General features: G+C 37.4%; 1 protein-coding gene and 4 long non-coding RNA genes across 5 annotated transcripts in view; 2 read left to right on the forward strand and 3 right to left on the reverse strand.

Moving 5' to 3' along the window:
- Positions 1-3,813, reverse strand: part of LOC135157240 (uncharacterized) — a 4,749-nt gene extending 936 nt beyond the window's left edge. Inside the window, exon 1 of the long non-coding RNA XR_010296265.1 lies at positions 2,855-3,813. This is a non-coding gene — a long non-coding RNA (uncharacterized LOC135157240). The remainder of the gene's footprint in view (positions 1-2,854) is intronic.
- An 8,013-nt stretch (positions 3,814-11,826) lies between these two features.
- On the reverse strand, positions 11,827-15,635 carry LOC135157246 (uncharacterized). The gene is made up of 2 exons (XR_010296267.1): positions 15,555-15,635; positions 11,827-12,233 (listed from the first exon to the last, which is right to left on the reverse strand). It is a non-coding gene; the product is annotated as an uncharacterized LOC135157246 (long non-coding RNA).
- Positions 15,636-19,074: 3,439 nt separating this feature from the next.
- On the forward strand, positions 19,075-29,473 carry LOC135157236 (uncharacterized). Its single transcript, XR_010296263.1, has 3 exons — positions 19,075-19,315; positions 25,881-26,086; positions 28,722-29,473. It is a non-coding gene; the product is annotated as an uncharacterized LOC135157236 (long non-coding RNA).
- Positions 29,474-33,880: 4,407 nt separating this feature from the next.
- LOC135157313 (uncharacterized) lies at positions 33,881-43,792 on the reverse strand. The gene is made up of 3 exons (XR_010296321.1): positions 43,669-43,792; positions 37,668-37,877; positions 33,881-35,998 (listed from the first exon to the last, which is right to left on the reverse strand). It is a non-coding gene; the product is annotated as an uncharacterized LOC135157313 (long non-coding RNA).
- A 13,223-nt stretch (positions 43,793-57,015) lies between these two features.
- The window catches only part of LOC135157250 (uncharacterized), a 25,418-nt gene continuing 10,344 nt past the window's right edge, over positions 57,016-72,089 (forward strand). The window contains exons 1-6 of the mRNA XM_064112222.1: positions 57,016-57,052; positions 61,889-61,990; positions 62,199-62,327; positions 62,569-62,670; positions 64,197-64,417; positions 67,447-67,941. Coding sequence (XP_063968292.1) covers positions 57,016-57,052; positions 61,889-61,990; positions 62,199-62,327; positions 62,569-62,670; positions 64,197-64,417; positions 67,447-67,941 — 1,086 coding nt within the window. The remainder of the gene's footprint in view (positions 57,053-61,888; positions 61,991-62,198; positions 62,328-62,568; positions 62,671-64,196; positions 64,418-67,446; positions 67,942-72,089) is intronic.

A 72,089-nucleotide genomic window follows, 5' to 3' on the forward strand; every position in this document is an offset into this window, starting at 1 on the left:
ACTAAAAAAAAGCTCGTAATAGAATGCCAAACTTTGGTGTACATATTCTTTTCTAGAGCAATCCTAACAACTTTACTTTAAAAAATCTGGTATCAAAATAAATTCCTTTCAATTCATGTTTTTTTTATAAATATTTTTTCTTAACTTCTTAAATTTTTTTTTTAATTATTTTCAAGACAAAGTTCATCAGTGACATTAAATTACTATTGTCAATAAAAAAAAATTACCCAGTTATGAATATTGACTTTTTAGATGTAATCATAATTCTGTCTGACATGTACTTAAACAAACATAATGATGCAAAATTTCCTGACCCTGTACCTGGGAAAGGCAAATTTAGTATCAAAAGTTGTGTGAGACTTGAAAGTAAAACGTCAGTCAGCGGTGCGGAAATAAAATTTTGAGTGGCAGATTTATTCTGAAAAATGTCAAGGGGGACCATATGCCATATGCCCTCCCACCCCCGAGTATTGTGCTTGATGTGGAAAGATGTAAAAAAAAAAATCATGATTATGCATTCAATATTAATAATGAGACACCCTTTAACTGAAAGCACCTGGAAAAGCATTGTAATCATCCATTAAACAATTTAAAGTGAAAAAAAAATATGTCATCTATATAGCACCTCATGTGCTTGCATAAAAACCAAGAGTCAGCTACATAGTAGCCCGGGGGGGGGGGGTACTCACGAGATAAGGCATATGGGGATATGCCGCAGGAATGGGTCGCCTTTTTTGAAGAAATCCCTAAACATGGCGTATGGTTTTATGCTGGAAAATCCCTAAGCATGGCCCAATTTTTAGATAATGTCCTTAAACATGGGTCCATATTCTACTCCAATGTCTTAGGTGCAAATCCAAAATGACCTTACATTTTGGGCGATAACCTTTTTTTTTGTTTTGCTTGTCAAGTTTTCCAGGCGAAAATGTGCCCCCCCCCCTTTTTGGAAATCCTGGATCCGCCCCTGTAATGAATCCCTAATAATGGGTACCTTTTTAGCCAAAATGACCTGTAAATATGGGTACGGGTTTCGAACTTACAGCCGTACACCTTTGTCCAAACCAAATCTAAGTACCCCCCCCCCGGCATAGTAGATCTACATATTGAATCAAAAAAATAAATGTATTTACATGTATATCTTTTTATATTTATATAAGATGGATATTAAAAATGTGACTCATACGGCACATCATTACAAATCAACGACACAAATAGACTGTCCTTGCTAAGAACCTCTTGTGCAATCTGCCCGTAAGAATATTAAAAAAAGAGCCCTGGGCGGGCAACATCCTATTCAATGTTAAAACTTCCCCAATAATGTGGCAGATGTGGCCAATAGATTCTGAAAAGTAGCCCAATACATGTAGACCCCCTATACCTTTGTTTTTTTTTCTTGTCTGGCGAGATATACGGAGTCTGGAGACCCCCCCCCCCCCAAAATAGAAAAAAAAAATAATAAATATATATTTTTTATCTTCCAAAGACAAATGTCGACACAGCAAAATTTTCACTTTATCCCAGGCCAGGCCAAGGAAAGTCATAAAAAGGGAGGTTAACGGTAGACTACCTCGAGCGAAGTTCGTGCAGGCTCCACTCCACTTCACTACCGCTACACTACGCTCCACCTACCCGAACTTCGAGACCGTGAACTCTATCTGATATTCCGAGTGACAAAGGTGGGATTTTATGGGGGGGGGGGGGGGGAAATATAAAATTCATGCAACATCACGATCTTTAAAAACAATTAAATTTAATATTCTTACTTTACACCAAGTTTCACTTCTTTTCCATGCTTCTATCAGTCTAAAAATGGGTGATTTAGAGCCAACATGAAGTTCCTCACACGTATAAATAATTTGCTGCCGATTTCAAAACATTGCATGCACGTGCGATAATAGCGAATTAGTTATTTGTGTGAGGAACTTCATGTTGGCTCTAAATCACCCATTTTTAGACTGATAGAAGCATGGAAAAGAAGTGAAACTTGGTGAAAAGTAAGAATATTAGTTTTAATTGTTTTTAAAGATAGTGATGTTGCATGAATTTTATATTTTCCCCCCATTAAATCCCACCTTTGTTACTCGGAATATCAGATAGCTCGTTCAGTCTCGAAGTTCGGGTAGGTGGAGCGTAGTGTAGCAGTAGTGAAGTGGAGTAGGGCCTGCACGAACTTCGCTCGAGGTAACGTTAGACAGACTCTTAAAAAAAGAGAGTCAAATGGAGAGGAATCTTTTTTTTTTGGAAATGTCTAGAGTGTAATGGAAGTCTTTAATTTCTATTTACTGGATGGCTATTCGCCGTTGAAACCGATATATAACTTTAAAAATCATTTCAAATAGGAACAAAAATAATCTTTAAAGGTCATTTTCGATGTTTCATACATAATTAGAGCCTGCACATTTACTTGCTTCTGGGTGATTTTTAACAGCACTGCACCGGCAATGACAATGACAATGACAATGACAATGACAATGATTTTATTTCTTTGACGGCCCCTCCTGGGGGCATAGAAGAAATATAACAACTTACAACAATGGCAATAATAGGCATAAGAAAAAAATACCAAGGTAACAAGAATCAAACATGATGATAATAAACATATGTACAATACAAGACATGCCGTGTTGTTGATACAACATTGCATTACCGACACAAAAAAGTCAAGTGTGGGACTGGGATTGAAATTGTACGGTAGAAAATTTGTTGAACGTGAAATTTCGACCGGCGATAAAGATACATTTTCACTTTTTTCAGAATAATTTTTTTCCCTGGCATAGGTCTAAAATATATAAATTCTCTAAAAACATACATAATGGAGAAAGAATTGTCTGAAAAATGAATATTTTCTACTTACTCTCTTCCACAAACAGGATTGTTGCAAGCCATTATTTTGCTTTTTCGGCTAGTCTTGTGCTGCAGACCCTGTTTACAGCTGCAAATCGTCTGCAGGTCAGCTGCAACTTGCGTTCAATCGCAAGCCTTTTTCTTGCAACGCAAATTGGCGATTGATTGCTAGTTGCAGTCGATCGGAATCGGCTGCAAAGTTGCAGTCGATTTGCAATCAATTGCAACATAACTTTCTTGCAACGCCTCATAAGTCTTTCACTTTGGACTCTAAAATCAGCTTATTTCTTTCTCGTGCCTTTTCTTTAGAATATTTTCGAGTACACTCTCTAATCTTTAATCTAATAAAGCCCCAAAGCAATGAGTAATTAGAAAAGACATTTCTGTGTTGCTTTTTCCACTGAACTAAGAATCTCATTTTTCATAGCAGAACATATATTCTTTATCATAATAATTGAATTTCCAATATGAAGGACCTCGCTTCACTTCTTTTTTTCCACTACTACAGGTAAGCAAGATTCCAGAATGGTCTGGAGTTACGGTAAAATGTCATATTCCAGCACCAATGTTTCAACTTCTTTTGATATTATCCAATAATCTAGCCTACTTTGAATAGGTAGTGTCTTCTGTCTTAAAGTAAACTGTTGTTTTCCTGGATATATTTTCCTCCAAATATCTATTAATTGAAATTTGTCCATGAACTCCAAAAATTCTGTATTAAATCTAGATTTCACCTGTATGGTTGACCCCTTATCATCTAATTTATCATCTAATATCATATTAAAATCACCACCTAATATAATAACATGACTGAGAGAATTTTTATTTATAATGATATTGATCTTTTGCAGGACTCTTCTATTTGCTCATTTGCCTTGTTCCTAGTTGGAAATAAACATTTCCTAATATCATTCTAACTCCATCTAATTCACAGTCGAATGTAAGGTATCTACCATCGTTATCCCTTTCCATCTTTACAATATTAATAAGCTTAGCTGCATTTGCACATGTTCTGCAGATATCTTCGATGCGGACTTTTGCATCGCGCGCCCAGCTGATAATGTAAACAAACTTTAGACTCTTCACTAGTCGCTTTGTAGCTATTTTTGCGGAGATTGCCTTCGCCAGGGTGTAAAACGGAAACGCGCCGCCGGTGTAGCGGCGGATTTGGTTCCACCGGCGGATACCGTATCCGCCGGCAGATATGGTTCTAAATGGCCGATATCGTTTTTAATCGGAACCATATCCGCCGGGTTTGACGCGGCTTGATGTTTGCAGATTTGGTTCCTCGGCGGATTTGGTTCTATTGACTATACGTTTAATGTTGATTTGGACAGACAACCTCGGCAGCGCGCGCATGCGCGGCTCTGCAGCTCGATCGCGATGGGGGGGGGGGGGGGGGGGGTTCGTCCGCCTTTAGTGAATTCTTATTCAGGGGCGGATCCATACAGCTTTTGACAAAGGGCTCGATGGGGATGAGGATTAATAGGAGAAATGATGTCTCGATATTTCATGTATTACATAGACCTGGCACATACGCCAAAACTATGCTATTTATTATAAGATTTTGATGAAATTTTCATCATTCTATTTTGTGAATTTTTATTCCTTTTTTCAGTCCGCAGTATGCATCGACCTCTTTAACTGTGCTTTTTCACACCATGTTTAGTGTCAGTTTGCCAGACTGTTTGGCGAAAATTTGCACCCCATATAGGCCTATAGGTTTTTTAAACTACAAATGTTTAGAAAAATTTCAACAAGTTAAAACTTCATATTTCAAAATAAATGATGCAAATTATGTATGAAAACAATTATGTTTTGCTGTTTGCTCATAATATTATTGCTTGTAGAATGCTAATTTTTGGTAAAAACATAAATTTGATATTTCTAACAAACATCAAAAAAGAATGTCAAAACGTGATCAACTTCTTATGTAGTTAATTGTAAGCCTATTTTTAATTTTTCATGTATTTAAAAAAAGAATTAAAAAAAACATTCTTTTTTTTTCAATGTTAAGGAATCTGAATTAATTAAAGGGGACCGGAAGTTCACCCGGACAAAAGTTAGATACGCCACGTACCGTTTGGTGCTCCCTAATTTACCTCTCAGTCATCTAATTTTAAGATCAATATGGGATCTTTAGTGAAATATAATTTCTCCTTTATATATTTTGTTTTTCACTATACCCTCCTGGTTTTCATTTCTTTATTTGTTTTGCCTTTCTTTCTATCCCTGCTCATTTCGCCCCTTTTGCCTCTTTTCCAGTTTCGTAACCTTCCTGGCACATTATGAATAATATATCTGGGGCGTATACGCGTGGGTAATATAGCACCAAAAAGAAGAAACAGAAAGAGGAAGGGGAGGGAGAGAAAATAAAAAAATATATACGAGAAAATGTGGAGGAAATAATAGTAATACATTGGAATTTCGTAAATCAAGAATTTCATTTGCAGTGATCATTATTTATACTTCCCTTTAGAAAGCTTAAAGGGATGGTCCGGGCTGAAAGTATTTATAGCTTAACAAATAGAGTAGAATTCACTGAGCAAAATGCCGAAAATTTCATCAAAATCGGATAACAAATAACAAAGTTATTGAATTTTAAAGTTTAGCAATATTTTGTGAAAACAGTCGTCATGAATATTCATTAGGTGGGCTGATGATGTCACATCTCCACTTGTTCTTTTGTATTTCATTATATGAAATTAGGTTTATTCAAATTTTTTCCTCTAAGAACTAGAAAATTGAATTGACAATTGATCTAGTGCATTAGATATTTATTGCTGCAACTTATTTCATTATAAAAGAGACATATTGTTCACACAAGTATGAAATAATGAAAAAAATATGATTTTATGTAATAACATAAGAAAACGGAAAGTGGAGATGTGACATCATCAGCCCATCTAATGAATATTCATGACGACTGTTTTCACAAAACTATGATATTGCTAAACTTTAAACTTCAATAACTTTATTATTTGTTATCTGATTTTGATGAAATTTTCAGCATTTTGCTCAGTGAATTCTACTCTATGTATTAAGATATGAATATTTTCAGCCCGGACCATCCCTTTAATACAAAATACTGATTTTAATTATCGAAACTGCCATTGTTTGCCTTCATTTAATACTCAGTCAGGGCCGTAGCTAGAGGGGGGTATGGGGGGTGTGACACCCCCCCCCCCCAACATTCATGGCAGTCGGCAAAATCATGTACCAGTTGGCAAAATGGAGGATAGGGGAGAAAAAGAGGGAAAGAAGGGAAGAGAAAAAAGAAAGAAGGAGAGAGAGAGAGAGAGAGGGGGAGAAAGAAAGAAAGAAAGAAAGAAAGAAAGAAAGAAAGAAAGAAAGAAAGAAAGGAAGAAAGAAGGAAAGAAAAATAGGGGTACTAACATCGAAGAAGGTTACGTCTTATAGAGTAAAGACAACCAGTTGGCAAATCCAAGTCCTTGTAGCCAGGCTTAGAGCCCTACTAGTCAGCGAAATACAAAGGACAAAGCAGATGGAGCTATAATAACACACTAAGTAAGCCCCCGGTCCTCCCCCAATATCAAGCTTGTGAGTTTGCAAATTATACCACGATTATTGACGATTTAACAAACACATTAGTTTTGTAAAATTAGAGGTAAGACTAGGTAAATTAATATGGGGTGGGATGAATTTCCAAGGTTTAAGTTGAATAATCAAAGCCAAAGATAGTTGGCAAATTATAAAGTGGGCCTTTTAAAGTGGCAGAACACTATACGCTCTACCGGTCAGCAAAGTGATGTACAAGTACTGCCCCGTTTCAGATCTGAAAAGAACAGAACACAAGACTTGTAAAAACTGGTAACTCTGCAGTTGGCAAATTCATGAAGACAAGTCTACAACTTGTAGACTTGTCTACAAGTTTGCAGTTGGCAAAAAACACAAAAATGTTCTTAGTTATTTTTACTAAATTCTGTCGCCAAAGATTTTTTTTTAATTTATGGTGTCAGAATGTGCTTGGGGTGGGGATGGGTGGGAGTGGGGGCAGGTTGGGGTTGCATCATTCCTGGTGCTCGCATTGTCTGACTAGTGAGATATATAGTCCTGTTATATTTTAAGACCATACAAATTATGCACCAAATTATCTCCTCGCACTTCAAGTTATTATTGTTTTATGTAGTGACATATGCTTTTTTCATGACTATATACTTAAGGTGATTGCCCCCTTTTAAGGCCTTCATAAAACATTTCCAGTCTGTGCTTACGTTCGCATTAGTGTGGACCGATATAGATACAGTTAGGCTGGTGTTAAACACCGGCGTTTTTGCAGTGCACGAATTCCTAAAGACAGTCCTTAAAAGGTCCCCTTTTCTGATCTAATTATAACAAATTTTCAGCTCGCGCTTCGCGCTCGCATCACTTAATTAGTGAAATAATAAATTCCTACAAACAAGCCATAGAATGCCCCTCTTCAGGTCTGAATTTAAAAAATTGTCAGCTCGCGCTTCTCGCCCGCAATATTTCATTAGTGAAATACGTATCATGTTCATGATTACAATGACCACAAAAAGTGCTTCATGTGCCAGTGTAATTCTAACAAAATCAGCAAGCGCTTGGCGCTTGCATTAGATGACTATGATGAGATACGTACGCACTTCATAAATTCCAAAAGATAGTCCTTAAAATGTCTCTTTTTAGGGTTAAGTTATACAAAAAAAATCAGCTCGCGCTTCGCGCTCGCATTGTTTGTTTTGTGAGACAGGTACGTATCATGATTACAAAACTTGCGTATAATGTCCCTTACGACTAAATATCAAACATTTTCAGCTCGCGCTTCGCGCTCGCATTATTTGATCACTAAGATACATATCCGTTTAATGGCACAGTCCTTAAAATGTCTCTATTAGGTCAGTATACCTGGCAATTGAGCGCGCTTCGCGCGCCCACTTAATGACTCAAAATTTTTGCTGGTGCCCCCCCCCCCCCATGCCGTGACCCACGGTACGCCACTGTTAGCAGTAGCACTCTTAAAATTTTAGTTGAGACATCTTGCACAGAAGGTCCATTAAAAATAACAAATTCAATTCTAATAATTCAAAATCTTTTAGCATGTGATTATTGTAGGGGGGGGGGGGGACATCCTCACCAGACTCCCCCTGTGCTCACGTTGGCGCTGTCACTCCAAATTTAGTTGGCAAATTTAGCTGGTACACCCCCCCCCCAACAAAATGCTTCTGGCTACGGCCCTGTACTCAGTGTATTAATCGATGCATATTGTGCCCAATTTATCCCTAAAATTGTGATAAGAAGGATTTTTCATACTGCAATAAATTAATAGGTATGAAATAAATTAACAAATGCATGATATTTGAATACAAGCATTATCTTGGGGGAAAATTCTTTGTATACTAGTAGTGCAGCAGACATTAGGTGGTTTCAGACCGCCTCGAAGTTCGCCAGTTCCAGGTATTCTCTGATCGGGAAATTTACCCCGATCAGAAAATACCAGGTATTTTGGCGGTCTGAAAGCAAACTACGCGTAATATCCCCAAAAGAAAATACCCAATAAATAGTAGGTACTTGGCGAAATTACGAGAACTTTCGCGGGGATTTTTCCAAGGTCGTGGGTATTTTGGCGGTCTGAAAGCAAATTACGGGAACTTTTAGCCCAGCGTGTCGTTGGGTGCGGCGCCGTGCATGGGTTGCTGCTGGGCTAGTGATTTAGAATTTCGCGCCTTGCTGCTTATCAGACCATACTGCGCATGCTCGTAACTTCAGGAACTTATCCCGAAGGGTATGTTTCAGGGCGGTGTGAATGCAGGAATAATTAATGGGTATTTTTCAGCCTAAGAAAGTTCTCGTAATTTAACAGGGATTCTTGTGATCGAGGCGGTTTGAAACCACCTTCTGACAGTTGAATGAAGACTAAGTGTGGACTATTTAAAGACCCAGACCAGACCCCAAAATTTAATTGATAAATCAGACAAATCGAAAGCTATTAATTTAAACTAAAAACAGAAATGCAAGTTTCATGCAGTCATCGCTTACAGCTGAATATATCGGGTTTCGAAAATGCTTTCACCGGCCTCGCAATGTTAGAAGTGGTGTAATTCCATAGAGTTGTAACAAGAACATGCGTTAATTTCCCCTTTCAGATTACGCATTTTATTTTTTCACTCATATCACATAGAGATAACATAAATATCTTTTTCTGCAAGCTTTAATTGATGAAATCTACCGCTTTTGACTAGTTTTCTCGTACCACGTGACGTATGTGAATGAAGGATATCGCGATAGCGCAAGAACGATATCTTCCGAAGAGAGTGGTACTGAATCCGCCAGAGTAGAACACGATCCGCCGGCGGATTTGGTGCCTAGAACAGTATCTGCCAGGCGCAGGATCCGCCGGTACACCGGCGCGGGGGGGGGGGGGGGGGGGGGTAGTGGGATTACTCCCAAACAGCGTAAGACAAAGTTAAGAAATGTTGAAATGAATTTCTTTCGGATTTAAAGACCCTCACTTGTTCATTTGGTACGAGTATAAACTGATGTTAGAACAGACATACAAATCGGTACCATTACTTTCTTCTAATGATAAATACTCATTCAAAAGGAACAATGAAACAAAGCAAAATACTTAAAACCATGAACATGATACACATGAACTATACAATTTATTGCGATTCCGCGATCCTCGATGATCATTTGCATGCAAAGGAGCGTAGCTTTTTTATAAGTATGCTTTAGATGGAAAATTAGTAGTTAAATCTATAACATCATGAACATGGTATACAATAATGTATACAATTTTATTGAGCATATTGAATGACTTTGAATAACTTTGCTGCTGAAAATACCTTCCTATTTACGAGAAAGCATGGTGATGGAGAATAAATTGCATTTTTAAGTATTGAAATCTGTCGTTACTGCGCAATTAGTATTCAATAACATAACAAACTAAATTTATTATATTCGCGTATTTTTTTTTTTTTTTTTTTTTGGGGGGGGGGGCAATTCGAAAAAAAAATAATACGCGGAAGTAAATTCTGTGTTTATTGATACAAAGTTGTAACCGTTTTTTTTTTTTTAAAGAAAATCGTTAAATTATGATTTTATGCTGGTGATGTGTTACCCAATATGCCATTCGATCATGCAGTTTGCCTAGTTTGAGCAATTTCAAATTTCAATCAAAAGTGACTTGTATCTTCGGAATGAAGACACTGTAAAAAGGATCACTTTCATTTTTTTATTTTTCATGGTCTTGATGAAGATCAAAAAATTTGCCAGATGAACTACTAAACCGTCATCAAGGATATTGTTTTTCGACTTCCACGTGGCATAGGTGACGCCAAACAAGGATACTTACATGTACATTACATATATATATAAAGATACAAACACGATTGTTTTCTTTTAACTTCCTTTATATTTTTATTTTCTCTTTGATATTTCATTCAACTGTTTATTTTCTTTACCTTCACTTTATTCCCATGGCGCTATTTTGCTTAAATGTACTTTTCGCGGTGCTATTCTTGTTTTTTTTCTTTTTATTGAAATATGTAAAGTATAAACATTGAATAAAAAGTACTGAAAAAAGCTTCACCAATTTGAACTATTTTGAATTGTTTTTTTTTGTTATATATATATATATATATATATATATATATATATATATTGTGAAAGAAATGGATGAAGCGAACAATGGTTGGCGTTGCTTATATCAAGGTTCCCCAAAGCTATCTGCCCTTTGGGAAAATTGGTGATGCCGAAAAAATGTCTCTGCCGGGAATCGAACCCGGGCCCCCAGCTTTGAACGCCGCGGCTAGACGGGTTAGTGGCTAGGCCGACCCCGATCCGATTGACCGTCAGATAGACAGATTTTCGACACTATACCAATTATAATTTTCTTTCACAATATTTAAAATAAAAAAAGAGTTGCCAAAGCTGTTGTACCATGATGTATAACTTCACACATCTGTATTCTTTCTCCCATACGTGTACTGTATCAAAGGAATAGCTTTGATCCAGCTGAGGCATGGCGGCTTGTCATTGTTCAAAACCCACCTACTCCCGACAAAGAAAATTATAATTGGTATAGTGTCAAAAATCTGTCTATCTGCCGGTCAATCGGATCGGGGTCGGCCTAGCCATTAACCCGTCTCTGTGGTCTAGTGGTTAAGGCACCGGCGTTCAAAGCTGGGGACCCGGGTTCGATTCCCGGCAGAGACATTTTTTCGGCATTACCAATTTTCCAAAGGGCAGATAGCTCTGGGGATCCTTGATTTAAGCTACGCCTACCATTTTTCTCTTCGTCCATTTCTTTCACAATATATATATAATATATACTGAATTTCATTGACATATGATCCCGGCATTATAATTCAAACAGCTAATCTATATACAGGTCATGTGAGTGGGATAAGCCTACTTGTAAACTTGAGTATGAATACGAACTCTAATTATAAATGAATTGCTATAGATTGCTTTATAAACATCTGAACACATTTATCACCATTATTTATTATCAGCATCTGTACGGTACTAAATCAACTTGTTTAGCACACTTGATAAACCCTTAAAAAATCTTACACAAAAAACGTTAAAAAATATTCCGAAGAATTATCGTATATTGTAGGCTAATTGGAAAGTCCTCAATTGACGTAGGTATACAGTCAGATAAAAGAAAATACATTTTTAAAGAAAAAAATCGGGATCGGGGACCCTCGATGGTATACGCCATCATGGATTAGCAATGAGAAAACGGATGACGTCATCTCCCATGAGTCCCTTGAAAATAAGTACTATAATTATTCCAATACCACCATTCCTCGTCAATATTCATCCAGTTTTGTTGAAGATTTACATGAACTTTCTTGATTGATTTGAACTCTTATCAATTGACAAGTGCAAATGAAACTTAGATGTAAGGCATTTCTTTTAACAGATTAAAATGATGTCATCTTGCCAGCAGATTTCTGAAACCACCAGTAAGACCAAGAGAAGATCTGTCAATAAATGTTTATCAGTTTATTGTCCTCCTTATTTTACAAATCTGCCTTGTCATGGCCGTAATCATGGTGGTAGTTAGTATAACAGCATATGGCAGGTATATTAAATGGTGGTAATTCGAAACAAACAAAAAGGAATTTTCCTTTTCAAAATGAAAACTAAGAAGCAAGTTTGAAAAAAAAAACCTGAAAGAAGTGCACCTAAATGTGATAACGTAACATCTTTTGTCGATCTAACCTCGCTTTTGGAAAGACTTCTTTTATTTTGACGAGCTCGTCCTCGTTGTCGAACGTCATGAGTCGGACATCGTTCTCCTTGGCGAACATGAGGTGTGATTTGGCTTTGCATGGGTGTGCATATATGATCCTATTAGGCTGAACGCCTAGATCAAGCACCTGCTGTAACTCCGCCTGGAAGGGGGGGGGTGAAAAATGAAGGTAACATTTTAGAAAGAAAGAAAGAAAGAAAGAGAGAGAGAGAGAGAAGGAGAGTGAAAAGTCAGTAATTGTAGGACTTGTATTGTCCGTCACTGACACTCCAAGAGGCCTCAAAATCAATTATTTGATGATCATAATAATGATCATAACAATAATAATTACAATAATACTTAATAACAATACCTATACTACTCCTACTACTACTACTACTACTACTACTACTACAACTACTTCGATTACTTCTATCCTAATGATAATGATAATGAAAGCAATGATAACAGCAATAACAAAATACATAATAATAATAGTAATAATAATAGTTATTATAAGAATACTTAATGATAAGAACAATAATTTAAATAATAATGATAATAATAACAATAATAATGGTACACACTTAAAATGTTGGGCAACATACTGTCCACTGTATTGCGTTATGTATGTTGGCAAAAAAATATATATTCTGAGCAATTATTATCCAATTGAGCAAATCTGTTACCCAATTATCAGTTTTTATCACCCAATTTGGGCAAATTTTAACTAATAGTTGTGTGGACAGTATGTTGCTCAGGGTTGGTTAAAAGTTGGGCATTCTTTTGCCCAACTATTTTAAGAGTGTAATAATAATAACAATTGTGATAATATGGATAATAAATGATAATGATGATCAAGATGAAGATTATTTTAACAAACATGACAATAACAGTAGAGATAATATCGATAATAACAAAATGATGATATATATCATATATTAGTTATATTGATAATAGAAGTGCTCTCTAAAAATATTGGGTAAAAGTGCTCTATGAGGGTAATTATGTGTCCAGGCAACAATGGGCATTTATTTCAGGCATTTTTATTTTTCCAGTGCGATGAAAATTTTGCCCATTCTAAAGTAATTGCTGCTTATTTTTTTTAACCTTACTGGGCAATATGCTTCCCGCATTTGGGTAAAATACAGCCCAAAATTGATTGGACACATATTTACCCTCGTGGTGGTAAACATTTTACCCTAAAGGGATGGTAATTCTGTTTTATTTCATTCATTCCACATGTCATGCATGTACTGGTAAATATGTAGGCCTTCCTCGCGATGTCATCAATAATGATGATGCGGTAAAATAATAAAAACATAAAAACAGTAAAGACAGACAAGCAAATAGATGTATGATCTTCATGAAAAATGATAAGTACCCGCATGGTGATAAACAGTAAAACCATGGACCTACACAGCCCATACGATTATAGAGATCATTTTCAACAATATGCATGTATAGTAATGTTCCTGTTCCACAGGGGCCGTGGAACCTGGTTGAAATTGCTTTAACCCTAATTATCCCTCCTTTCACATGGCAATGGTGTCCAAAAACGTAAAAATTGCCATCAAAATGTGATTTCATGCATGTTGAGCCTCCTCCTGTTTTCAAATTCTGTATTTAAACGAACATCAAACTGGTATAAAGGGAAAGACAGTCTGACGAAAAGTTTATTAAAAAATAGCAGAAAATATAATGAACAACATTGGTGAACGTTCGAGGAAAAATCCATTAAAGATTGAGAAAGCTACTTGATTTTTAAGATTTGATTTGTGACGTCATATACGAGCAGCTGCCCTATTATGTTGTGTAACATAAAATGAATAAATTATTTTTTTAATGGCTCGTGATGACTTTTTTCAGGAGCGGATTTGAATGAATTTGTCTGTTGGTATACTAAAGATACAATAAAACCAATTTAATTTACGATACATGGGAGGTTGCTCGCATATGACGTCACAAATAAAAAATATAAATTGAATAACTAAAAAAAAAAATCTTTGATAGAATTTCCTCAAACCTTTACCAGTATTTTTTGTTATTTTTTCTGCTATTTTTACAATAATCTCTTTTTTTGTCAGGGTGCATTTACACTTTAATGTCATCACATTAATTTCTATCCGTTTTAATGTCATTAGATTTTATATGTCTGTCTGTATTACATACAAATTATTCATCGGGCCCTCAGTTATAGAAGCTTGCTTTTATGTAGGTCCCATCATATTTCTTTGACTTACACGTAAATCAATAACTGATTAATCATGTTGCTTATATATTTTCCAATTGTCTATAATTTTATAGTTTGTATTATCGTTGTTGCTTTCTTTTAACGTGAAACAAAATGTCAAACGAGAAACATAAAAATAAATAAAATGAAATGAAAAGAAATAATAGTCGTTCCATGGGATTTGTTCAGTACGAGAGAATGGAAATAGCATTTGAATAGGGAAAAACTTTTAACAACATTTAACAAGTGTTTAAATTCTTGAACAACAAAGTTTGATTCTAAGTATTGAACTCTCAATAATTCAAGCAACTACTGTAAGATTCATATAGTAAACATGGTAAATAGCGTTGTATGAAATTTCATACAGTATTTTACTGTGTAAATAGAAGGTTAAAATCAATAATATTCAATAGATCGTGTTTGCTTAATTAACAGAGCAGTGGCAACAAAATTACAAGTTTTCTTATATTACTGAGACCGGAGACAACCAATAATCAACCAGTTATCATCCAGATTTATGGGCGTGGGATGACGCATATTTTCAGGTTTATTGCGAAAATCATAAATCGTAATGAGGCCAAGTGTTCGTTTTAGATCGGGGTAAGTATCGGTTAACGCTTTGATTGTTTAATCGTGGTATTAGTGACATTATTTCCCGCTTACAAGTAAATAATTATTTTTTAGTAATTGTCCTATATCATAGCAAACATCAGTTGTCATAGAGGAAAGAATTATATTAACATATTAAAAAAAAGAAATAGAAAGGAAAATTAAACGAAGAATACGTCAATTTCAAATGTTGAAACATTTCCATGAAATGAAATATTAGCATGACAAGGATGCACAGATCATAAGAAGAGAAATGAAATATATACCAAGATTATGAATATTCGAGCTATTTGACAACTGCTTCAGAAGAATAAGTATTAAAAGTGAATGACCCACCGAATGATATATACATGTACACTGTAGCTGAAATATTCACGATGATAGCACACACAAACACACGCACACATATTTATTTATTTATTTATTCATGTTTTCTTTATAAAAACAGGGTAGTCCCATTCAAGCCAGATGCCTGCTTTACATATATATATAATGTTGGCTGGGCTGGGGCTTCGATCCCTGAAATTGAAAGATGTGATGAAGAAATGGAATACCAACACAACCCAGTGTTTTCTCGTAGCAACACAACAATCCCAAATGAATAGAGAATGAACACACATATTTATTACCGTTCATGCCTACCTTGCTCGCACAATCAAAACCAGCTCCAAGTATAGCTAACATTTCTAGTACTCTTCTGTTGGAGTTGCATTTAACAGCTGAAAGAAACGTTTTAACGTACACAATAAGTTATAGAGTATAGAAGTGATGACATCACAATGTTTTTTTTTTGCATTTGAGCATTTTTGATAACATATTTCGAAAGATCATGATGAAATACCTCCACAAGGAGGAGGCGCGATAGCTCAGTCGGTAGAGCGGGGGACTCGTATTCCGGTGACCCGGGTTCGATTCCCACTTGGTGCGCTAGTGCCCTTTGGTAAGGCATTAATCCTCAGTACCAGGTCCTTCGGAGGGGACCTTAAGCCGTCGGTCCTCTGGTTGCTTGCTTACAAGCATTCATGCTTTCTTAGCAATCAGGTAAAAAAATCACCACCACCACCACCACAAATCAAATTTGTTGGGAATCGGTCCATGGGAGCCTTAGATATTTATTTATTTTATTTATTACGTCTTATTTTACCAGGGTGACTTTGTCAGTGGTTCAAACACTGAATACAAAAACTGGAATACAATAACAAAAAATACATTAGAAAACAATTACAGAACATGCACATAAAACTTATTGTCATCTACATATAGTTCAGTGGAGTGGAATCAGCAACCACATGGTGTCAGGCACGTGAAATTGTTTATTGGTATACTAAAATTGGTTAGAAATATAGATATGTAAGATAATTATATCTTACTGCATTAGGTGAGTTAGTCATTTACTAAAGGAATTTCATGAGGGGCGTTACCTAGTTTTGGGTCACTTTCCAGAATCTTTCAGTAAATGTGTGTTTAGAGGGTGCCTGCCTTACATCATGCGGTAAACGATTCCAGTCCACTGCACCAACATGGGAAAAAGCTTGTTTGCCAGAATTTTTCCTTGCTTTTGGTATCAAAAGTCCATCAGTTATTGCAGCTCTGGTTCTGTAACCATGAATAGAATTCGCTTTGTCAAATAAATTGGTCAGGTATTTTGGTGCCTGTCCATTTATAGCTTTGTATACCAGCTTACATCTTTGCCTTTTCCACCGATTTTCAATTGATGTCCAGTTCAACTGACTCAAAACATAATCTGTGGAAGTACGTGTACCAACTCCAAAGACAATTCGTGGCATTCTTTTATGTTGTTTCACAAGCGACTCTTTGGTCGCAATTGCACAATTTGACCAAGCAGTGCTGGAGCAGTCGAACAATGGCAATACCAGAGCATTTGCTAGCATCTTGATACTATCTAGTGGTAAAAATTGTTTTAATCTTCTCAATAGAGCTAATCTAGGTCCAATTTTTTTTACTAACATGTTATAAGTGATCCTTCCAATTTAGGGCAGGATCTAAGATTACACCTAAGTATTTGTAGCTGTCTACTTGCAGTACTACATGATTGTCCAAATGTAATGAAAGGGGCCTGTTCGTACTTGCTAATTTCTGGGGTGTTCCAAAAATCATAAATTGTGTCTTAGTGGGGTTTAACCTTAGTCCATTATTATTAACCCAGTTACTGATGTGTTTCAAATATTCATTAAGTACAGTTTCGAGATCTTCAATTTTCTTTGCACTGTAAAAGATAATAGTATCGTCAGCGTACATCATCACACTACTTTTTGAGGTAACTTTAGGAAGGTCGTTCACCATAATCGAGAATAGGAGGGGTCCGAGTATTGATCCCTGCGGTACCCCAGTTACTATAGTACCCCATGTGGACTCGGCATCCCTTACAATTGTTCTCTGTTTGCGATTGGCAAGGTAGTTAGTAAACCAGGTAAGCTCAGTGCCTCGTATTCCCTATTTAGATAATTTTTGCATCAGAAGTTCATGGTCTACGGAATCGAAGGCCTTGCGAAAGTCTTAAAAAACCATGACCTCATGAATACATAATTAGCCCCATTGAAATCAATGTATCATTGGCCTGGTTCTAACATTTGTAAGGAAACAGGCCAATAATACATGTAAATTGACTTTTATTGGGCTGAGTATGTATTCATGAGATCATATCTTGGGGTCACAGGGACCGATTCTAACAAAATTTTAGTTGTAGAGGTATTTCATCACGATCTTTCGAAATATGTTATCAAACATGCTAAAATGCAAAAAAAAAAAAGAAAAAGAAAATTGATGACGTCACACTTCGGTACTCTACATAGCTTGCCCTGACTTTTTTCTCACTATAAACACCGAGACATTTTCACTACGGTACCGCACATGCATCGGAGTGCTGATAGCGAAGACTGTGAGGGGGGGGGGGGGCTCTAAAATAAAAAATTGGTTATCACTATCCCCGGGAGAAGTGAGGGTGGAAAGAGCAAATTTTGTCATTTTTGTTACACCATGGTTACAGGGTCAGAGATGGTATATGTTTAAAAACATCCCTCACGATTTTTCCCCGGTAAATTTTCATTATACATCTTTTGGTGATTGATGCCTCAGTCATACTTGCCGTGGCCGCCGTGGATTCTAGAATATCTACATCGATTACAGGGTCGCCGCAGAGATTCAAAAAGTGACTGTTGCTGTATACTTTATTTAATAAGATGTAATTATTTCCAAGTTATGCTAGAGCCATACCCACGAATCCGATCCAAACCGACCTATGATTATGTCACTGAAAATGAGGTGTCGAGGCCGAGTGGTCTAAGGCGCCTGGCTATACATGGAAAGTCCGGGGTTCGATCCCCGGCCGCGGCACCTATATGCCCGTGAGCAAAGGCATTTAATCTACAATGCTCTTTTATCGCTTTCAAATAAATGGAAATGCTATTTGCATTATAGGTAACTAGGTTTGCTAAAAAAAAAAAACCAAAAACATAATAATAATAACGTAATAACTTTGGTCGGACTGGAGGCAGTAATTTATGGGGCGCCAAGTGTCCGCCAGTGTTTTCCGTCCAAATCACGGCATTCCGTACACAAAATGTATTTTTATTCAGACGAAAATCATTTCGTCATGACGCTTTTTTATTTCGTACACAAAATTTATTTTTTGTCACCCAAAATCAATTTCGTCTCGACGAAATGCACAAAATCAATTTCGTCTAGACGAAATGTAATTGCGTCCACAAAGTTTATTTGGCGTGCCATACGAAATGAATTTTTATCAAACGAAATGGCGCACCAAATGTCCGATGGTAAATTCCGTCCAATTCACGCCATTCCGTACACAAAATGTGTTTTTGTTCATATGAAAATCATTTCGTCATGACGCAGTTTTATTTCGTATACGAAATTATTTTTTGTCACACAAAATCAATTTTCGTCGAGACTAAATGTAATTGCGTCCACAAAATTTATTTCGTTGCGATGCGAAAATCTATTCCGTCGACGAAATCATTTTGTGTCAAAACCACAAAAAAATTTCGTTGACGAAATGATTTTGTGTCAAAACACAAAAAAAATTCGTCGACGAAATGATTTTGTGTCAAAAGACAAAAAAATTTCGTCGACGAAATGATTTTGTGTCAAAAGACAAAAAAATTTCGTCGACGAAATGATTTTGTGTTTTGAGTCTTTTTGACATAAAATCATTTCGTCTCCTCTGTCTCGAAGGGGACATAAGAAGGTCGCTGATTGGCTGCACCTTGCTCAAGCTGTTTTCGCTCCGGGACGATCGATCACACTTTTTCACAGCTCAGATTGGCATGTTGGTGAACTTATTAGCTTAGATTTCACGTTATTCATGCCTACATGAGCTGCATACAACTGCTCTAATCGGTAGGATGTGGACGGACATTGCATTCGTAAGTTCAGCTATGTTTTCGACTTCAAAATTACGTTGAAAAAAAAATGGGAATTCGTTAGTCGTTACCAAACTTGCATTTGCAAAAAGCTGTGTAACACTAACAATACTAGTCCCGTGTATTTAAGTTTATGTACTGTAGTCAGCAGACCATGGGGGGGGGGGGGTGGTCTTTTCTGCACACCTAAAAAGTAAAATGGTTATGAATTAGGCCCTATACAGGTTGAAGATATTTAGGCCTTGATCTTAATAAATAGTGTAAAATTCATTTCGAGCAAAATGCTGAAAATTTCATTGAAATTGGATGACAACAAAAGTTATTGATGCCTGGCCGTACACACCCAAGGGTTCATTACATGCCGCCGCGCACAGAAAAATCAAGCCATAGAAGTCGTGTGTTGTGGACCCAAGAAGTGAGATCCCAGCACGCGCGACCCACTAGTTAGAAATCCACTGCCAAACGCGGTTCGTGGTGCAAGGTTAGTATACTAATACTAACCTCGCAATACGTGTGAGTGGGCCGTACATGCCGTATTATAACCTCGTTCGTAGGATGAGTGGCCGTATGAAACTCTAAGTCTAACTTAACGTTAGGCTACTCCACTCAGTGACTCACGCGTATTGCGAGGTTAGTATTAGTATACTAACCTCGCACCATTAACCACGTTTGGCAATGGATTTCTAACTAGTGGCCGGGTCACGCGTGCTGTGATCCCACTTCTGGTGTCCACAACACACAACTTCTATTGCTTGATTTTTCTGTGCGCGGCGGCATGTAATGAACCCTTGAGTGACTAGGCCTAAAAAAATCAGGTGATGGTTCGTATAGCCAGCCATTAAACACTCCACTATAGCCTATAGGTGAAGCGGAGGTTAGCAGTAGTGAAGTGTAGTGGAGCTTACACAAACCATCGCTTGCTGTACTAGTATAGTTGTGGTACTGGCCCTGGCCCCACTCATTACTAGTTCGAGGTTAGTTGCTACATATAGTTGCTACAGTACATGTATAGATCGACTATAGTACTAACCTCGTACACCGAACTGCATTTGGCCCTGGATTTCTGTGAAGTTGGCAAACATCGCTTCATTACAATACAGAATTAATATTTGCCGAAACTCCTCGCTACTCACCGGGGCGCTTTGCGGTGAGTAGTCATAATACAAAAAGTCAATAGTATATTTTTAATTAAATCAAAATCATATTTAAAAAAAAAGCAAATTTGATTACTTTGGAGTTTGGACTTTGGACTAGAAAGTGACTTCGCATGTCTCTTCTTTTTACGCAAATAAAAGGAAGCCAGATGGTGGCGCTAATAAATTTCACAGCCTTGATTCAGGCTCGCTTCAAATGCAGCTCCTCGGTAATTATGCCCCCGCAGACAAAGTCCGGAGGGGGCATTAAGCGTTGCCCCTGTCCGTTGATTCGCCCGCCCCCCCCCCCCCACTTGGTTTCCGCGCAATAAATCGAAATATATTTCGATTTATATATATTGATTAAAAAAAATTTTGGTGTGTAGGTATGTGACACCATAGTACAGGCTAACTTTGAATTCGGAGTCTGCAGGTCCAAGGTCACAGCTCATGAAATATCCGAGTTGGTTTCCACATGATGACTTATGAAATATTCTACATATTTAAACGAATTTGAGTGTGTAGGTAGATGACACCAAAATACAGGTTAAGTTCGAATTCGTAGTCGGCAGGTCAAAGGTCACGGCTCATTAAATATGCAATTTAGTTTCCACATGATTACTTTAAAAATATTCTACATATTTAAACAAATTTGAGTGTGTAGGTAGATGATACCAATACAGGCTAAGTTCGAATTTGGAGTATGCAGGTCAAAGATCACAGCTCCTTAAAGATATCTTATGAAATATGCAACAGATTTAAAAAAAATTTGGGTGTGTAGGTAGATGATGATGATGATGATGCACAGCATTTTGACAGCGGCGTAACAGGGTTCGGTGGCCAGGGGGGGGGGGGGCAAGAGCCAAAAATTTCCCGGTCATATCATGGTATGAATAGGCGTAATGGTGTAATAAGGCGACTATTTTGAGAAATGCAGCTCCTTGGTAATTATGCCCCCGCAGACAAAGTCCGGAGGGGGCATTAAGCGTTGCCCCTGTCCGTTGATTCGCCCGCCCCCCCCCCACTTGGTTTCCGCGCAATAAATCAAAATATATTTCGATTTATATATATTGATTAAAAAAAATTTTGGTGTGTAGGTACATGACACCATAGTACAGGCTAACTTTGAATTCAGAGTCTGCAGGTCCAAGGTCACAGCTCATGAAATATCCGAGTTGGTTTTCGCATGATGACTTATGAAATATTCAACAGATTTATAAAAATTATGGTGTGTAGGTAGATGACACCAAATACAGGCTAAGTTCGGAGTCGGCAGGTCAAAGGTCACGGCTCATTAAATATGCAATTTAGTTTCCGCATGATTACTTATGAAATATTCTAAATATTTTAACGAATTTGAGTGTGTAGGTAGATGACACCAAAATACAGGTTAAGTTCGAATTCGTAGTCGGCAGGTCAAAGGTCACGGCTCATTAAATATGCAATTTAGTTTCCGCATTTATTCTACATATTTAAACAAATTTGAGTGTGTAGGTAGATGATACCAATACAGGCTAAGTTCGAATTCGGAGTATGCATGTCAAAGATCACAGCTCCTTAAAGATATCTTATGAAATATTCAACAGATTTTTAAAAAATTTGGGTGTGTAGGTAGATGATGATGATGATGATGATGCACAGCATTTTTACAGCGGCGTAACAGGGTTCGGTGGCCGGGGGGGGGGGGGGGGGCAAGAGCCAAAAATTTCCCGGTCATATCATGGTATGAATAGGCGTAATGGTGTAATAAGGCGACTAATTTGAGAAATGCAGCTCCTTGGTAATTATGCCCCCGCAGACAAAGTCCGGAGGGGGCATTAAGCGTTGCCCCTGTCCGTTGATTCGCCCGCCCCCCCACTTGGTTTCCGCGCAATAAATTGAAATATATTTCGATTTATATATATTGATTAAAAAAAATTTTGGTGTCTAGGTACATGACACCATAGTACAGGCTAACTTTGAATTCGGAGTCTGCAGGTCCAAGGTCACAGCTCATGAAATATCTGAGTTGGTTTTCGCATGATGACTTATGAAATATTCAACAGATTTATGAAAATTATGGTGTGTAGGTAGATGACACCAAAATACAGGTTAATTTCGAATTCGTAGTCGGCAGGTCAAAGGTCACGGCTCATTAAATATGCAATTTAGTTTCCGCATTATTACTTTAAAAATATTCTACATATTTAAACAAATTTGAGTGTGTAGGTAGATGATACCAATACAGGCTAAGTTCGAATTCGGAGTATGCAGGTCAAAGATCACAGCTCCTTAAAGATATCTTATGAAATATTCAACAGATTTTTTAAAAATTTGGGTGTGTAGGTAGATGATGATGATGATGCACAGCATTTTTACAGCGGCGTAACAGGGTTCGGTGGCCGGGGGGGGGGGCAAGAGCCAAAAATTTCCCGGTCATATCATGGTATGAATAGGCGTAATGGTGTAATAAGGCGACTATTTTGAGAAATGCAGCTCCTTGGTAATTATGCCCCCGCAGACAAAGTCCGGAGGGGGCATTAAGCGTTGCCCCTGTCCGTTGATTCGCCCGCCCCCCCCACTTGGTTTCCGCGCAATAAATCGAAATATATTTCGATTTATATATATTGATTAAAAAAAATTTTGGTGTGTAGGTACATGACACCATAGTACAGGCTAACTTTGAATTTGGAGTCTGCAGGTCCAAGGTCACAGCTCATGAAATATCCGAGTTGGTTTTCGCATGATGACTTATGAAATATTCAACAGATTTATAAAAATTATGGTGTGTAGGTAGACGACACCAAATACAGGCTAAGTTTGGAGTCGGCAGGTCAAAGGTCACGGCTCATTAAATATGCAATTTAGTTTCCGCATGATTACTTATGAAATATTCTAAATATTTAAACGAATTTGAGTGTGTAGGTAGATGACACCAAAATACAGGTTAAGTTCGAATTCGTAGTCGGTAGGTCAAAGGTCACGGCTCATTAAATATGCAATTTAGTTTCCGCATGATTACTTTAAAAATATTCTACATATTTAAACAAATTTGAGTGTGTAGGTAGATGATACCAATACAGGCTAAGTTCGAATTCGGAGTATGCAGGTCAAAGATCACAGCTCCTTAAAGATATCTTATGAAATATTCAACAGATTTTAAAAAAATTTGGGTGTGTAGGTAGATGATGATGATGATGATGCACAGCATTTTTACAGCGGCGTAACAGGGTTCGGTGGCCAGGGGGGGGGGGGGGCAAGAGCCAAAAATTTCCCGGTCATATCATGGTATGAATAGGCGTAATGGTGTAGTAAGGCGACTATTTTGAGAAGGCCAGAACTTATCTTTAAAAAAAGTTGCGAGCGAGCGAAGCGAGCGAGCAATTTCTTTTTTACCTTTTTAATACAAAAATCCAATTTTGTGATAGATTTTGACATGATATCCAGATAATAAATTTATTTAATTCTTCTCTCTTTAGATTCCTTTTTTGTCACGGTGGTCTGTACGCGCCACTGTGAAGAGGATTATTTGCGGCAGTAGCGTGAAGAGTAAAAAACAAAACAAAAAAACAACGAGGGGCGCAGTATAGAACATGTGCCAAAAGGCTGCTTTATATATATATATAAGTCCTGAGCGAGCGAAGCGAGCGAGAAAAAAATCAACTTTTCATGAGAATATAACTTTGAGCTATTTTTTAACATATTCAGTAATTAAAATCATATCCTACAATACTTTTCCAACAAAAAAGGAGGTAATTCCTCCTTTTTTTTTAAATATTCCATTTTCAGTAGCCAAATAGAGATGAAAATTATCCTATTTGGGAGGGTAACCATGGATCTGGGCCTTTACTGTGTATTTACAGTAAACTCTTACTAAATGAACAAATATATAAAAAATTTGGTTTACCCTACATAATAATCCTGGGCTACTTTTAGATTGCATAGCCCGGGGGGGGGGGGAGGCTTTTTGGTCCCCCTCTTCAGATCTCCGTCGATCGCCACGAAAACCAATACACACGTCACCATCAATGTAATCTGCAAGCATGGAGCTAAGGGTGTATCGCTGATTTTACAGAATTTAAATTTATTTTTAATAAATTAATAATGCTAATTTATGCCTAAATATATAATTCTCTGCTTTAAAGGTAAATCTCTAGATAATTCCCCAAATTCTATGATTTCTAAACAAATGTGCTCCTGAAAAAAATGGTAAATCAAATTTCTAATCTTATGTATTTTATTGGTTTTATAATTCTATACGTATTTCTTAGTTTTGGGGCCTTATGTATTTTATTGGTTTTTTTCAATGGGATCACTTCGTGGTACTATTCCAATTATAAAAAGCAAAGATTTGATTATTTTCAACCAATCAGTGCAAGAATAATGATGCATTTGTCAATTATGACTGAAAACAGAATTTCCATTGGATTAAATATGTATACAAAATAATATTTTTTAGCAATTTTTGGTCCAACATAAACTCATAAAATGTTGGGTAACTGCGTATCCGGGCGTCTCGAATTTGGTCTCAAAAGCTCTGCGAGAATTGAACGAAAAAAAAATTGTGGTACCTCGTTTCTCATTGTGGACTTATCGTGAAAAATGTGGATAGGGGGGCTTATTAAGCCCCCCCCCCCGGGGCTAGATAGGGTTAATATATCATCATGAATATAAAAAAAAAAAACATTTATTTTGTTGCAAGTCACTGGAAAAGGTTTGATTCCTAAATAAATATTATTCTTCATGTATTATCAAATATTTAATTGAAAAATTTTAAGCTATCTTTTCATTCGATGTATTAAGCGCTATATAAAAGCGGATTATTATTATTATTAGGTTTTATCATAATTTTACTTTTTGAAAATTATGCTATTTTGTGACTAAGGCTACGTTTCATGTACTTTCCACCAATAGTATACGATATCAATGTATTCTAGTTAATCCTTTTGGGTAAGATTGGAACTAACTCTGTGTTTGGTAGATAAAGTTATATGACTAACTTGTCCAAGTGTTGAGAAACGGGCCCCTGCTGAGTACATGTAGGCCTAGAGTTTTTATGCCCCCACAGACGAAGCCCAGAGGGGGCATTAAGCGTTGCCCCTGTCCGTCTTCCCCCCCCCCCCCCCCACTTGGGTTTCCGCGCAATAACTCGAAAAATATTTAATGGATTAAAAAAAAATTTTGGTGTGTAGGTAGATGACCACAAAATACAGGCTAAGTTTGAATTCGGAGTCCGCAGGTCAAAGGTCACATCTCATTATATATGCAAGTCGGTTCAAAGGTCTGAATTTGTTAATTATATATATATGCATATTGGTTTCTGTATGATATTAAGTTCAATCATATTGAATGGATTTCTGATCGCGTTAAGCAGGAGCATCTGTGTCCTTTGGACACGTCAAATTTTCTTAATTATGTGTAATTGATTTTATGACATGTGTTTACATTTGCTGCAGATTCCCATTCAGCCGTTGGACTGAACCGGTACTGTAACACAGTATGGATGGTCAATATGAAGCGAGCTTCATTGAATTCCTCCAAGAGCTTTGTACTCCGTTTTGCTCATTTTGAAGATGGTAGCTTTGACAGGACTGGGCAAGTGACTCGTCTTAGACAGGATGCTGTCCCAACCATATTTGATTTCCTGCCTCGTCTTCAGAAGGTAGAGTAGATCTATATCATACATGTGTTCTAAAGAAATATTTTCTCTGTATTATCTACCTTTGGTTTGATAGAACATTGCTTTAAATATTCCATTTTCAGTAGCCAAATAGAGATGAAAATTGTCCTATTTGGGAGGCTAACCATGGACCTGGGCCTTTACTGTGTATTTACAGTAAACTCTTACTAAATGAACAAATATATTAAAAATTTGGTTTACCCTACATAATAATCCTGGGCTACTTTGAAATTGCATAGCCGGGGGGGGGGGAGGCTTTTTGGTCCCCCTCTTCAGATCTCCGTCGATCGCAACGAAAACCAATACACACGTCACCATCAATGTAATCTGCAAGCATGGAGCTAAGGGTGTATCGCTGATTTTACAGAATTTAAATTTATTTTTAATAAATTAATAATGCTAATTTATGCCTAAATATAGAATTCTCTGCTTTAAAGGTAAATCTCTAAATAATTCCCCAAATTCTATGATTTCTAAACAAATGTGCTCCTGAAAAAAATGGTAAATCAAATTTATAATCTTATGTATTGGTTCTATAATTCCATACGTATTTCTTAGTTTTGGGGCCTTATGTATTTTATTGGTTTTTGTCTCGCCTGCATAGCAGAGCGAGACTATAGGCGCCGCTTTTCCGACGGCGGCGGCGGCGTCAACATCAAATCTTAACCTAAGGTTAAGTTTTTGAAATGACATCATAACTTAGAAAGTATATGGACCTAGTTCATGAAACTTGGGAATAAGGTTAATCAAGTATTAGTAAACATCCTGCTCGAGTTTCAGGTCACGTGACCAAGGTCAAAGGTCATTTAGGGTCAATGAACTTTGGTCAAGTTGGGGGTATTTGTTGAATTACTATCATAACTTTGAAAATTTATGGATCTAGTCCATGAAACTTGGACATAAGGTTATTCAAGTATTAGTGAACATCCTGCCTGAGTTTCAGGTCACATGACCAAGGTCAAAGGTCATTTAGGGTCAATGAACTTTTGCCAAGTTGGGGGTATTTGTTGAATTACCATCATAACTTTCAAAATTTATGGATTTAGTTCATGAAACTTGGACATTAGGTTAATCAAGTACCACTGAATATCCTGTGCGAGTTTCAGGTCACATGACCATGGTGAATGGTCATTTAAGGTCAATGAACTTTGGCCGTGTTGGGGGTATATGTTAAATTACCATCCTAGCTCTGAAAGTTTATGGATCTAGTTCATAACACTTGGGATATAAGAGTAATCAAGCATCACTGAACATCCCCTGTGAGTTTCAGGTCACAAAACCAAGTCAAAGGTCAGTTAAGGTCAATAAACTTAGGCCATGTTGGGGTAATTGTTGAAGTGCCATCATAACTTTGAAAGTTTATGGATAGAGTGAATGAAATGTGGACATGGGTGTAGTTGACAGTCTTAAGTCTCCATTCAAATGTCATTTATGGTCAATGAACGTGGTATTATGTCATTATATGAATGATGTTTTTGTGAATGATTATTTTATAGTAGTTTTCAAAGTTAGCACTGCTGCTATATTAAATTGCGTAATGCAGGCGAGACTGCCAGAGGCGTTCCACTTGTTTTTCAATGAGATCACTTCGTGGTTCTATTCCAATTATAAAAAGCAAAGATTTGATTATTTTCAACCAATCAGTGCAAGAATAATGATGCCTTTGTCAATTATGACTGAAAATAGAATTTCCATTGGATTAAATATGTATACAAAATAATATTTTTGAGCAGATTTTGATATTATGGTATTGTAGATAATGCCATGGGTAACGCGCGTGCCAATTTTCGTCGCGATTGCGAGATCAACGGCCGAGATCATAAGGGGTGCTGAATCAGCCCCCCCCCGTCTTCTTAGGCGTCGAAATAGCCCAGTCTATTTAGGGTTAAAGATAAATCCCTAAATAATTCCCCAAATTCTATGATTTCTAAACAAATGTGCTCCTGAAGAAATGATAAATCAAATTTCTACTTTTATGTATTTTATTGGTTCTATAATTCCATACGTATTTCTTTGTTTTGGGGTCTTATGTATTTTATAGTTTTTTTTCAATGGGATCACTTCGTGGCACTATTCCAATTATAAAAAGCAAGATTTGATTATTTCCAACCAATTAGTGCAAGAATAATGAAGCATTTGTCAATTATGACTGAAAATAGAATTTCCATTGGATTAAATATGTATACAAAATAATATTTTTGAGCAATTTTCGGTCCAACATGAACTCATAAATTTGTTGCGTAACTGCGTATCTGGGCGTCTCGAATTTTGTCTAAAAGCTCTGCGAGAATTGAACGAAAAAAAAATTGTGGTACCTCGTTTCTCATTGTGGACTTATCGTGAAAAATGTGGATGGGGGGGCTTATTAAGCTTATTAAGCCCCCCCCCCCCCCCCCAGGGGCTAGATAGGGTTAATATATCATCATGAATATTAAAAAAAAAAACATTTATTTTGTTGCAAGTCACTGGAAAAGGTTTGATTCCTAAATAAATATTATTCTTCATGTATTATCGAATATTTAATTGAAAAATTTAAAGCTATCTTTTCATTCTTCTATCTGTTTTTGTTCAATATTTCTTATATGTTTCTTTTTTTTAATTCATTCATCTCGTACAGAGTTCATCCAAGCCAAGGAATTCCCCGAAAGAAAGACGTTTTGATTCAGCAAACAACCTCCCAGATACTGCAAAGTCTTCAGCACCTTCATTTTTCGAGGACCACTCCTACTCAATATCAGAAAGTCCAAGAGGGGTAAAGTGGAAGATAACAGCAATAATGGACTATTAAAAACTTGGAGAAGAGGCTGAAACCACACAGCAGAAGTCCCGCCGTGTACATTACTTGCTCTTAAGTTTGGACAAACATGACTCGCAAAACTTTACAACAAATAATTTACGCTATGTGCATTCTGATTATTTGAAATAGCTCAATGAAAAAGTTTACCACTGGGCATGTAACAAAAGTGCATTCATTAAATTTGAACGTGTTGCAAAAATGATGTCTTACAGTATATTCATTCTGACTTAGAATGTCAGAAGAGAAAAAAGTTTGTGAAAAGTAGGAATGACAGCAAGCTGACAGAAGAATAGAACAGGATAGAACAAGGCGATAGTTATGAATGAGCTGTTGGATAGAGACAAAAAGATGAATTAAGAATGGGGGTGATAGAGAAAGAGAGACGGGTGTTGGGGGAGCCTGTGATCAATGCCTGAGAAAGCGAAGATTACCATAATTTTTTTAAGGATTTGAACAGTCAGGAAGAATCTGGGTTTTTTTTCTGTTGGTATTTCTCAAAATACTTGTATGTTTTATGTAACGAAACGGGTATAATCCTTCGGAAGTTTCACTCACACAGAAAATATTAACTAAACAAAAGAAAAAAAAGCCAAATAATTCACTGATTTTCAATTGTTCAGTAACTCTCATATCCAAAGTGCCCCCCCCCCCCCGATCATTTCAATGTATTGGAGAGAGAGTATGAACGGGACATGGCTGTCTGCAGAAAAAAAAATATGGGGGGGGGGAAACATTTTTGGGATATGTGCAAGGGAGCGAAGCGACAGCAGAAAATTATTTTGCAATATATGCGAGAGAGCGAAATGACAGAGAAGAAAAATGCAAGGGACAAGAGATTTGGGGAATATGTGAGAGGGAGCGAAGTGACCAAGCAGAAGAAATGTAGAGGACATAAAATTGTTGGGGTATGTGAGGGAGCAAAGCAACCGATAAAAAAAGCAGGTCAAAATATTTTCGAATATGTGTGAGGAAGCGACTCGTTCACTCTTGAGCAGTAGGGACTTGTTTAAAAATAGCTTAAGAAATATGCGTTTTCTAAGCATGGTAAACACATATTGTAGGCCTACGGTAGAATTTAGGTGCTCTAAGAGTTAGATTCTGAATGAGCTGCATTTGCTGGTAAGACATGCGCAGAGGATCTTTGTCTTTCATCCATTTTCCACACTTTTCTTTTGATTTCAGTTTCCAGGCAGAAAGGCGCACCCTCCTGTGGATGCCAATGGGGCAGGGGATTATATGCTTAAAGGGGAATCCAGCCTTGGCCATAAAATGTTGTGTTTGGAAGGAGAAAAATAAATTAAACAGAATGGTGAAAGTTTGAAAGAAATCGGACAAGCAATAGGAAAGTTATAGCTGCTTTAAAATTGAGATCACTAATACTATGTAGATTTCAAATTGGCAACTGAGTAAGTAAATTATGACAAGGGGCAAGGACAACTTTCCCATAGGCCATGTACTTTATTATCAGGGATTTGTGGTTTTTTTCCTAAGTATATACCCATTCCCCTGGGGCAGTAATCTAAATATAGCCCAGGTAGTATATTGTTTTATGTCCTCATGAAAGAAAAATACAATTTGAAATAAAACTTTTGGGGAAAATGACATTTTAGCCATAATATGTATTGGAGTACATGGAAGAGTAGTCCTTGCCTTACATCACTATGACATCCCATATGCGGCCAATTTGAAGTCTCCATGGATATAGTGATTACCAATATTTACAACTTTTAAAAATTCATAACTTTCTTGTTGTTTGTCCAATATTGTTCAAACTTTCACCTATCAACTTGTCTGATTTTTCTTTTCCTTATAAAAACAAGTTTTTATTTGGGTTGGATTCCCCTTTAAAATGCCAATTTTTCTGGTTGGAATATCAAACATTATCCTGAGCTTCGCGCTCATTTTAAAAATTATGTATAAACTATTAATGCTGATAAATACATTTAGATGTGCAGTGCTCTCTTGTAAAGCAGTTTTGTACTGAAGAGGCTACCCTGGGTAAATAAAACAGAATAAATGAATAAAGAAATAAATAAAAATGATGTTTCTAATCTCAGACTTTCTTATGCCCCTCGAAAGCTCACCCATTTTCACAATTCTTTGTTTCTCTTTTGATATCTAAAGTTCCGGTTTTTCCCTTTCTATCGTGCACTATTCTAAGCCCCAGCCCCACTGGCTTCCACAGGAGGGGGGGGGGGGGGGCTTCCCCTGAAAACTGAAATCAAACAAAAGAAATGTGAAAAATAAAAATGGATAAGAGACACAGATCCTTGCCGCATGTCTTACCAGCCAATCAGCCAATACAGTTCATTCAGAATTTGACTCGTAAAACACCTAAATTCTACCGTAGGCCTATAATAGGTTTATTGCCATTTTGTCCACTCATCAAATGGTATGTCATTTCATCTACCATCAGTTGTTCCTTTTCCACATCTTCCAATTACCATTTTGTCCAATAGCTAGTTCGTCTAATAACCAATTTGTCTACTTTCATTTGGTCTAATTGCATTTTTGGCCAATTTGTCCAATAGCCACTTTGTCCATTTTCATTATGTCTATTACCATTTAGTCCAATAGCCAATTGGTCTAAGGGCAAATGGCCACTGACCACTTAGTCTACTTACATTTTGTCTATGTTCCATTTTGTCCAACTGCAGTTGATCCACTGTCACTTAGTCTAAACCCATTTCATCTAACAATCATTTGGTCTAATCATCAATGGGTCCAATTGCCATCCCGGTCAATATTCGTTTCGTCTACAATCAAATAGGAATAGTCTACTACTAGCAGTCCTTCTAGTTTGGTGCCTGTGTATTGCTATCTCGACTCCTGTTGCTCTTGTGATTTGTTATTAATTTACACCTGTCGTTTGATTAATCTTTTATTAGTGTTTTTTTAAGCTCCATTGTAATACATTTTATGTTTTTATGTAATGTTCTCCCCATCCTTTCCCACTTTTCTCTCTTTTTAATTTTTTTTGTACCGTCCAAGGCTGTTATCGTTATTATTATAGTACATTTTTTGTTTATTAGTACTATTATTAATTACTATTATTACAATTATTATCATTGTTATATGATGAGTGATGATTATCATTTTTAGGTGTGCATTTGTTAAAAAAAAGAAATGAGGGTAAATTCCAAATCAAAGGACCCTATTTCAATTTTATCATTTTTGTCTCACCTGCATAGCAGAGTGAGACTATAGGCGCCGCTTTTCGGCGACGGCGACGGCGGCGGCGGCGGCGGCGGCGGCGGCGGCGGCGTCAACACCAAATCTTAACCTGAGGTTAAGTTTTTGAAATGACAGCATAACTTAGAAAGTATATGGACCTAGTTCATGAAACTTGGCCATAAGGTTAATCAAGTATTACTGAACATCCTGCCTGAGTTTCATGTCACATGACCAAGGTCAAAGGTCATTTAGGGTCAATGAACTTAGACCATGTTGGGGGAATCAACATCAAAATCTTAACCTAAGGTTAAGTTTTTGAAATGTCATCATAACTTAGAAAATATATGGACCTAGTTCATGAAACTTATACATAAGGTTAATCAAGTATCACTGAACATCCTGCATGAGTTTCACATCACATGACCAAGGTCAAAGGTCATTTAGGGTCAATGAACTTTGGCCGAATTGGGGGTATCTGTTGAATTACCATCATAACTTTGAAAGTTTATGGATCTGATTCATGAAACTTGGACATAATAGTAATCAAGTATTACTGAACATCCTGTGCAAGTTTCAGGTCACATGATCAAGGTCAAAGGTCATTTAGGGTCAATGAACTTTGGCCAAATTGGGGTATTTGTTGAATTACAGCCATAAATTTGAAAGTGTGTTGGTCTAGTTCATAAAACTTGGACATAATAGTAATCAAGTATCACTGAACATCCTGTGCGAGTTTCAGGTCACATGATCAAGGTCAAAGGTCATGTAAGGTCAAAGAACTTTGGCCACGTTGGGGGTATTTGTTGAATTGCCATCATATCTCTATAAGTGTATTGGTCTAGTTCATAAAACGTGGAAATAAGAGTAACCAAGTATCACTGAACATCTTGTGCGAGTTATAGTAGTTTTCAAAATCAGCACTGCTGCTATATTGAATCGCGTGATGCAGGTGAGACGGCCAGAGGCATTCCACTTGTTAACCACTCCAATACCCCCTTTTGTGTGCGTGATGTGGTAGAGAGAGCGGGGGGGGGGTAGGAGGCTGCATGCTGTACCGCATCATTCCATTCCTGATAGCAGGCCTAGTTATATATTTTTTTATCTTCAGGAATTTCAAGGTATATTTAAGAAGTCATTTTGTCCCCCCCCCCCGGATGATGCATTATATTTGTATTAGACAACATGGCTATTGGACCAATTGGCTATTAGACTAAATGACTATTGGACGATTTGAGAATTGGACGAACTGGGCGATTTGGTTGTTATAGACAAACTGATTATTGGACCTAATGGGTGGTGGACGAAATGATAGACGAAATGACAATTATCCGGTAGATAATTTGGATATTGGACCAACTGATATTAGCCAACATGGCTTGGACTAAATGAACATTGGACGAACTGATTAATGGAGATGGCATTAGCCTTAATAGAATTAGACTAAATGGGTGGTAAACGAAATTGCTATTGGACGAAATGGCATTTATAGACAAAATGAAGGTAGACCATGTGGTGAGTGGACTGTATGGCAGTAGACGAATTGGCAATTTACCTTAAAATATGGGTTTACCATTCTTAGAAAACGCATGTTTCCTAAAACAAGTCCCTACCGCTCGGGAGTGAATGTGTCGCTCCCTCGCACATATTCCAAAATATTTTGACTGACCCTGGGTAAATAAAATAAACAATTACAAAAACAAAAATGTTGTTTTTAATCTGAGACTTTTTAATGCCCCTCGAAAGTTCACCTGCTTTCTTACTCTCCCCCTCTCTATCTTTGTTTTTATTCATTTTCATTTTACAATTCTTTCTTTCTCTTTTGATATCTATAAAGTTCAGATTCACCCTCTCTAACTTGCACTATTCCAAGCCCCCGCCCCATTGGTATCCACAGGAATGGGGGAGGGGGGGGGCTTACCCCCTGGAAAATAAATTCAAACAAAAGAAAAATGTGAAAATAAAAATGGATAAAGACAAATAATCCTCTGCGCATGTCTAACCAGCCAATACAGTTCATTCATAATTTAACTCTTACAACACCTAAATTCTACCATATTATCAGTTTACCATGATTATAGAAAACACATATTTCCTATGCCATTTTTAAACAAGTCCCTATCGCTCGGGAGTGAACGTGTCGCGCACCAGCACAAATTCGAAAAATATTTTGATTGACCTGCTTTCTGGTTTTTTTTTATCGGATGCTTTGCTCCCTCACACATACCACAATTTTTGTCCCTCTTTCCTTTTACTTCTGCTTGGTCACTTTGCTCCCTCTCACATATTCTCGAAATATTTTGGCCCCTGCATTTGTTCTTCTCGTCACTTTGCTCTCTCACATATATCCCCAGAATAATTTTTCTGCTCGGTCGCTTCGCTCCCTTGAACATATCCTAAAAATGTTTTGCTCCCCCTGCATTTTTTTCTGCAGACAGCCAATCCATTTCTCATCCAACCTCTCTCTCTCTCCAATACCTTGAAATGAGGGGGGGGGGTACTTTTGATATGAGAGTGTCTGAACAGTTGAAAATAAGTAAAATATAATTTGGCTTTTTTTTTTGTTTAGTTAATATTTTCTGAATGAGTGTATCTTACAAAAGGATTATACCCATTTCATTACATACAACATACAAATATTTTGAGAAATACCAACAGAAAAAACATGTACTATTCATTACTGTCCAAATCCTCAAAAAAAAATTATGGTAATGTTCGCTTTCTCAGGCATTCATCAAAGGCTCCCCCACACCTGTCTCTCTTTCTCTATCACCCTCAATCTCAATTCATCTTTTTGTCTCTATCCAACAGCTCATTAGTAAAGGTCAAGTCTACCCAAGAAAATTGTTGGTTCAGTTAAATTGAGAAAAATCAAACTAGCATAACGCTGAAAATTTCATCAAAATGGGATGTAAACTAAGAAAGTTATGGCATTTTAAATTTTCACTTATTTTTCACAAAACAAAAATATTCACAACTCAGTGACATGCAAATGAGACAGTCGATAATGTCCCTCACTCACTGTTTATTTTGTTTTTTATTGTTTGAATTATACAATATTTCATTTTTTACAGATTTTACCATAAGGACAAACTTTACTGAACCAAAAAAGTATTGAATAATGCTAATTCCACATGATCAGGGAGGAATAAAATTTTGTTTAACATGACAAGGAGAAAATTAGAATATACCTTATTCTATATATCAAATGAAATAGTCAGTGGATGACGTCATCAGTCTCCTCATTTGCATACTGACTGTGTACAGAATGTGCATGTAACTCTTTTGTAAAATTTAGCAAAATTTTTCAATGTCATAACTTTCTTATTTTACATCCGATTTTTTATCAAATTTTCAGTGTTATGCTTGTTGGATTTTTCTCTTTTTATTCATATCAACAATTTTTGGGGTGGACTTGTCCTTTATCTGTCCCCCTTGCTCTATCCTGTTCTATTCTTCTGTCATCTTGCCGTCATTCCTACTTTTCACAAACTTTTTTCTCTTCTGACATTCTAAGTCAGAATGAATATACTGTAAGACATCATTTTTGCAACACGTTCAAATTTAATGAATTCACTTTTGTTACATGCCCACTGATAAACTATTTCATTGAGCTATTTTAAATAATCAGAATGCACATTGGGGTAATTATTTGTTGTAAAGTTTTGCAAGTTATGTTTGTCCAAACTTGAGAGCAAGTAATGTACACGGCGGGACTTCTCGTGTGTGGTTTTCAGCCTCTTCTCCAAGTTCTTAATACAGTCCATTATTGCTGTTATCTTCCACTTTACCCCTCTTGGACTTTCTGATATTGAGTAGGAGTGGTCCTCGAGAAATGAAGGTGCTGAAGACTTTGCAGTATCTGGGAGGTTGTTTGCTGAATCAAAACGTCTTTCTTTCGGGGAATTCCTTGGCTTGGGTGAATTCTGTACGAGATGAATGAATTAAAAAAAAGAAACATATAAGAAATATTGAACAAAAACAGATAGAAGAATGAAAAGATAGCTTTAAATTTTTCAATTAAATATTCGATAATACATGAAGAATAATATTTATTTAGGAATCAAACCTTTTCCAGTGACTTGCAACAAAATATTTTTTTTTTTTTTTTAATTCATGATGATATATTAACCCTATCTAGCCCCTGGGGGGGGGGGGCTTAATAAGCCCCCCCCCCCCCATCCACATTTTTCACGATAAGTCCACAATGAGAAACGAGGTACCACAATTTTTTTTTTCGTTCAATTCTCGCAGAGCTTTTAGACAAAATTCGAGACGCCCAGATACGCAACATTTTATGAGTTCATGTTGGACCGAAAATTGCTCAAAAATATTATTTTGTATACATATTTAATCCAATAGAAATTCTATTTTCAGTCATAATTGACAAATGCATCATTATTCTTGCACTAATTGGTTGGAAATAATCAAATCTTGCTTTTTATAGTTGGAATAGTGCCACGAAGTGATCCCATTGAAAAAAAACTATAAAATACATAAGGCCCCAAAACAAAGAAATACGTATGGAATTATAGAACCAATAAAATACATAAAAGTAGAAATTTGATTTACCATTTCTTCAGGAGCACATTTGTTTAGAAATCATAGAATTTGGGGAATTATTTAGGGATTTATCCTTAACCCTAAATAGACTGGGCTATTTCGACGCCTAAGAAGACAGGGGGGGGCTGATTCAGCCCCCCTTATGATCTCGGCCGTTGATCTCGCAATCGCGACGAAAATTGGCACGCGCGTTACCCATGGCATTATCTACAATACCATAATATCAAAATCTGCGAAAAATCTCATTGCTCATTATGTTAATTAATGCGTAAAATCATAAGTTTGCTCTAATTAACAAAATAATGCCCCTAAAATGCTCATTTTTGTTTCACTTACTCTTTATAGGCATCTGATTAAATTAATCTTTAAAAAAGTTGTCAACATCACATTCATTTTTTATGTATTTTATTGTTTTCTAAATTTCTTATGTATTTCTGTGTTTTTCGACTTTTTGTTTTTTATTGTTTTTTCAATGGAAATTGTCGGAGACGTTTTTTTTTACCATAAACAAGATAAAATTAATTGATTTTGAGCAGTAAAATGAAAAATATGATACATTTTATAAATTTTGGCTAAAAACACTACTTGCATTGGATTTGTACACAAATACACGTTTTTGAGCAATTTTGGTTCTGCATGCAGTTACGAAATGTTGCGTAATTTCGGAACCCTGTACCTGGGGGTCACAATTTTGGTCTCAAAAGTTGCGCAAGACTTGAAAGTAAAAAGTCAACGAGTGACGAGGGGGACCAAAAAGGCCCCCCCCCCCCCCGGGCTATGCAATCTCAAAGTAGCCCAGGATTATTATGTAGGGTAAACCAAATTTTTAATATATTTGTTCATTTAGTAAGAGTTTACTGTAAATACACAGTATAGGCCCAGGTCCATGGTTACCCTCCCAAATAGGATAATTTTCATCTCTATTTGGCTACTGAAAATGGAATATTTAAAGCAATGTTCTATCAAACCAAAGGTAGATAATACAGAGAAAATATTTCTTTAGAACACATGTATGATATAGATCTACTCTACCTTCTGAAGACGAGGCAGGAAATCAAACATGGTTGGGACAGCATCCTGTCTAAGACGAGTCACTTGCCCAGTCCTGTCAAAGCAACCATCTTCAAAATGGTCAGAACGGAGTACAGAGCTCTTGGAGGAATTCAATGAAGCTCGCTTCATATTGACCATCCATACTGTGTTACAGACAGTACAGGTTCAGTCCAACGGCTGAATGGGAATCTGCAGCAAATGTAAACACATGTCATAAAATCAATTACACATAATTAAGAAAATTTGACTTGTCCAAAGGACACAGATGCCCCCGCTTAGGGGAATCCAACCCAAATAAAAAATTGTTTTTATAAGGAAAAGAAAAATCAGACAAGTAGATATGTGAAAGTTTGAACAATATTGGACAAACAACAAGAAAGTTATGAATTTTTAAAAGTTGTAAATATTGGTAATCACTGTACCCATGGAGACTTCAAATTGGCTGCATATGGGATGTCATAGTGATGTAAGGCAAGGACTACTCTTCCATGTACTCCAATTCATATTATGGCGAAAATGTGATTTTTTTCCCAAAAGTTTTATTTCAAATTAATATTTTTCTTTCATGAGGACATAAAACAATATACTACCTGGGTTATATTTAGATTACTGCCCCAGGGGAATGGGTACTTAGGAGAAAACCACTAATCCCTGATAATAAAGTACATGGCCTATGGGAAAGTTGTCCTTGCCCCTTGTCATAATTTACTTATCCAGTTGCCAATTTGAAATCTACATAGTATTAGTGATCTCAATTTTAAAGCAGCTATAACTTTCTTATTGCTTGTCTGATTTCTTTCAAACTTTCACCATTCTGTTTAATTTATTTTTCTCCTTCCCAACACAACATTTAATGGCCAAGGCTGGATTCTTAACGCGATCAGAAATCCATTCAATATGATTGAACTTAATATCATGCAGAAACCAATATGCATATATATAATTAATTAACAAATTTAGACCTTTGAACCGACTTGCATATATAATGAGATGTGACCTTTGACCTGCGTACACTGAATTCGAACTTAGCCTGTATTTTGTGGTCATCTACCTACACACCAAAATTTTTTTAAATCCATTAAATATTTTTCGAGTTATTGCGCGGAAACCCAAGTGGGGGGGGGGGGACGGACAGGGGCAACGCTTAATGCCCCCTCTGGGCTTCGTCTGTGGGGGCATAAAAACTCTAGGCCTACTCAGCAGGGGCCCATTTCTCATTACCTGGACAAGTTAGTCATATATCTTTATCTATTAAACACAGAGTTAGTTCCAATCTTACCCAAAAGGATTAACTAGAATCCATTGATAACGTCATATTGATACTATTGGTGTAACAAAAATAGCATAATTTTCAAAAAGTAAAATTATGATAAAACTTACAATTATTGTGATGAATTTGGAAATACATCCTATCAAAATAATAGCAGAGGCGAAATATGCATAAAACATACTCAAACATGCAGACATGGGCATTAAATTGCTGAGGAAATGAAATTATCAGTAATTCATTTCATGACAAAAAAAAATCACATGTATGTGGACATTGAGATGGGTATCCCCAGATATAAAATTTGAATAGTTTAAGTAAACCATACAGGCTTTCTTCCTAAAATGATGATAATTATACAGGTTTTTAGGATTCCAAACACCATCAAAATATTATCATCATGAATAAACTCTTTAGATACCGAAACACACGATTTTATAAATTCTATGCGTATATTAGAGAGAGAATTGATCAAAATCTTGATAAGGGTCTGAAAGCGACGAGTACGAGTCCAATTATGGATGGCCTGAAGTGGTAGAATCTTTGTCAATTCAATTATTTTACTACTTTAAAATGAATGGTTTTGTGATGTTTTACCAACACTTGTTATAATTCTGTGCATTACAATTACTATTGAATGATTTATCCCACTTGTGTACAATATAATTCATTTTCTATGAATTATTATGTAATATTATAATTTTCGAATTTTGAGGCTCATTTGCATGTATTATGGTGTCATCTATCTAAACACCCAATTTTTAAAAAATCTGTTGAAATTTTATAAGTTATTATGAGGATACCAACTCGCATATTTAATGACCCTGTGTAGTGGTCCACCTGCATTCCCCCAACCAGTTATCGGGAGGAGAGACCTGTGGGTCACAGTTCTGTGTGCGCGCCCTTGTAGGCGACCCAGATTGGCTGGCTCCTCCAATATGCCTTTGAATGTCTTTGACAGATATATGGTGCTATAAAAATGCAGTGGCGTAACAGGCGGGGGGGCAGGGGGGCAAGTTACCCCCCCCTGGCGGATTTCACCGGGAAAATTAAAAAACAACGGGAAAAAGAAAAAAAGGAGGGAGAAAGAAAGGGAAAGGGGAAGGAAAGGGGAAAGAAAAGGAGGAAAGGGAAATGGAAAGAGAAAAGGAAAAAGACAACGAAGAAAAAACTGTTTTTAGTAAAAAAAGGGAGGAAAGCGGGAAAATGTACGATAGAATTAACATTTGAAAAAGAACAAATCATTGAGAAAAGGGACTATGTAATGCAATAGCACGGTGGGAAATAAATTAAAAGATGACAAAATGGCAAACAATAGCGGGAAATGAAGGTAGAATGTAATTAGTCAAGAGCTAAATTAGAAAACAAAGAAAAGGAACAAGAAAAAAAATAACACGACCGGGCTGCTGATGATTGAAATTAAAGAGCGGGAAGAAAGATGGACTGCATACAACATTGTGCTATAAGTTCTCTAAATTTTATGCAAATAAGCTACCGGGGCTTTGCCCCAGACCCCACAAAGTAGGGGCTCTTCATTTATAATCTTCAAATGGCTCTATAACGCCCCAGTTCAATCACGTTCAATCACTGCCATACAGGCGGGGGGGGGGGGGGGTCGTGGTTCCACACCCAAGAGGATATAAAAGAATTTTTATAGGAGACAACGTACATGACGTATAATGAAATGAATAAAAACAAGGAAATGTGTTATTTGCTGATAATAATGGAAAAATCTATCACATAATTAGATTTTAATTTCAATAGGCAATTTTTTCCAGCTCGCTTTGCACACTGGCGACTTTTTACAAATTTTTCCCACATTTCTATGTTTTGCCCCCTCAAAATATTTGGTTCATTACGCAACTGGGTTGAATAAATGTGTTGTGTAAAAGCTATATTATGCCCGCGATTTGATTAAAATTGGGGAAATCTGCAAGGTTTAAATGGCTTTGATATCAAGAAGTTCCTGGGGCTCTGCCCTGGACCCCAAACGCACAGCACTGCGTATGGAAGGGTTGGGCCATGGCCCCAAAAAGTTCTACAGCCAAGAACAAAAAAAGGAGGAATTACCTCCTTTTTTGTTGGAAAAGTATTGTAGGATATGATTTTAATTACTGAATATGTTAAAAAATAGCTCAAAGTTAGATTCTCATGAAAAGTTGATTTTTTTTTCGCTTGCTTTGCTCGCTCAGGACTTATATATATAAAGCAGCCTTTTGGCACATGTTCTATACTGCGCTCCTCGTTGTTTTTTTGTTTTTTACTCTTCACGCTACTGCCGCAAAGAATCCTCTTCACAGTGGCGTACAGACCACCGTGACAAAAAAGGAATCTAAAGAGAGAAGAATTAAATAAATTTATTATCTGGATATCATGTCAAAATCTATCACAAAATTGGATTTTTGTATTAAAAAGGTATAAAAAAAATTGCTCGCTCTCTTCGCTCGCTTGCAACTTTTTTTAAAGGTAAGTTCTGGCCTTCTCAAAATAGTCGCCTTTCTACACCATTACGCCTATTCATACCATGATATGACCGGGAAATTTTTGGCTCTTGCCCCCCCCCCCCCCCCCTGGCCACCGAACCCTGTTACGCCGCTGTAAAAATGCTGTGCATCATCATCATCTACCTACACACCCAAATTTTTAAAAAATCTATTGAATATTTCATAAGATATCTTTAAGGAGCTGTGATCTTTGACCTGCATACTCCGAATTCGAACTTAGCCTGTATTGGTATCATCTACCTACACACTCAAATATGTTTAAATATGTAGAATATTTTATAAGTAATCATGCGGAAACTAAATTGCATATTTAATGAGCCGTGGCCTTTGACCTGCCGACTACGAATTCGAACTTGACCTGTATTTTGGTGTCGTCTACCTACACACTCAAATTCGTTTAAATATGTAGAATATTTCATAAGTAATCATGCGGAAACTAAATTGCATATTTAATGAGCCGTGACCTTTGACCTGCCGACTCCGAACTTAGCCTGTATATGGTGTCATCTACCTACACACCCTAATTTTTATAAATCTGTTGAATATTTCATAAGTCATCATGCGGAAACCAACTCGGATATTTCATGAGCTGTGACCTTGGACCTGCAGACTCCGAATTCAAAGTTAGCCTGTACTATGGTGTCATGTACCTACACACCAATTTTTTTTAAAATCAATATATATAAATCGAAATATATTTCGATTTATTGCGCGGAAACCAATTGGGGGGGCGGGCGAATCAACGGACAGGGGCAACGCTTAATGCCCCCTCCGGACTTTGTCTGCGGGGGCATAATTACCGAGGAGCTGCATTTGAAGCGAGCCTGAATCAAGGCTGTGAAATCTATTAGCGCCACCATCAGGCTTCCTTTTATTTGCGTAAAAAGAAGAGACACGCAAAGTCACTTTCTAGTCCAAACTCCAAAGTAATCAAATTTGCTTTTTTTTAAATATGATTTTGATTTAGGCCTAATTAAAAATATACTATTGACTTTTTGTATTATGGCTACTCACCGCAAAGCGCCCCGGTGAGTAGCGAGGAGTTTCGGCAAATATTAATTCTGTATTGTAATGAAGCGATGTTTGCCAACTTCACAGAAATCCAGGGCCAAATGCAGTTCGGTGTACGAGGTTAGTACTATAGATCTATACATGTACTGTAGCAACTATTTCGCTCTAACCACGGGCCGTGTGGTCCAGTGGTTAGAGCATTGGACTCATAATCGCAAGGTTGTGAGTTCGAATCCCAACTCTGCCATTGTCTCCACTTTGATAAAAAGGCCCAAGAGTGATATCTGTCGTCTATAACATCAGCCACTATGACTGATAAACCTAGACGTAAAATGTTTCACAGGTAATTGGTTACAAACCAGCTTGGCGTTTACCAGCAAAAATGCTGTCCTGCCGAGTTCCTACGGGAGTTACCACAGACAGAAACAGACAGAACTATATGTAGCCACTAACCTCGAAGTTGAACTAGTAATGAGTGGGGCCAGGGCTAAGGCTACCACAACTATACTAGTACAGCAGGCGATGGTTCGTGTAAGCTCCACTACACTTCACTACTGCTAACCTCTGCTTCACCTATAGGCTATAGTGGAGTGTTTAATGGCTGGCTATACGAACCATTGCCTGAGTTTTTTTAGGCCTAGTCACTCAAGGGTTCATTACATGCCGCCGCGCACAGAAAAATCAAGCAATAGAAGTTGTGTGTTGTGGACACCAGAAGTGGGATCACAGCACGCGTGACCCACTAGTTAGAAATCCATTGCCAAACGTGGTTAATGGTGCGAGGTTAGTATACTAATACTAACCTCGCAATACGCGTGAGTCACTGAGTGGAGTAGCCTAACGTTAGAGTTTCATACGGCATGTACCATGTGTACGGCCAGGCATCAATAACTTTTGTTGTCATCCAATTTCAATGAAATTTCAGCATTTTGCTCGGAATGAATTTTACATTATTTATTAAGATCAAGGCCTAAATATCTTCAACCTGTATAATTCATAACCATTTTACTTTTTAGGTGTGCAGAAAAGACCAACCCCCCCCCCAATGGTCTGCTGACTACAGTACATAAACTTAAATACACGGGACTAGTAGTATGGTTACAAAGCTTTTTGCAAATGCAAGTTGTTTGGTAACGACTAACGAATTCCCTTTTTTTTTTCAACGTAATTTTGAAGTCGAAAACATAGCTGAACTTACGAATGCAATGTCCGTCCACATCCTACCGATTAGAGCAGTTGTATGCAGCTCATGTAGGCATGAATAACGTGAAATCTAAGCTAATAAGTTCACCAACATGCCAGTCTGAGCTGTGAAAAAGTGTGATCGATCGTCCCGGAGCGAAAACAGCTTGAGCAAGGTGCAGCCAATCAGCGACCTTCTTATGTCCCCTTCGAGACAGAGGAGACGAAATGATTTTATGTCAAAAAGACTCAAAACACAAAATCATTTCGTCGACGAAATTTTTTTTTGACACAAAATCATTTCGTCGACGAAATTTTTTTGTGTTTTGACACAAAATCATTTCGTCGACGAAATTTTTTTGTGTTTTGACACAAAATCATTTCGTCAACGAAATTTTTTTGTGGTTTGACACAAAATGATTTCGTCGACGGAATAGATTTTCGCATCGCAACGAAATAAATTTTGTGGACGCAATTACATTTAGTCTCGATGAAAATTGATTTTGTGTGACAAAAAATAATTTAATCGTATACGAAATAAAACTGCGTCATGACGAAATGATTTTCATATGAACAAAAACACATTTTGTGTACGGAATTGCGTGAATTGGACGGAATTTACCATCGGACATTTGGTGCGCCATTTCGTTTGATAAAAATTCATTTCGTATGGCACGCCAAATAAACTTTGTGGACGCAATTACATTTCGTCTAGACGAAATTGATTTCGTGCATTTCGTCGAGACGAAATTGATTTTGTGTGACAAAAAATAAATTTTGTGTACGAAATAAAAAAGCGTCATGACGAAATGATTTTCGTCTGAATAAAAACACATTTTGTGTACGGAATGCCGTGATTTGGACGGAATTCACTGGCGGACACTTGGCGCCCCATAGTAATTTTCGTTGGTGTGGCTCAGACTTACCATAGAATGGTTGCACATTTGGAAACTCCTGCTTCCATAGTTGGTGCTTCTTCTCCACATCCTTCAGATCTAACACAAAGTAAGGGTCTTCGTCATCCTGAAATCAAACAGAAAGATCATTTATGGAACATTGCAGATGTCTAGAAAGAGGAATTGAGAGAGAGGGGGAGAGAGAGAGAGAGAGAGGGAGAGGGGGGGTGGGGGGAAGAGGGGAGTGGGGGAAGCTAAAATCTTAGAGATTTGAGGGGGGTGTCAATGAATGCGTGGTCTTTGTTCACATCATTCAGGGCCTATCAAGTGGTAAGTACTAATTGGAAAAGTGGGGTGGGGGGGGGGGGTAGAAAGAGTCATGCAAGGAGGGCAGATTTAGTCCCGCTCCGACCAAAAGCGCGAAAGTATGATGTCAAAAATCAGCAAGAAACAAAAGACATTCCATTTTATTCCCGAATGTATATTTTGGTAAGAAGACTATTATTATTTTAGAAGGAGAACCGGGGCAGGGAAAGGACGCTAGGCCAATAGGAAAGACATTACTATTATCATTATTATCATTATTTCCTGCGTGAAGCGCAAGAAAAAGAAAAGGCGCCCCGCTTTGGTCTTTATTCCTTTATTATAGAGAAGATGGAGAAAATGCCTTCCCTATTCCACACTGATTTTCTTTTCCAATCGCTTTTCCTCATGTTTGTTCTTTTATTTGGGGGAAGTGAAATGTTCGCATGGCAACGCAGATGAAAATAGTCTAGTGCTAAACGATAATAAAATCGAATTGATGAGACAGATGCTCAGCTAAGGTTCGACATCCAAAATAGCATTAAATTGAACATTGGTTGGAGTTTCTTCATGAGCAATTGAAGAACCTGAAATGAGAGAGCATGCAATGAATAACCACGATCAATCGTTTTTAAGTCAGCTTAATGCTATATAACCTTCAACTTCAACATAATTATTCTGATACATCTATATTAAAAAGTCCGAATATACTGCCTTTGGATCCCGGATCGGGTTCAAATCACTTTTGTCACGGGACTTGGCCATGGAGGATCAGTATGTTGTTACTGTGTGTGCACAGGATTGTCAGTGGTCATCAGTCTCCTCATTTGCATACCGATCAGGATGTGCATAAACTGTTTTGTGAAATTAAGCAAAACTTTAAAATGTCTTTCTTATTTTACATCCGATTTTGATGAAGTTGTTAGTGTTATGCTTGTTGGATTTTTCTTTTTTTTATTCATTAAATCATTTTTTTTTATTGGGATATGGACTTGTCCTTTAAACAATGCACTATCCGAACGAAGGGAACAAGAACAATCATTATGAGAGGCTTGCTTGGTGTCGAAAATGGCATCAGTGGTATATTAAAGAAAGCCTATTTATTATTGTAAAATAATTACCAAAAAAAAAACACGCACATAAAAAAATGGGATTACCTCTCTGGATACATGAACATTGTCCCCATTTATCACATCCTTCATGTATTTAACAATCTTATCATCATTTCTGGCATCCAGTGATCCTTCCTCTTGCAATGTCCGCCCAGCCGAGATGTTTAATCCCATAACTGAAGATTATTTAACGAAATAATCAACCCCAAAGTGTCACCGAGGGCACACCCCTGCTTGTAACTTCTCCTACCATTCCCGGAAAAGTTTGAGTGGCGTCGAAATAGAGTTTTGTCGTTTTCTTCTTCAAACAATCCTCGCGCACGGTTGAAGAGGTTATTCCAAAGTCACAGTGCTGTGCTTCAGAATACACTAGGCGTTTTTTGTACGGCCTGCCGACTGACTGAATCACTCGAGTTGAACTCGCTGTGGCATGCAAATGTATTTTTTAGAGGAGGCATTCGCAATTCGTGTTGCCGGCGTTTCCACTCTTGTTTGAAAAAAAATCTAAATCTTGCGAAAATATGGCACTCTTACGGCCGCGCAGTCTGTTCTTATGTAAACTGGCCAGGCTCGAATCCCCGATGACATAAAAACATAGGATATACCAGCGGAAAGATAAAAACCGGATCGTAAATTTGAATTGACATAAATGAGGACGAGGCGAGGGTAAGGTATCCATGTCGCAATTAACCCTGTTAATTGATTAAAAATTGACATGCCCATTAATCCTTCATGTCTAGTAGACAGTTGGAAATACCGTCACCTATTTCCGTCAAATTATTATGGGTAGATGACGTCTACTGAGAGGATTACAGGAAACGAACAAATCATACAATTTGTATAAGTTGTAAAATTACCTTGCAATAGTTCTTACCAATGGTGCAGTGAAGTACAAAAATTAGGGGGCAGAAAAGGGCGTAATTTGTTCTTAACAGTGGCAGTTTAGAGATTAGGAAGGCCCAGAAAACTCCGTATCGGCCGGTGGCGGATCCAGAGGGGGGAGGGGGGAGGGGTGCACATCCGGAACGTGCTCCCCCTCCCCTTGAGAGCAGAAACCCTGGATCCGTCACACCGAAACAATAATATATGTTCAGTTTTGTAGATGAGCGCGTGGAACCTACATGGGAAAATAGTCATTAGATATGATTTTGATATACGTAAATCACTATAGCTGTCCTGAAGTTTACGAAAAACATCAACTTTATACCACTGCCCACGACCAGCAAATCTCATAAACATAATAAATTAAATTTTATTCGGGCATAAATTTTTGTAGAAGAAGAGGGCTGTCTGTATAGTTAGTGTAAAATTGAAATATTCCATTGATAAAAGCATGGAGCTACTACAGAAAAGGAAGCACTCTCATATACTCTTACAACATATTTTATCATGAGCAATTTTTTATTTAGTTTGATAAAAACAGTTATATGCAAAATAAAGGCGATAATGTAAATGGGTCAATCACACACTATTATACAATAAATGTTTTTTTTATATATGATGTAGGAAATATTCAAATGTTTTTCTCAATGTGTTTGAAGAACATATGTCATTATCATTATTGTAACCTATAATTGCGATCAAATTGCATGTTTTACGTTCAGCCGTTTGTTCAAATGATCTTGTTAATGTTGATATGACCTTCGAAAATACAAACCTTCCAACTGCTGATTATAAACAAATCCCCATTCAAAGGCATATTCATCGAGAGTTGGTGTTTGCGAATTTTTACCCTATTCTCAGAATACATGTGTCTCCATTTGTATCTTGATTAAATCATTTGATATACTTACTGAACATTTAAAAACTTCGTGGATCTTGTACCATGAACGTAAATTGAATTAGATTTAAGTAAAGTAAAGGAATATAAAGTAAAGTATAACGTGAGATAAGGATGAAGACAAGTGGGTATTTTCTCAAATGGCATGGACAGTGCGACATGGAAGTATAACAACGTAAAGTTTTTTTTGCAGGAGTTTCTGCATTTTATTCATAAATCAATAACAAATAAAAAAAATTGATAAAATGACAATGACATAAATTAGTACATATTTGCATGACAATCTAAAAGTAAAATAATGTATAAGACTAAAAACTACATAAATGAAGCGTGTAAAATAGTAAGGTGGGTAAAAATGCAGGGCCAGCTATAAGCAGGTAATTGCTTGAAACAATAGCAGCCATGAGGGAGGGCAACATGGGAACCGTAATAGGTTATAAATATAATTCGATAAAATGATGTCACGAAATAGAAAGTATGAACGTTTAGATATTTAGTGGGAAGAGTAAAGTAAATAAAATTAAAAATAGTGTATTAAAGTAAAGTGACTCAGAGTAAAAAGAAAAATGAGAAGAAGTGAAGTGATTTGAAAAGGGAATTCAGACAGGTGGTATTTTTTTTGTTGAATAATAATCATGGATTGTTAATCACCGACATGACTGAAGTAAAGCAAAGCCAAGTAAAATTATGTAAAGTTAAGTAAATCAGAGTAAAGTTGAGTGAAGCTGTGAAGTGAAGTTATGTGAAGTTAGATGAAGTGAAATGAAGTAAAGTAAAGTAAAGTGAATCTAACTGAAGCGAAGTGAAGAAAGTAAAGTGAAGTAAGATAAAGCGACGTAAAATAAAACTGAAGTAAAGCCAAGTGAGGTGACGTGAAGTAAGGTTGAGGTAAGTGAAGTTAAGTAAAAGTCCAGTAAAAGTAAAAATAAGTGAAGCATAGTGAAGTGAACTGAGCATGGCGAATTGAAGTTAGTGATTTGAAGTAACATACTTTAATATTAATCAAAATGAAGTGTGTATAAATAAAGAAGTGTAAAGGAAAGTACAAGGTATAGAAATGCGGTTAATTGGAGTGAACTAAAGTGTAGTGAAGCGAATTGCAGTGAACTTAAATGAGAGTGAAGTAGTCTGCAAGAACAGACTCATATATGACACTTTAACCAATAACCGGTCTAGAGTAAAGACTAGAACCCGAAGACTCTGTATGTGTATAGAGTACATAGTTAATCTAGAACACAGTTAATCTAGTCTCCCTACTTCAGACTCTGCACTGTGCGTATTGTGAAAGACAAGGGTCTGTGCATGCAGATTAGAAGTGATGAGGAGTAAAGTTAGGAGTAAAGAAAGTGACACAAAGTCAGTAAACATGGTAAATTAAATCAATCTAATGTGAAGAAAAGTAAAATGGAGTGAAATGACGAGAAGGAAGGTGCAATAAAGCAAGTAACATCAAAATGTAAAGTAAAATAAAATAAATAAAAGTGCAGTTTGAATAATCAGAAATGAAGAAAATTTCTAATACGAACCACTGTTATCAAGTTGCTTATCAATGTCGACGTCATCGAAGGAAAACAACGGTATGTAAAAAAAAAGAACAGAGAGGGCAAATAAATTCCAGCCTCTTCTCCAAAGCATGCCTTGTAAATGATTTCATGTGGTGTTCATGGTGTTCGATACATTTCTATTCCCCTACCTGCAGTGGCGGACCGTGACCCATGCAGAGGAGACAAAGCATTGGAGGGGCACAGCATTGTTTACAAATAGTGCCCCTCCAATGCTTTGTCTCCTCCGGGTCAGGGTCCGCCACTCCCCCCTTTCATGCCTTTTTTACCTGCATTATCCTTAGTTATAGAGATTTAAACCATTCTGGATGTCTGCCGGTATATGTACCCGGATCTATCACAAGTATCTCAACTTTGCCATCTTTTGTTTTTCATAGTATACATTGCAATACCAACGTTGATACCCAGATGGACTGACACATTTGATGGAAAGCCTTTAAGTCATTTCCCCAGACTTTTTGTAACTTTCTGCTCAGATCCCTGATTTTTTTTTTACATTTTGTTAACGCAAGTCAACTAAGTATTTTCCTTTTCTGCTTTATATGTTTACACGTGCATCTCTATAAGGGACCCTTTGTAAAACAGCGTTGGTATGTTATCATTGCTGAGTAGGGCAATCCCTCCGTCTTTTTACTGATCATCTTTGTTATGGTCAATATATATATTTATCATTGTTATCATTTTTGATTGATGGAAAATAAAAACAATACATTACAATGTCAGGAAGTGGAGTGGAATAGAAGCAGGCCAATTATTAATGTCAGGATTTGGATAAAAGCATGCTAAAACAATCCCGTATTGATGACTTGGCTAAAGACATGCAGTTATCATTATTGTACTCTGAAATGATATCTCAACAAGAAAAAGAGGGTATTGAAATGCTGAAAATGGCAATTTTTGAGAAATCAAGGCATTTTACTCCTGGATAGAATGGCACTTTGACACCCATCCAAACTTTCTTATTCTTTCTTTTCTTGTGCGCCTCGCAGGGGCGGAAATCTCTCCCAAAAGGTAGGGGGGACAAGGGGCTGGAAAATTTGAAAAGAAAAAAAAAAAAAAAGGGTTATCATCCCAAAAGTAAGGTCATCTCGTCCTAAAATACATGTTTTATTTCGTTTTTCAATGATGTATTTCTTACCATCATAAAAGACCACAAATAGTAGATGACCTCACCCGTCTGCCAAGTTCATCCCACAGATGCTCAATGGGATTGAGGTCAGGAGAGCATGCACACCATGGGATGACGTCAATGTCCTGCTCCTGAAGGAAGTTGGTGATGAACCGTGCTGTGTGGGGTCTTGCATTGTCCTGTTGAAACACGTCCCCCCTGGGATTTCCGCCCATGGCGCTTCGGAATAGAATGTTTCTAGATAGATGGCGCTATATAAATGCCTATTATTATTATTATCATTATTATTCTGTGAAATTAGAAAGTAGAAAAAATACGTCCAAATTCGACTTCAAATTGTAAATTTTTGAAAGAGATGAGCAGCAAGTATGAGCTTTCCTCTTTTCAGAGCATTAATTAAAATGTTATTCAGAAAATAACCTTATACCTTACATTTTCCCAGTCCCTTTATCTTATTTTTGGTTCTTGGTCGTAGAACTTTTGGGGGCCAGGGCCCAAAACCATTCCATTTGTACGCCAGTGCCACGTATGTGGAGTCCGGGGCGGAGCCTCTCTCATTACCTCTCGAGATTCATTCAGCCATTATCAAAACTTGCCGTTATTTTCAATGAAATCGCGGGTATATAATTACAAAACATATTACTTCAGAAAGGGCACAACATGGGAAATGAGGGGGGAAAGCGGCACGAGCGAGCGAAGCGAACGAGAAAATCGTTGTTGTGAATTTTAAAAATATAATTACAGGGCATGTGTAGCCTTGCGCAATTCTTGGGCGGTAGGTCAGGAACCTCTCAAAGTTTGATAATTTCCTGATTGGGAATGTTATTGCTTGAAATTTAGCAAGCTTTTATGGACTTTATACGCCATCCTATTCTTTCTTCACCTTCTTTATTTTCAAACCTCGGCAGCCCGAGTGTGTACCTAAATTCTTGTCTTTTTCATTTTCTTTTTTCTTCATAATTCAACTTTTCCCCTTTAGCTTTTTAGCCAATTTCATTCTACCTCATTTTCCAATTCTTTTTGCCTTTTTTCTATTTCCCGCCATAAAATCGAGTTCCAATTTGCCATCTCTTAATCTATGTCATCTATCTCACTCATTTATTAGTATTTTGGAACAATAATCTTTATCACCTGTTCTTTTCTTCATTTTCGTCCCCTTTCCTTCCGCTTTCCCCTTCTTTTTTTTGTTATGTCCTTCCTTTCCTCCCTTTTCCGACTTTACTCCTTTTCTACCAGTCATGTGTCTGCCTTTTCTTTACTTTTCCTTTCCCTCTTCACACAAGATTTCAACGAAGAATGAAAGCATTAATCATTTCGACAGTGTGTACAAATCATACACGCGCACGTGCCCTCCCACCCTCGCAAACACACATTATGATATTAAAAAAAAAAGACAATAAAAACATTGATTAGAATGATTCCGTCAGAATGATTCCATGTATGAAAATGTAAACTCATAAATCATTATTTTCTCCACCACACTTATGGAGGATATGTACTGGGTTAATGGGATATGCTTTCGCTTCTCGACATCCAAGACACCGGAGCCATAGCTTTCACCATTTTCATTGGTTGTGTCGATACCGCCTTGGTGTTCGCCAGCCAATCAGCAGAGATCAAAGAAAGGAGACCTCCACCTTTATTTAGCCATTTCTCACAATCACGCATACAGCTAGGCGCCACATGTCAGAAGTTTGTCCAAAGACAAAAAGGCCAATCAGAATCCGTTGTGGAAAAACGATGCATTTTATTTCACTCTGCATGCTCTATAACTACATCAGCGAGCGGGCTTGGTAACTTCGGGACGAATTAAGTCGACGTTCTGTGCAGAACGTTTTTACAAAATACCTCTCCTTAAATCATCAGAAAGTTTTGCTCACGCGATGAACCTTTAGTCCTACTATAGCAAAATATTGCCAATCTCGCATATTTGTCTAAGCATTCAGTTGCCGCTAGATCTACAAAAATGGCAAGTATACTCTAAGACCTACTCGGAGAATGTAGACATAATGCCTTCGTATGCCTTTCATACGAATTGATAAAGAGCGAAATGATATTCCTTTGATTTACAATGCTATCTATGTTTAAATTGTCACTTCCCACTCTATATTTTGGTGTTAATTGTTTCTGATGTTAGATATTTTGTATTTTGTATTTTTGATGTTGTTTGTTGTTGTTGTTCATAGTTATCTTGACATGTATTTTAAACTGCAGGGCGCCTTTGTAAAGCAGTTTTAAGAACTGAACAGGCCTACCCTGCAGTATAAAATAAATAAAACAAAATAAATAAATAAATAATAAATAAATATTGCCAGTTGATAATTATGGTTAAGATTCTCATACCCACGCATGACTTTTTGATTATGTAGCGTCACCCATTTTTGCATAAAGCTTTTATGTCACAATCGTACATTTAATATATTTCTGCAAGAATTATTACCCTTCTAAGATCAAATGACTATATGATAATTGGACATAACGATCTATATTGATTTTTTATGGTAACTTTGAAAGACGTTTCAATTTCAAGCGTTTACTTTTCATGTGTAAAAAGGACAGTTAAACGTTGTCTGTAACCATACAATATATATATAAAAATTACACAAGGATCGAGTTAAATTGGCAATAAAACTTTGATGCATAATTTTACAAAATCTATAGCGTGTTTACACATGATGTAGACAACATCAAAATTAGGCTCTGAAAAGAAACAGAGCTTGAAATGATAAGTACCTCTGTGATTGAATTCAATTTAGTTATAAAGTCAAATTATGATTGTGTATACCAAATTATTGACCATTATACACTGCCTGAGAAAAAACAAACAAGAACATCAAATTAAAAAAGAGGGTATATATGATGACGGTGATGGTGGTATTCATGGTGATGATGCTGGTTATGATGATGATAGTGACGCTGATGGTGATGATGATGAGGTAAATTATATGATCTTGATGATGATTATCAAACTGAATGATGACATTTGACATGTTGGAGGTGGTCATACCGGCGACTAGGCCCCACTTGGTCGTGATGATGATATGATATAACCATTGATGGTGTTTGAAACGGGAGATTTCTATGTTGATATTGACTATAATGATGGTGAGATTGGCACGTCACAATATTTTACTTTCACTCTCGTCGTTTTATATCGAATTTTAACAGATTATGTGTTCGCTATTCAAGTACGGACTCGCAGCATGTTTGTTACCAGGTAGGCTTTTCAAACATATTATTTCGATTCTTGCATGATCTTTATGAAGGAATCTAGTGAAAAAGAATTTTTCTTGAGCTAAGTATTAACACTTGAATTAATTTCATGACAAATAGGCCTGCTTCGTTTTAAAAATATGTGATGAAAATGCAAGACTGTGGAACATGAATAACTGGCTCGAAACCCAATGACGGAACTTTGGTATGAATGATGAATCCTCCCTTATAATATTACACACGTTGTATTCGGGAAGACATGTAGATAGATAGATTAATTGAAATGTCCGTTATGCATATATTGTGCGTCCCAGTTTGATTCCTCCCAAGTTAAAATCATCTAAGCATTGAACTCGTGATGGGGACTGTACTATGCACATTACATGGTTTGTTCGGCTAGGGTTCCATGACATTTACTCCGGCGACAATTAGTCCGCTTTAAATCCCAAACACTGATCGAATGACGAACTTAAAGGGATGGTCCGGGCTGAAAATATTTATATCTTAATACAGTCACTGAACAAAATGCCGAAAATTTCATCAAAATCGGATAACAAATAATAAAGTTATCGAAGTTTAAAGTTAAGCAATATTTTGTGGAAACAGTCGTCATGAATATTCATTAGGTGGGCTGATGATGTCACATCTCCACTTTCCGTTTTCTTATGTCATTACATGAAATCATAATTTTTTTCATTATTTCATACTTGTGTAAATAATATGTCTCCCTTATAATGAAATAAGTTGCAGCAATAAATATATAATGCACTAAATCAGTTGTCAATCCAATTTTTCTCATTCTTGGAGGAAAAAATTTGAATAAACCTCATTTCATATAATAAAATACAAAAGAACAAGTGGAGATGTGACATCATCAGCCCACCTAATGAATATTCATGACGACTGTTTTCACAAAATATTGCTTAACTTTAAAATTCAATAACTTTGTTATTTGTTATCCGATTTTGATAAAATTTTCGGCATTTTGCTCAGTGAATTCTACTCTATTTATTAAGCTATACATACTTTCAGCCCGGACCATCCCTTTAAACCCTGGGTTTAACATTATACCCTACCCTAAAACTAACCCTAACATATGACCATATTGCAACCCCAACCCGGATAAATTGTCGCAGGAGCAAATGTCGTGTCAACTTCATGCTAATCAATGTCACTTTTATCCTACCGTTTTGAGTAACTGGAATCGAATTGGCTCAATCATCAGCCCGAATGCAACATATTCTGAGTGACATGAATTAAGATTTCCAGGTACTTTATATCGAATCAGAGTTAATCCCAGCTAAATAACGAAGTTTTAAAAAATGTAAAATTCAGGTTGAATACAATATACTAGTAGACATTACATTAAAATCCGACGGTATCGGCAATACTTTGAATTTATTTTCAACTAATTATTTCAGTTATACTTGGTTCATCGAATGGATCAACTGCGTGTCCAGATGGCTTAGGTCTGAATTACACCTTACCAATGTTTCTTGAATGCCGGAAGAAACTTCATCCCAATGGAAGTATGGTGCAGACTATTCCAAAGATCATTCGCGTTTCATCTACTGAGGACTCGTGTCCCACCAGGAATGATAACTCACAAACCTTTGGTCACCGAGTTTGTAGATTTCCAGGTAAGCTGGTCCCCTTTCGACCCCATGGCTCATATTCTGAGCTCAGGTTTAAGTTATACACTAGACCCCGTTGATCTGATCAGTCATATCTATGGAAAGCCGGCAACATCAACACCTATTGCATGTTTGCTCGAAATATTTGTCTAGATATGCTGTAAACTCATATACACTCATTGATTTCTTGAAAATTCAGTGCACGGTCTTCTATTTGTAATTTTTTACAAAGTACATTGTGCAAAGATCTTGTACAAACAATTATGACATCAATCAACAATTATTACCCTACAGTTCGGGTTAATCAGATCAATCGTAACTCTTTGTAAGACGTGCCCCTGGTCTATCAGTACAGCTTTAATCTATCAGCTCAATTGACACTCAAATAATTCAGAGCTATCTAGTAGTAGTAACCAAAATTGTTTCCTTCAGCAGTAACGTGAAACATATGAGCACAGCAAACATTTTAATTTTACAATAGCATTTTTTGCTTCCCATAAATTTAGCACATGGTTAGACCACAGTCCAAGTTTAACCAGATTTCAGTAAACGGGCTTATGATTTTAACGGAGCTGAGTCCACTGGGCAAGGAATTCGTTTAACTGCGCACCAAAATGTAACTCGAACTTTTTACTTAAGTCTAACCGAATTGCCTGAAATATGCCTTGCGATGGCTGGCGAAAGGCATTTTTTACAAAATCGTTTTCAATGGTATCTAATGGTAAATCATATTTACCCTTCATGTTTGGGTTCGTACATCTTCTGAACTAACAGCTGCGATTATTCAAATTCGCGCGGAAATTTTGAACATGTTTAAAATTTCCCGACGAATTGAAAAATCGTTGGTCATCTGTTTGAATTCGCATCTCTTATTTAGTCTGCGGTAATCGTTCGTTTATCGTTCGTGTGTTTTTGTCGCGCATAGTCCCTCTTCGCGCTTTTGCCAAAGTGGACCGATCTCGAAAGAACCCGTAACGAAGCAACACGATGACACAACGAACAAATTTGCCTGATCTATTCCCTCGTCTTCGTTTCTAATCGCACGCCATATCAAACCATTGGTGACTATTCCTTCGTCTTATTGGGATATATCAACACTTCGCTCGCCTTCGGAAGCAATTTTCTCAAAGAGGTGAACCGAAAAATCGATATCCTTTGAATGTCATATTTCTCCTTGGCTTACCGTTCGTTGATAAAATTTGTCAACAGTTACTGATCGCATGATCTGAAGGAAATTTTATTTGAATTTCGTTGAATTCGCGTGCATTTCGTTCATTTTACCATTCGTCACCCTTCGTCCGCCTACATTCGGTCAGGTGTGAGGGGGCTTTAAAGGACAGAGTGGTTTTTATTTGCATTAATTAGTTGTAAAATCGGTTTCTGAACCTCGGAAATTTGTCAAAAAAGCATTAATTTTGGAGGGTTTATTTCCAATAGGTCTAATGCCAATTGGTCTAATTACCAACTCGTCTACTATCATTTGGTCAATCATCAATTCGTCCACTATCCACATGGTCTAATTGCCATTTCGTCTGATAACCAGTTGGTCCAATAGCCATTTAGTCAGTAAATCATTTGGTCTAATTGGAAAAGTGTTAATTGGGCGAAAAGAATGAAAAGAAAATGGGTACTAGACCAACTGGTTATTAGACGAAATGGTCATAGGCGAACTGGTGATTAGAAGACGTGATGATTGGAGCAAACGGTTACTGGACTGAATGGTTGTTAGACGAAATGGCATTAGACTCAATGAAGGTTGATGAGCATAACGGTGAGTGGACGAGTTGGCAGTGGACGAATTGGCAATTTACTATTGGGAGGCTGGAACCTATATTTTTTAAGCACTACGTCTGAATAGAGACTAGTATCATCGTTTGATACCTCATCTTCACTGTTTATGTATCTTGCAAAATTATTGTAACAGCATTTATGTCATTCAATTTTCTGAGAACACGAAACAGACTTTGAGGCCCACGTATGTCCGTGGCCTTTACAGTGTATGACGCCATGTTCAGGTAGTAGGTACTATGTTGAACGGAATACAGCAGTGAAGACGAGGGTTCACAAAAAGCAGCAATATGCGTAAAAATACAATTCGAGATAACTTTGAAAAATTAAGAGGATAAATTGTCCTATAGTTTTATTTGTAGAGAAACCCCGAAGTGTTTAGAGAGGAAAATTACTTTGTTAAGCTACTTGGGAATATATCTATTGCGACATGAATGCATTGAGAAGTAAATCGGTGTGTTGTCGTTCAAGTAGGGCTATATTTTGAGACCACATTGCTCAGAATGATGGATTGTGGGTAATGAACCTTGCCAGATCGGAGTCATTGAGGAATTGAGGTGGGGCTATTAGGGCTGTTGGTTCGTGCGCCCTTTAAAACATGTCTTTGAGCTAGCTTTGGAAATATAAACCAGCCTCTAATTTTATTTGGATAGAGAAAGTAAAATATGTTAAGAGGGAAAGTTAATGTCTAATTATACTTGTTACAATAATCTTCGTAGTAGGAATCGTACTCAGAGTGTAACATGGAAATATCAGTCGTTTTTTTAACGTTAGGAGACTAGAAAGTGGATAAAGAAAGTCAAGTATTTGATATTAATAAGATACTTACATAGAAAATTTGTACTTAAAAAAAAAAATCCTGCAGCAGAGTCTCGAGAACACATGTAATCTTACATGTATATGTGTAAAATTACAGAAAACTGGCATTTGGTGTATGTTAATTAAAAAAATTATTGTATTAAAACTGTCCCCCCCCCCTTTTTTTAAACAGACCTGTTTTGTAAAATTGTAGAAAAATTAAAAAAAGTCTTTCCTGTTATAAAGATTTACATAAAGATTTGGTTATTTTTTTTTGTAAAATCTGTTTTTTAATTTGTCTTTTGCTTTTCTAACAGTGTAAGATACATCATAATATTCGTTTATCCGAAGGATTGTTATACCGAAAATGAAATAATTTCAGACGTTCATTGAGGTGTAATTATTGCTCTCCCTCATCATGCTCATTGGATTTACACAGTATAAATGAAATCGTTTCCAAAGTGGAATATAAAGCAAATAACCGCATTCCTGCATTGGTTTCAGATAATATGTTAAACTACTATTTCTTCAGCGATGTGCATGCATCTGTCATCGATTTTCAGCTTCCCTTCGAAGAAATCCACATCCAATTTACCTCTGAATTGACTTTTTTTTTTTTGTAAATTATAAGACTTTATTTACATCTTCTTTCCTTGGTTATCGGCACTTACTTTTTAGAGGACTAGGTATGTGAAAGGGAGCACAATGATCTATGAAGATGTAATCATAATTTGTGTTTTTACAATTCATTTCCGGTGTATTTATTTCATGAGAATGACCAATTTTATGTAATGTGTGGAATGAAATTCACCAGTCACATTCATCGGAATATATTTCATTTTCCCCAACAGATCATTAAGGGTATTATGTCGCCTACAGTATAGGCCTTGTGATGTTTGCAGTGTTTAATTTCATTATACAGTATTGACTCCATTATCATTGTATACATACGTATCTGCGATGCGAATAGGCCTACATGTAATGAATGGACCTATCTGCCACAAAATGTCACGTATTTCGTATCAAATATGGATTCCGTTTACCAAAACCCCATTATGGAAAAAGGGTTAAAGTACTTTAGAATCAAATAATTATCGATTTGCCTAGTGGTCATGCACAAACAGTTATTTCATTTACATTAGTAGTTCAAACCAATGAAGCAGCACGATCAACGTCTTGAAAACAAAACCCTCAAAGCAAAAACTTTTGAAAATCGACAATCATAAGCCAAATCGGCAAACTCCCGTTCAGTGGCGTACCGTGGGTCACGGCATGGGGGGGGGGGCACCTGCAACATTTTTTAGTCACTTAGTGAGCGCGCAAAGCGCTCTCAGTTGCCACAAAATGCCGCAAAATGTCACGTATTTCGTATCAAATATGGATTCCGTTTACCAAAACCCCATTATGGAAAAAGGGTTAAAGTACTTTAGAATCAAATAATTGAATGATTTGCCTAGTGGTCATGGTGATAAGCACAAACAGTTATTTCATTTACATTAGTAGTTCAAACCAATGAAGCAACACGATCAACGTCTTGAAAACAAAACCCTCAAAGCAAAAACTTTTGAAAATCGACAATCATAAGCCAAATCAGCAAACTCCCGTTCAGTGGCGTACCGTGGGTCACGGCATGGGGGGGGGGCACCTGCAAACATTTTGAGTCACTTAGTGAGCGCGCAAAGCGCTCTCAGTTGCCACAAAATGCCACAAAATGTCACGTATTTCGTATCAAATATGGATTCCGTTTATCAAAACCCCTTTATGGAAAAGGGGTTAAAGTACTTTAGAATCAAATAATTGATCGATTTGCCTAGTGGTCATGGTAATAAGCACAAACAGTTATTTCATTTACATTAGTAGTTCAAACCAATGAAGCAACACAATCAACGTCTTGAAAACAAAACCCTCAAAGCAAAAACTTTTGAAAATCGACAATCATAAGCAAAATCGGCAAACTTCCGTTCAGTGGCGTACCGTGGGTCACGGCATGGGGGGGGGGGGGCACCTGCAAAAAATTTGAGTCACTTAGTGAGCACGCGAAGCGCGCTCAGGTGCCAGGAATGCACTAATAGAGACAGTCTAAGGACAGTGCCATTAAACGGATATGTATCTCACTGATCAAATAATGCAAGCGCGAAGCGCGAGATGAAAATTCTTGGTATTCAGACCTAAAAAGGGACATTATAACCATTTTGTTATATCATGATACGTGCATGTCTCATTAAACATTGCGAGCACGCAGCGCTAGCTAAAATTGTTGTATATATTGACCCAAAACGGAGATTTTAAGTACTATATTTTAGGAATCCATTAGCATTATACATATCTCACCAGTAATCTAATGCGAGTTCCAAGCGCTTGCTAAATTTGTTAGAATTACATCTAAACGCATGAAGCACTTGTAGTCATTGTAATTATGATTAACGTACGCATGTCACTAATGAAATATTGCGAGCGCGAGCTGAAAATCTATGAAATTCAGACATGAAGCACTTGTAGTCATTGTAATCATGATTAACATACGCATCTCACTAATCAAATATTGCGAGCGGGAAGCGCGAGCTGAAAATATAGGAAATTCAGACCTGTAGGGGCATTTTAAGGCTTGTTTGTAGGAATTCACTAAGATCATACGTATTTATCGTATACGTATCGGATTATCAAACTTGCAGAATAATAAGGCTTATTGTGTTTTCGAATCCTACGAATAAACGATTACTTCCTGTATTAAAACATTTGGACCACTAAACCTTCCAAATATGGAATATTTTACATCTAAGTATAGCTCTGTGCGTCATGTTGCAGTATTCATTGGTAGCAAACGACTGGCATGATGTGGGTGTCTCCACAAACAGGCCGAGAAATTCCTCTTTTGAAAGCGAAAAGGTACTCAACAAAGCGGGTGCCTTTGATTTCTATTCTTTTTTTCAAGCGGAGGTGGCATTGCCGAGTGGTCCAAGGTGCATGACTAGACACATGAGAGTCCGCGGTTCGATCCTCGGTTAGGGAAATAGTAAAGCTTGCAAAAAATTACCATGGAAGATATCCACGAAAGGTGTTCGCACACTAGGTGGTCGTCTGCGTCAGCCTAGCTTGACTAAGTGACCGTTGTGGACCGTATGTCTGTCGCAATATAGCCGTAGAATACCGTACTGCACCCGCTGCGGACTGTTTACATCAAACGATAGCCTCCACAGTATTCCTGTCCAGAACGGTCAAGATGGTCTGTTAACTGTCCTCGACATATTCTGAAATCTACTCTCATGTGGAAGTACATAACGTAATGGAGAGAGATGATAATTTTGTCCTGACTATCTGAATCGTTTGCATTGAAAACGAATATCAATCACTTCATTCTAATTTTGGTTTTGATTCAGATTGTGATGAAGATCTATGTGAAAACGGCTGGTGTTTGGAGACTATGAAAAGTTACAAATGCATCTGCTTTGCTGGATTTCAAAGACCCCTCTGCACTGGCGTACCTAGGATTTTTCACAGGGAGGGGGGAAGATTCGTCCGCCAAAAAAATTGACAAGGAAAAAAAAAAAGGTCTTCAACCACAAATAAAGAATTTCGTACCAGAAAAAAAATTGACAAGCTCCCCCCCCAAAAAAAAAGGTCTTCAAGACTCGTTAGGGGGCAAGGATATGTCCCTTGCATGGGTTGTGACTCGTCAGGGGGGGGGGGGCAGTCTGCACCCTCTTCCCCCGTAGGTACGCTAGTGTCCCTCTGCAATGAAGACTAAGTGACCGTTGTGGACCGTATGTCTGTCGTAATATAGCCGTAGAATACCGTACTACACCCGCTGCGGACTGTTTACATCAAACGATAGCCTCCACAGTATTCCTGTCCAGAACGGTCAAGATGGTCTGTTAACTGTCCTCGACATATTCTAAAATCTACTCTCGTGTGGAAGTACATAACATAATGGAGAGAGATGATAATTTTGTCCTGACTATCTGAATCGTTTGCATTGAAAACGAATATCAATCACTTCATTCTAATTTTTGTTTTGATTCAGATTGTGATGAAGATCTCTGTGAAAACGGCTGGTGTTTGGAGACTATGAAAAGTTACAAATGCATCTGCTTTGCTGGATTTCAAGGACCCCTCTGCAATGAACGTGAGAAAATATAAAACTGATTCAACGAATTATGATATATTTCACATATTTTTTTTACATAAAGTGATGTTTAGCGTCATTGATTTAAAATCAATGATCACTAAAAAACTAACGTGCTTAGTCATATAATTTCGTTGTCAAAAAAAAAAAGTCATGTCAGGACAAATAATAATATATCGTGATTGTAATTTTTTGTTCATATTTCTAGCTGCAGAATCACTATTGACTGACGAAATGATGATGACAAAGACGGGAGAAACGAGCACAGCAGACCTGGTGACCACTGATACGCCCTCAAGGACAACACATCTAGCGGAATCCCTTGAAAGTCCATCCGGTGAGATGAAAACGTCATAGTTTTAGAAGATCGAGGCCTTCAAATGAGATCCGGTTCCCGTCATATAGAGTGTTGTGATAGATCAAACTTAAACTCCAACCGAGAAAGTGGGAAGTTCATATCAAGAATTATATTTTTTGTGTCATTCTAGGCCTAAATAAATTCTTTATGTAAATACTTATGTAAGGATAATATGTAGTCATTATTTTAACTTTCTTATGGCGTATATTTATTATCTTAGGTTGTATAGAATATTTATGTGAGAACGGCTGGTGTTTGGAGACTATGGAGAGCTACAAATGTTACTGTTTTGCTGGATTCCACGGGACCCATTGCAATGAACGTGAGGAAAAATTCTATTTCAATTCAATTAAACATTTATTTCTTCCGATTGACATTACGCAGGTTACATCCAATTTCATATTATGAAATAAATCAATACTACTGTATAGTAATATAACAATGTATGTAATTAAGTTTCTATGCACATGGAAGGAGGTGTAAAAAAACGCAGAAGGCAGCAGATGCTTGACTGTGCCGGGATAGGCCTACGCCTGTAAAAATATACAACTAAACAACAAATACAAAAAGAAAGGGCTAATACATAGAAGGTAAAGAAATAGAAGAGAGGGGAAGAAAAGAGCTATAGAAGCGAGCATGAAGTAGAAGAAGAAGAACGGGCATGAATTACTTCGCATGATACAAGATGAATATACATGAATAAAATAGTACAACAGGCATTTATGATACAAAGTAGCAACACGAAGATCGAGTAATCTACAAAGTACGAATCATGCCGCACCATAAATTAATGCTTGCCGTATTACTAGTATTACGTTGGCTCGCAAAACAATGACAAAAAAAAGCACGAAAACTTTACGGACATTTTTTTTGGGGGTATGAAACACCCTTGGTAGTAATTCCAAGTTGCATTGCTCATGACACCATTCAGGAAAATCAATTATCCGTACCCGTATTTGCACAGCTTTAAAACATTCAAGCTGACAATGTCAATATGCTCCATTCCCACAATCCCTCAAAATTTAGATAAGCAAAGAATCTCTTTACAATTGGTTGAACTTTTTAGTATTTTAGAGACATTTACGTTAATTGCAATTGAATGACCTATACCAAATTAATGCATTATTAGTTCAGTAATCGTTGAAAAAATCATTGTCTTCTAATTTTGCATGATTCCTGGGGTTCTCGTTTTGTAAAACGAATCGTCAAGACACACAAACATTCACATGAACGACCCACCAAACACGTATGCAAAAACACACACCCACACTCTCACCCTCACAGACAAACGCACTTACACATGCAGTACAAACATTATTTTTGCAATTTTAATTGTAAGTGAGCCAGTGGACGTGAGGTTGTGCTTGTGTGGGTGTGGCCAATATAAGAGTTCATGTAGGCCTATTACTGATCTATCAAGATGGCTGGTAACCATAACCTGGGGGGTGTTTCATAAAGCTGTTCGTAAGATACGAATGACTTTACGCACGACTGGTGATCCTTTCTTGTGCTATGTGATATCCCTATATGTAATTGAGCTATGACCTAAGAACATGTTCAAGTCGTGCGTAAAATCGTTCGTAACTTTACGAACGGCTTTATGAAACAGCCACCAGGGGCGGATCCAGGATTTTTCAAAGCATTTACCCGAAGAAAATTTGACAAGAAACAAAGAAAAAGGCAACACTTGTGTATGAAGGACATATTGCAATTAAAAATATATGCTGTGACTTTCAAGGGGGGGGGGGGCACGAGCCGGATGTGCCCCCCTCCCCCTGGATCCGTCAGTGACCGAAACATTTGATGACAGGAATTAATGTGGGGTTTCCTTCGATTTTTTTTCTCCAGGTACAGCAGATAATTCGAGCTGTCAAGATATTTTCGGATGGTATGAAGGCAATCTTTATTGTTACTTTGATGAGAGAGTCAACTTTTCTCGAGCACTGACGAACTGTCGGAACATCAACTGGAAAGATCAGGAAGACGATCATTCTCCTGGTTTTTCCGATCTAGTGTCCATTCACAGTGATGGGGAGACGAACATTATTTTGGACTTGTGCAAAGGAAAAGTAAGTACAATACGCCCCTAAAATAATTGCAAGGCTCATTTCAAGATAATTTGAATTGTGGGCGCGCCGTGTCGAGTGGTTCTGACTCTAGCCTTTCAAACAGAGGGTCGTGGGTTCGAATCCTAGCCATGGCGTGTTTTCCTTCAGCAAGACACTATGCTCCAATCGACCCTTGCGAGGTGAATGGGTCCCCGGCAGAATTAATTCATTGAATGCACGAGCACTGAAAGGCAGCTCGAACTAAATCCGGTGTAATAATAATAGTAACAATACTAACAGTAATAGTAAGAATAGATAGATAGATGGCGCTATACAAAATGCATATTATCATTATTATTATATTTGTATGTATTTCCTGTCTATCTCATGTGTATTCGGGAGTCGTAACGTTTAATCATATTGATAGAAAAATTTGAATTGAATTCATTAGATTTCCATTAGTATTTTCAAACAAAGTCAAAGTTTGTGGTGTGTATTGACCATCAACCAATCCCGTAGCACCCTCCGGAAGCAATTGCGTTTGACGCACCCCCACAGGGGCCGCGGAAGCGGGGGGCTGGGGGGGCTTCAGCCCCCCCCCCCCAACTTTTTTTTCCAAAACCGTGTACAAAAACGTAAAAATGACCATAGGATTGTGATTTTTTGCACGATCAGCCCCCCACTTTTGGCTCAGCCCCCCACTTTGAAAACCGTTCCGCGGCCCCTGCGGCCCAAACAACAACAAACAAACGCAAGTTACAAATGTGTATGGTCTGCATTGACCATCAACCAATCCCGTATGGCCCTTTGGAAGTAATTCCGTTTGACGCACCCCCAAAACAACAACAAACAAACGCAAGTTACAAATGCGTATGGTGTGCACTGACCATCAACCAATACTGTATGGCCCTTTGGAAGTAATTGCGTTTGACGCACTCCCAAAACAACAAACACTCGCCAGTTACAAATGCGCATAGTGTGCATTGACCATCAACCAATTCCGTAGCACCCTCCGGAAGCAATTGCGTTTGACGCACCCCCCACAGGGGCCGCGGAAGCGGGGGGGGGGGGGGCTGGGGGGCTTCAGCCCCCCCCCCTCTCCCACTTTTTTTTCCAAAACCGTGTACAAAAAACGTAAAAATGACCATAGGATTGTGATTTTTTGCATGATCAGCCCCCCCCCCCCCACTTTGAAAACCGTTCCGCGGCCCCTGCCCCAAACAACAAACAAACAAACAAACGCAAGTTACAAATGCACATGGTGTGCATTGACCATCAACCAATCCCGTAAGCCCCTTTGGAAGTAATTCCGTTTGACGCACCCCCCCAAACAACAACAAACAAATGCAAGTTACAAATGCGTATGGTGTGCATTGACCATCAACCAATCCCATAGCACCCTTTGGACGCAAAATTTGCTTGAGGCACCCCCAACAACAACAAACAAACGCACGTTAAAAATGTGCCCGTCTGATTGGTTGATAATCCCGCTGCGATTCGTTTTAGGAGTTGTGTTAGATTGCAATTCTTCTGCAACGTGCCAATGGTGCGTGGGTGTTTCACAAAGCTAGGTTTAAGTTTCGAGTGACTTTAAGAATAGTACGGGTGATCCTTTCTTAAAGGACAAGTCCACCCCAACAAAAAGTTGATTTGAAAAAAAGGAGAAAAATCCAACAAGCAAAACACTGAAAACTTCATCAAAATTGGATGTAAAATAAGAAAGTTATGACATTTCAAAGTTTTGCTTAATTTCACAAAACAGTTACATGCACATCCTCGTCGGTATGCAAATTGGCAGACTGATGACGTCATCCACTCACTATTTCTTTTGTATTTTATTAAATGAAATATGAAATATTCTTATTTTCTCCTCCTTGTCAAGTGAAACAAAGTTTTATAATTTCTCCCTGAACATGTAGAATTACCATTATTTTAACAGTTTATGGTTAATAATTAAGTTGGTCCTTTCTTGTCAAATCTGTGTAAAAATTGAAATATTGTATAATTAAAAATAAAATAAAATAGTGAGTCATCGACTCTCTCATTTGCATATTGCTGAGTTGTGCATTTAACTGTTTTGTGAAATATAAGCAAAACTTAAAAATGTCATAACTTTCTTATTTTACATCCGATTTCGATGAAATTTGCAGCATATGTTTGTTTGGTTTTTCTCTATCGACTCAAATCCACAATTTTTTGGGGTGGACTTGACATTTAAGAATATTTTGTGAACTTCATACTTATCCACGGTAGTGTTGATTATTTTAAAGTCAATATTTAATTTTGTATATAGTGTATATACATTTGTGTTACAGTGTTTATATCTTTATAAATTTATAGGATTTTGCTGATTATTTTACTCTACTTATATCATATTACCCTTGTATAAAATTTTGATAGGGGGTCTATATCTTACAAGCTTTGCTTTTCAGTAGGCCCCTCCACTTTTTTCATTTCATTGTAAAAATGATTTATTACGAAATGTACTTTGAGGATTTGTGGAATATGAATATATCAATTAAATATAACAAAATAAATAAAATAAAATAAATAGCAAATCAACTCCAAGGGAAATCTTGTGTTGTATCACTTACCACAAGAAAGGACCCCCAGTCGTCGTTAAGTCGCTAGTAACTTACGAACACCTTTATGAAACACACAACAGATGCCTAGGGTATACAGAGTATGCAAAATCGAAATGATATCACATTGCGTTTGTTCTAATGTAAAATCATGAATGTTCTGTTATGATGCATTTGTCATAGAGTGTGTAAATCAATATGCGTTTTCAATGCCTCGGCTCAGAAAAAGTGATCAGAAATTGAACAAGAAAAGCGCTGTGTTAATCCCCTTTTTTGTTGCTCATCTGAATTTGCTTGAAGAAAGGCTAGGTGTGATGGGAGTCCTGATCATTATTTCTTTCTTAAAAAGATAAACATTTTTATGCTTGAAGAGTAAATTGGTCAGTCTGTTGGCCGCCTTCCCTACGCAATCTCGAATCCGACATTTTGTAAGACTACGTCAATGCAATTTCTTCTGTATATATATAGGCTTGCCGAAATCAGAATCAATGGATAGGACTTTATCAACCAACCCCAGAAGGTGCCTTTGAATGGTCGGATGGAACGGAGGTGAACTACACTGCATGGTTTCCTTTGCAACCGGATAATAACATCCCTCATCTCCCAAATTCTTCAGAAGACTGTGCTTATATTTGGAAGAAGAAATATCTCACTTCTTCTAGTGAGCCCAAATCCTTGAACGACTCCGCTGTAAAATTCACGAAGCAATATATAGGACCAGGAAAGTGGAACGATAACGAATGTTCCGCTACTATGGCCTACGTTTGCAAGATAACCTTCCTATGTCCTAGGCCTTGGGTGTTTTTCCAGGGTAATTGTTATCGTTATTATCATGGGGAGCGCGTCAACTTTACTCAAGCCGTGACGAATTGCAGGAACACTGACAAGTCCAAAGGCCAACCTGATCTCGTATCTATCCACAGCGACGAGGAAATGAACTTCGTTGCCAGTCTCTGTACACAGGTAACTTTACATGATAGGGGGGCACTTCCATTGACGAGTGGATACCATGCGCGACCATGGGGTCTCGAAAAGCACCCTATATTAAACAAGTATTTTCCATATTCTGAAAATGCACCCCTTAACAAGTATTGGCGTATGAAACCCTACCCTTAATAAGTTTTGGAAGCAAAACGATACCCTTGGCAAGTATTCTCTGAATTGAACCCCTAAACAAGTCCCGGGGGGGGGGGGGGCACTTACATTGACGAGTGGATACCATGCGCGACCAAAAAGACACGTAAAAATATGTCTTTTTCAAGATAGGGCACGTTACGTACGTAACGTAATAACGGTGTCAAAAACATTATAATGGAAAAAGGGTATCTATTTCGCCAGGAAAGCTACGTGTTTAGAATTTGCGAGGGTATAAAAATCAAGACTAAAATGTTTTATAAAGGATGTCATCAATACAATACTACGTGTTTAGAGTATATGATTTGCGCGAGTTGGGCTGTTCTAAACCCAATGATGTAGGTAAAGGTAAAACCGACGACCGACGTCCGTGACATACCGCTGTACTTGTTTATGGGTTCAAATCAGGGAATACTTCCCAATAGTATCGCATTGTTTCCAATACTTGTTAAGGGTAGGGTTTCACACGCCAATACTTGTTAAGGGTGCAATTTCAGAATATGGAAAATACGTGTTTAGGGTGCTTTTTGAGATCTCATGGTCGCGCATGGTATCCACTCGTGAATGGAAGTGCCCCCCCCCCCCGGGAAACAAGTACAGCGATATTTTAATTGTTACATGTCACGGACTTCGGTCGTGGGTTTCACCTTTAGCTACATCATTGGGTTTAGTACGGCCCCACCTCCCATACCTCGTGCAAATCGGACTCTAAACACGTAGTATTGACTGTTGGGCAAAAGTACATCCTTTATTAAAGATTTTAGTCTTTTTTATACCCTCGCAAAATTTGACCATAAACACGTAGCTTTCCGAGCTAAATAGATACCCCTTTTCATTATTGTAGTGTTTTTGACACCACGTTACGTACGTAACGTGCCCTGTCTTGAAAAGGACATCCTTTTTACGTGTTTTTTTTTTGGTCACGCATGGTATCCACTCGTCAATGCAAGTGCCCCCGGAATATGATCCAATAACCTTTAAGTTTATGTCCACTTCTTAGAAGTACAATGACTTTGTCGTCGTGGTGACACAAGATATTTTGCCAAGTCGACTACTAGAAAGTTTCATAACTCGGGTGCAGATCAAGCATGGTCCATTAGGTGGAAGGATAATGAAACATTTCCTCAACACTTTCCACGATCGGCTGTTCGAAGAAGAGCTGTTAGCTTTATGTTTACAAAATTATGTATTTCATAAGGACTAAAAGATGGTACAAGCGCAAAGCGCTATTAGACCTGAAAAAAAAGGGAACATTCCTTTTTTTTTAATCATGAGCATGGTGCTTATCCATCAGCGTCAGCCGAAATTTTCTGTATAGTGACCTGAAAAATGTTGGTATCAATAACGCATAAAGCATTTTAACTTATTTGATGCAAGATAAAAGAGTGATTGGGAAGAAAATGCCTCGGTCAAGGGCCATACAGGGAATCGAACCCCGGACTTTCATGATGTAGTCAGGTGCCTTAGACATCTGCCACGGCACTTTGCCACCTCGTATTAAAGGGAATCGATTGATGCAAGCGCAAAAAGCAAGCTGAAATTATTTATACTGACCTGAAAAGGGGACAATTAACGGGATTAAGGACTGTTTGTAATCATAAACATGATTCATATCGTAGACAGCGGGGGTGGGAGTGCATCCCCAATTTTCTGAGAGGGGGATGCGGTGTGCAATCATCTCCCAGGTTTCAAGGTGGGGAAAACCCCCGATATTCTTTATATGATATGAAGTTATTATCAGTATCATAATCATTATAAATTTCATTGCTATTAGAACCACCATTAGTCCGGGAGCCAATTTTTATCTTCATATAGCAATAAAGTATGTATTCCCTTAGTAAGGAAACGCACGTCTGGCTGGTCGTTAGTGGTGGGTGTGGTCAGGAGGGCGTTGAAAAAGAAAAAGAAAAAAAATTAGGCTAGCCTAGCTGAAAAAGAAACATCATGAAATCGGTGGGACATTGTCTTGCTTATTATTAGGGTCATTGAAAAATAATGCCAGACATAACTGAAAAGTTTATCAATCTTAAGGGTTTGACCTTTATACTAGCGTAATGCAAAAGTCAAACAGCGATGTATTATCTACATGTGTTTAGTGTCACACTTCAGACCCGGCTTAATATTGTGTTCGTGTTGAGAACCCGATGCACCAAAACTTCTGCATGCAGATGCAGAAATGGGCTGCTGATTGGGTTTGGGTGAGAATGTTAGAGGGCAGGGGTTGAGGGGGAAGGGTCGGGGATGGAAGAACATAAGGGACATGGTATCATGTCCCTTATGTTCTTCCATCCCCGACCCGGTTCCATGACAATTGCTCCGCCGACATTTGCTCCGCCGACAATTGCTACGCAAAATACGACAACTGCTCCGCCGACAATTGCTCCGCCGACATTTGCTCCGCCGACAATTGCTACGCAAAATACGACAACTGCTCCGCCGACAATTGCTCCGCCGACATTTGCTCCGCCGACAATTGCTACGCAAAATACGACAACTGCTCCGCCGACAATTGCTCCGGACAGTTGCTCCGCCGACAGTTGCTCCGTCGACACTTGCTCCGCCGATATTTGCTCCGTCGACACTTGCTTCGCCGATATTTGCTCCGTCGACATCTGCTCCGCCGATAATTGCTCCGCCGACATCTGCTCCGATTATACGACAATTGCTCCGCCGTCATGTGCTCAGATAACAAAATTGCACGAACATCTTACAAATTGTTCTGTTCTTATTATTCGTTAATTTTTTATTTATTTATTTATTTCATTCTCCCCCCATCATCACAGCTTTCTGCTTAAAAAAAAACAAATTGTTCTCCCTGCCGCTGACACTTGACAAATTGTAACGCAGATTGTGAATCTGGATTTTTGTTCATATATTATTATCATTGGTTTCACTCCGGTCTTGAGCGGGGAGAGAATGTGGGGGGGGGGGGGTGCTGGACACACTATCTCTTCTGCTTTCCAGCAACTTATACACCATACATTCGCGCGGGCTCCCCTCTCCTCTCTCTCGTTTTGTTCTTTCACGCCATTTATTTTCATTATCAGCATTATAATTTTTATCAATATTTTTTATTACGTCTTGGGCCTTATCTACCCTTGCACCTTTTTTCTTTCAATTTGTTTCAATGATCATCACTGGCGTACAGATGGGGGAGGGGCGTTCTAGGGGTCACGGATCCCCCATTCTCCCTATCAATGGAAAAAACGAATAAAGGAAAGGAAAATAAATGTCATCCTTGTCTGGCCCCCTCCATTTTTTGTTGTTGGCTCATTACGCTACTGGTGAGTCACTATAAAATTATACTTCGGTTGTATTTTGTTCTATTCTGTGCAATAGCGACAATATAAATATATTTTGATAAATGAATATATGTATGAATCTCTCTCATAACATCTAAACAAATAAAGTTGTTTTTAAAAGACAATAATATATATACCAGTAATATATATTATTGTATTTTAAAAACAACATTATTTGTTTAGACGTTATGAGAGAGAGATACATACATATATTCATTTATTAAAATATATTCATATTGTCGCTATTGTCCCTTTTCTGGTAAATATATCCAAAATATTCAATCAGCGCATCATGCTCTCATTTCTTTTACGAGATATCTCCCCCCAGGTATGCTTCATGTTTACAATAAAAAAATGCGTAGAAATAGAAAGGGGAGATTTATACGCATTTTTTAAAATTGTAAACATGAAGCATACCTCGGGGGGGGGGGGGGGATCTCGTAAAAGAAATGAGAGAGCGATGCGCTAATTGAATATTTTAATTATCCTTTTTCTATCAGTGATAGATCTGTGTATACGAGAAGATATGGAAACCAGAGTGGAGGGGTGAGTCGAGAAGGTGACACGACATGTAGCCTTTCACAAGTTGGTATTTTCGTGAATATTAATTTTTACTTACTGAATGTCTTGGTCATGTTTGTGAGGGACAAAATTTGCCGACAGTAAACATTTTGC

Source organism: Lytechinus pictus, chromosome 17, assembly GCF_037042905.1.
Source record: "Lytechinus pictus isolate F3 Inbred chromosome 17, Lp3.0, whole genome shotgun sequence".
In the NCBI taxonomy this organism is placed as follows: Eukaryota; Metazoa; Echinodermata; class Echinoidea; order Temnopleuroida; family Toxopneustidae; genus Lytechinus; species Lytechinus pictus.